This window comes from Monomorium pharaonis, chromosome 2 (genome assembly GCF_013373865.1).
Source record: "Monomorium pharaonis isolate MP-MQ-018 chromosome 2, ASM1337386v2, whole genome shotgun sequence".
NCBI lineage: Eukaryota > Metazoa > Arthropoda > Insecta > Hymenoptera > Formicidae > Monomorium > Monomorium pharaonis.
Window position 1 is genome coordinate 8,956,638 of NC_050468.1, and position 72,089 is coordinate 9,028,726.

At 37.1% G+C, this 72,089-nt stretch overlaps 2 protein-coding genes across 2 annotated transcripts; both read right to left on the bottom strand.

Annotated features, from left to right (window-relative positions):
- Window positions 1–6,993: 6,993 nt before the first annotated feature.
- Window positions 6,994–30,977, bottom strand: LOC105831135 (protein gooseberry). The gene is made up of 6 exons (XM_012671054.3): window positions 30,897–30,977; window positions 22,100–22,413; window positions 20,942–21,071; window positions 16,733–16,904; window positions 15,828–16,106; window positions 6,994–10,908 (listed from the first exon to the last, which is right to left on the bottom strand). Exons 1-6 carry the CDS (start codon window positions 30,949–30,951, stop codon window positions 10,644–10,646), a joined length of 1,215 nt encoding a protein of 404 aa, XP_012526508.1. The 5' UTR covers window positions 30,952–30,977; the 3' UTR covers window positions 6,994–10,643.
- A 16,940-nt stretch (window positions 30,978–47,917) lies between these two features.
- On the bottom strand, window positions 47,918–59,076 carry LOC105831127 (enhancer of split mgamma protein). Its single transcript, XM_012671040.3, has 5 exons — window positions 58,150–59,076; window positions 56,299–56,393; window positions 54,817–54,906; window positions 50,017–50,292; window positions 47,918–48,589 (listed from the first exon to the last, which is right to left on the bottom strand). Exons 2-5 carry the CDS (start codon window positions 56,368–56,370, stop codon window positions 48,143–48,145), a joined length of 885 nt encoding a protein of 294 aa, XP_012526494.2. The 5' UTR covers window positions 56,371–56,393; window positions 58,150–59,076; the 3' UTR covers window positions 47,918–48,142.
- Between the last annotated feature and the right edge of the window lie 13,013 nt (window positions 59,077–72,089).

Genomic DNA, 72,089 nt, shown 5'->3' on the forward strand with positions numbered 1-72,089 from the left:
GGATTGTTTAAATGCAGTTGTCAAATTTTTCCCCGTTCGAGATCCCGGAGCGATTTCTCGAAACATTGGCCACAAGCTTAGGTCTAAGTCTTGGATAAGCTGCTAATCTGACATTAACCTGCGATTCTTCTTAAACTTTATTTTACCCGTCTCATTGTCAGTCCATCTTGCTGATCACAGCTTGAATAAACATACATCGCTAGATAATCCCTTCTAGTGAGAAATACAGATTTATAACAAACATTTTATTGTGTGCAGTTTATACAAATTTTTTAAACAGATTTTAAATATAGAATGCGTTAAAAATTGCAAAATTATTTTTTAATTTAGATATCTTTGTTTCAAAATTCAGTAATATATAAAAAATATGTTGCTAATGAAACAATAGTTTATTATATATAAATATATTTTTCAATTAAGCTTAAAAAGTTAGAGAATTAAAGATTTTTGTTTTTTTTGTGACTTAATTAAAATTAAGCTTTGAAAATACATATTTTGAACAAATCCGTTATATTTTGATAAAAGTAATTAAAGAACGAGTAAACCTAATGTCATAAAGTCAAATCAACTTTCATTATTCGGTAAAGAGAGATAAATCTGCTTACTAAATTATTACCGACGACAGCCACCCCGCACAATCTAAACAGGCATATCACGATGGATCAGCGCATTCAACGGGATCAGCCGGTCGATCCACGCGCGAACGCTTAACAAGGAATGTCGAATTCCCCGTGTCCACGTCTATATCATCGCCATAACCAAACGAAACTAATCCAGTTGGACCGTTTTAACTACCCTAACTAAAGCAACAAACGCGCGATGTTACCGTGTGTCAGCGTTTAGCTATGGACGCTCTCTAATTCTCTTCCACAGATTTTTTCCGAACGCACCGACACACCATGATTTGCGCGTGTCTGCGCGCGCGCGCGCGTGTGCACGGCCTCCACGTAGTTTGCGCGAACGTCCGGGCACGGTGGTCCTCGCTTTTCGACGACGAGCTTCGTTTTCAGGGGCTGAAAGTGCGCCGTGACTCGGTCGGAACCGCTTTTTTCAACCCTCGGCTCCTGCACGCTTAAATCATATTTGTACGCTCGATTCGTACGCACCGGGTTTGGGAACGAAGGCAGGAGGGGCCGAATAGGAGAGGAGGGGAGGAGGTCTCTTTTGACTCGGTCTTTAACCGACCAACGCTGCGAGGCAAGACTTTTGTTACAGATTGTTAGATCTTGACACCGTAGTCTCTCGTCGATAATGCTCCTTCACCGGAAAAGATGCGAGAAGAATGCCGAACAAAGAAGGAGGTAGCACTTTCTTTAATAATTAAAACAATAAGATGCCTGTTTTAGGGATGTTTAACTGAAACTGTAAAATGCACGATTCACATAATTTTCTGTTGAACGACTAAATGATATTTACAAATCATTACCGTTTTCTTCCACGACCACCCACGTCGAATTTTCCGGTAAATCAATGGAGCTCAAATTTCCCAGTAAATTTTCTCTAATATCAAGAGAGCCACAGTAATTATAGATATAATACATGCGTTCCATACTTGTAATTATCTTATATGTAATTATTTGTGTGAGTCAATTTTAATTTTCTTTTCTAGTTTAATTTTTGTAGTTGACGTTTGCATTGTTTGTAATGTTTTTTTAAAGTGTTCAGTCTTATAATATATATTGTTTGCTTATTAAATAACAATGTTATAATAATCTTATAATTATGTTAATTACAATAAAATTTTTATTAATTGTTTTTTTTAATTTTGCATGTTATTTTTTATTCTTAAGTGCATAATAATACATATATAAATATGTTATATAAGAATTAAGTTTAAAATTTTTTTAAATAATATTTTAAACTCTGAAAATAATCTGTTGCATGAATTTTAGTGACAAATATTATAAGATGAAGATTAAAGTATATGTCCTTTGACATATATCCTGTAGTTCCCTCATTCTTCAGACCACCTAGAAGGACATAAAGATCATCTAAAACCCGGCAAACTGTCAACAAGCGTATACAAGTGGTATCTGAGAGATATTATCGCGACGAAAGTGAAATTCCATCAAAACATTGTACTACTTGACAGTCCTTTTTGATCTGCGGCGTGTTGCCGGTAACGAAGTGCCAGAAAATTCTTAAAGGGTTGGAGAATTTCGCGAACAAAGCGGGACTCACCAGAGTTGATGCATAAAAATATCACACTCAGCTTCAGCTTATTTTGTTTACGGAATAACACTTCTTCGGCAGGAGATTCAATTTTAAAGACGAGATCAGATACAACGCGGCACCTTTTGTAATAATAGATTAGATATGATACTTGTCAAAATTAGAATGACATGGGTTACGATCCTACAACAATAATTTTCAAAAGTCAAAAGCCGAAAGCGAAAGCGAAGGAGAAACGATATTCGAGAATCTTATATTTAGATTTTAGTATACGGAAAAAATAAAGAGACAAATTAATTAAAAATATTTGTTTTGCTTTTATATATTAAAAAAAATAGTAGCTTAAAGATATGTAAAATTTCTTTGTTAATTAATTTATTTCTTTTTCGAATTATGTAATCATAAGTTAACAACAATGTGTGAACAAAGATACAACTTACTCCAATGTCAAAATCCGAATAAATCGTTATGTATGCATTCGATTGACATGTTGTTCTACGCGATTCTCAATGGTAGCGATATTGCTTTAAACGCGAATTATAAATTAGCACCGGTTCATAAGCCTAGAGATAGAGATCGAGCGTGCGACGGAACGCCCCAAGTGGTCGCAGTTAGATAAAAAGACCGTTTGTAGCGTAATAACCGACGTGGCCAATCTAATTTCACGTGAAGATCCGATCGGCGCCGCATAATTGACCTAATCAAATTCTCCGTCGCAGGTCGCCGGCCGAAAAGCGTAAAAGCATCGGCGTCAACTGGCGTAAGTAAGCATGTCATCACGCGTTACGAACTTAGTTCTGCTCAAAAGACTTGGAACCCTCTCCGATTCTCCACCGATCCTCAGGCGCGACGCGCCTGATCAGGATCAGAAAATAACTGAGAATCTTCGGAGCAATCGAAGTGCTAGGATTCGCAACACTCACAGGATACGCTACATAAGATACTTATTGAGGACAAAATGGCGTGAATATCAATTGAAAGAGGTTTTGCTAGTATGAGCTGTTACAAAATCGAAGCTGCATATTTGACAATTGCTGTCGTCCCATTATTGAATACGGTAACCATACAATGTGCATCCAGTTCTAAAGTTACCGTTATTAATATTAACATTTGTGTTTAGGTTTTGGAAAATTATATATTGATCCTGGCAAAGCTTTTCCTTTTTTCAAATTTTTGCATTTGACCGTAATCTAAACAAGCTATAATAATACTGACACACAGTCATAATAGAGATAGCATGGATTCCAATGTTTGCCTTCTGGTTTGGAAGTATAATTATTATCTTTTTATTCTCGTAATCCACGTGTTCCCTTGTTTTTTAACATTTCTACTGATTGTAACCCAAACAAGCAGCAATAATAACGCATACCGCCACGCATAATGATAATAATAATAATATCATAGATTCGGAGATGAATGTCGCTTCATCGGACGTGGTGTTCGCCAAGCGCGGCCATGGCTGCTCGCGACGAAGGGGCGCACACCTTGGTACCCCGCGCGAGAACAACGCGGATCTACGGGGGTCCTGGTTAGGGGACCTTAGAGACGCGTATACGCTGATCGCTTTGCAAAAGATCCATAAACGCGGCGTGATGCGCGACCAATCAACGCGGCGTGGCCAGCTGCCGTGTGGGTAACGCCGACCCTGGCGGCATGAAGCCCCGGTTCATTCATCAAAGCCCTGGTTACAGCAGCAGCAGCAGCCCCCGAAAAACTTTCCCCTCCCCTTTTGATACTCTTCGACCTTCGCGTTTCCCCTCGGCGCCATTTCCAAATACGTTGGAACGCATCCCGGGCAACCAGGATTCTATCGTTTTCTATCCGTTTAATGTAATTAATTTCACAAACTCTCGCGCAATTAAAAAAAAAAGCGACATTGTTTATTAATTCTGACAGGTAATTTGTATTCTAGAAGCGCACCCCTCTCTATACTTTTGCGCACAAAACGTTACTCATTCTCTCTAATTATCGTAAAGCATTATTTGCTCTGCAATTATATTCAGTAATTATATATAATGTACAGTGCAGTCGCCGCTGGCAAAGAGAATTAACAAACCTCTAACGCAACGATCGCAACACAATGGATGTATCAGCAGCAGCCATCGTTAAAGAGTGTCACCTCCTGTGTACCGTCAATGGCGGCCTTGACGGTAGATCGGGGTGCTCGCAAGGGTGTTCGCGTATCAAAGGTGCAGTTCTTTCCGAACGATTCGAGATCGTCGTTAAATTCGCAACACCATGATACCGGCGCGACTTATTCTCATGTAGCTCTCTCCCCGGCATGACTTCGCTAGGACACGAAATGAGCGAGCGTGCAACTGCTGCTCGCTTACAGTCGCACGAACGGGCGGCACGCACGCACGCATGCATCCCCCACGCGGGATTTGCACGGCTTTCATTGGCTCGGTTAAGTTTGATTAATCTATTCGGTCGCACCATTGTTCGAAACGCGGCGGGCAATCCCATTGGTTGAAAAGGGCCGACGATGCACCGCACGGAGGGCTGCATTTGCCATTAAGGGGGAGCAGCCATCATGTCCGCGTGAACTGGTTTCTGTGTGTTTTTCGCTTGTCCCATCTTATTTCCCCTCCGACGTTAGTCGGCACTTTGTTTTCATGAAACAGAAACATAAACTAAAAGAGAAAAGAACTACTTACAGTGACAAACTTAAAAAAAAAAAAGGTAAGCAGCTGTGCCCAGAATTGTTATTATTAAACGACGTGAAGAAATCTTCGCATTGAGTTATATTTTTTAATTATATAACAATCTATGATGTTGGAAAAAATAGTCTCTTCAATAAAAGCCGGTTAATTGAACATTTTTTAACAGCAACCAAATATTTTGTTTCATATAACAAAAAGTTCAAGTTGCTTCCGCGAATACGTACAAATAAAAAAATTGCTTATACTGATTGAATAGTTTTATTCGATACAATTTAACCAAATTATTTGTTGTTACAACAAAACATTTTTCCTAGTGTATGGCCGGAATTTAGAGTCTTCAGTTCTTATTCAAAACTATTTTAAGTAATTTCTTATGATGTTAATACGGCTTTGTGATTGGCTAATGATACTTTAAAGAAGTATTTAAGACATCTTAAATATAAGAACCGGCTATGTGAATACCGGTCTTTAACGTACGTAATGGAAGCAATCTTTTTTTATAAATTATCAACATGAATCGTAAATCGGCATCATAAAACCACAAAAAAATATTTTTATTATAAACCATTATTATTGCCCAAGCGATTATGCTTAAGCTGAGTGGAGCGATAAATCTGGTCTAGAAGTTACAATATCAAGACACTGTGCGTTAGCAAACGCTTTAGGCAATGACGTAAGACAGTTATGGTAGAGTGAAAGGATTTTGCATCACTGAATGGTTAACCTCTGTGTGGAATTTCCGTAATGTCGTTATATTACGTTTAAGACAGTTAACGCGAATAATCACTTAAGAAGTAGTGTTCGGAATGCGAGAAGCATTTTGTTCTCTCATTTTGTCCTCTTTACTTAACAGAGCTGCACTCAATATTTTCGAGACGTTAGGTAATAACGTATACCAGTAATTATAAGCAATAATTGATAATAATTATATAAAAATTGATAATAGAAATGTATATCGTCCTGAACACATGGGAAAGAAATCGCATTAGCCGTTTTATGCTGTATTACATAAAACGACTTTATATTGTGAAAAAATATGTGTCTCGGATATGCATCGCGGCGCATACAGGCCGAAGTCACGCAATATACGCACACGCACGGATTGGCCGTAAGGACACCCTCAGACTTTCGTCTGAGGGTGCGGTTTGAGTCTGGGAGGTCGTCACACTTATCAGCTTTGCAGTTGCCGGTACATCTGTTCTGGTTACTGTGTTCGAGAACCCGAGAAAGAGCAAAACTATGCCTAAAAACTATAATAAATAATAAAGTAAAAGAAAAAGAATATTTGACCAAAAAAATGCAGCTGTTTATAATAAAATCGAAGGATACATATGTCAACTCGCGACGTACACCTTTTACGGTAAGATCATTCTTTAGTGTAATAAATTAATTAATCTTAAATGCTTTCAAAAAAGAATCTTAAAGGTAATTTTTTTGTAATTAAAATTATTTCTTGTAAAAAAAAAGAAAGACAAATAGAGGACCAATTAAATCATTTTATTCTTATTTTAACTAAAAGATTATAAACAATTCCAAATCATTCTAAATAAAAATTTATTGTTAAAGAGCAGTGAATGTGTTAGCATTGTGTCTTAAACGACGAAAGTTCTCACGAAAATACGTGACCACGCCGTTTTTTTTGTCAGTCCTTGACCTACCACATCGCTATTGGGGTCAGGGTAATTTTGAACAGCAACAGATTGGGAGAAGATATTTGGTAGGATTGGCGACGAGAGAAAGGCAGGCCGATTTCAAAGGAGCCGCTCTTGAAGCAACCCCGCTTATGGGGGGTTGGAATATGGGCGGGGATCATTGAATAGCGAATTACACACGCGGAGGCAGGCAAACGATACGTGAGGTCCAGGAAAAATATTGTACGAGACATGGCTCAGATTTTCAGACAACAAAATTTGATGTATTTTCTTGCCATTCGATGATTTAGGTAAAATAGTTATGTGGATTTCAATAGTCTGAAATAGTTTTAAAAAGTGTAAAAAAGAGCTAGATTATTAATTAGCATTTAGTGAATCCTCTAAATGTAATTTATATAATTTAGAAAAATATTTGATAGAATTTTCTTAAAATATGTAACAACATGTCCTTTTTCATGTGTATTTAAAATTTAAGCTCCACTTTAAACAAGAATTAAGACAAATTAACATTAAATATAATTTTTTCCCTCTATTTTCTTTTTCCTTTCAAACTGTACATTTAAGGAATGATTTTAATGTATAACTCAAATTTGCCAAAAATAGTGTTTGTTACCGATATTATCGTTATGATAAATGTAAACATGAAGTGACGCGAATTCAGTGATACAAACGTTTCACTGAATAAGCTAGGCGTCGTACTAAAGTACCACCATTTATGACACATATCCGTAAACATGCTCGCTCAATGAGATACGAAGGGTTAAAGTTAGAGAGTAAGGGCGAAATGCGCGGTATTACTTTTGTGCCGCACAAGATCCTGGAGACCAGGCAGTACGAGGGAAAGAGAGAAAGAGAGAGGAAGAGGGAAGGTAACCGACCACCTACTTGGTCAACACAATGGGGCACAAATGCGTGGCGACAGGACCCGTAGATATACGGCAGGCTGATTGCTCGTTGTCACTGCGCGCCCGATTGTCGGCTCTTCGGGGCTTGCCAAACCCCCCGCCGGTCGTACACTGTCTCCTGACGACGGGCCCGTGATCAACGACGAGTTCGCGGGGGCGGCTGAAAACCGGGAGACAGGCCTGACGATTCGGGACCGATCGCGAATTATGCACGCATCGCCCTTTAAATCGGCTCCGGTCTCTTTAGATATTGCTTTGCGAGATGTGCGGTGAAAGAAGTCGGAACATTGTTTTCCATAAGATATGTAATAAGTTTCAGCAGTCAATAAATCTGCTAATCGATTATACGCCCATCAATTTTCAATATTACTCGATATTGAGTTAAATATGCACTTACCTTACAAGTAAATAGAATTGATGAAATGTTGGCAGAAGAGCATGACGAATTTTCCGCATAGTCCATTTATTTATATAATGTTGCATTACACAAGTGGCATAACTGTTAACGGCATATTAAGTGCGATTTATACACTAATCGAACTGGTCAATCGGATAACTCGTGGGGTAAGGTCACAACGTCGATTGTGTGAGGATAAAAATATTTTTATTGATAATTTTTCTACGACTCAATACGACACGGACAAAAATTAATTGGGTGATTCAGCAAAGCTATAGCTTGCTGCGCAAGTTTGATATCTATAACTAAGATTTGATAATTCAATAAAGAAGATACGTCTAGAAATTGAATAAATTGTTACAACAATTAATTGCTTGTTACAATAAAATTTGCTAACGTGATAAATTTTCTTCATTACAACAACAAAAATATGCATTATCTTAATTGTATGGTTTGTTTAAAATTTCTACATGTTCGATTGATTTTCCTGCAAAGGATTATCGCTGTATTAACAAATTCGTGGTCTTATTTTAAGAAATTATAATTGCTAATTAATTATAATTGCTAATTTTTGTTTAACTATAAATTTTGTTATTTTAACATAGAAAACTGGCTAGTTTGTATAAATCTGCTGAATCAGTGAAAGTTCTTAGTTGTTTTAACAAATATTTTTTTCTTTAGTGAATCTACGCATGTAAATATATATATAATTTTATCCGTAAAATATACACGAATCATTCAATGAATATATCTATATATAGATGCACATTTGTATTATATTATTGTATTACTATACAAGGCAATTCTATAAGGCGGTAAAGCATCCAAGGCGTCGTTGTTGTACAACTGCCAAGTGCTAATTACTCTAACGAGTAAATCTTTGTAATTACGACACTTCTCAGAAGTCGGTGAACGGTTTACCTACGTACGACTTAAACGTGAGTTTAACTCTATCATAAATATGCAATAACTTCGCCGTGGAAAAGCTTATACGTACCATCTATAAAGCGGTTACGGGATATTTACAATCGCTTTGTGTCTTAAATTACCAATTTCATATTTATAAATAGAAAAAAAAATTCTCTCCAAAGAAGGGTGCTACGAAAAGGCTTGTATTTTTGTTGTACCGGAAGACAATAAAGTAGACATCATTTCTTACAGCTTTTAAGACGAGTAATAAGATAACGAAACTCAGGAAAAATTTACTAACGTCAGAAGTACGGTTCGAGATTGATCAGTTATCAAATGATAGTGACACAGTACTGGCAGTTTTGTTAATCCTGTATTATTTAGCAATATTATTTTATAGTACATATAGTACATAGACATCAAACGTGTATTGGCTTTACATTGGCTGGTTTTTTAAGATAATTATCAACAATATTTTGAAATACTAATATTATTATTATATTAATTATTATAACTGTATTAATTGTTATCACTGTTCTTCATGTATAAGCATACACAAAAAAATTTAATTTTTCTAATAGTAAAAGATACATTCAATCAATTGGACAAGATGGAAGAAGGAGAAAAATTAATTTAAAGCATTCTTCAAATATTTAAAATGCGCGTTTTCATTTATTCAATCATTAATTGGAATACTGGATTTATCATTACAACTATATTAAATTATAATTCAAAAAAGTGAAAAAATATAAATCTTCTTGCATTATATATTGTAACAAGTTCAAAAGTGGTAAAATAATATATGTAATATTATATTTACTTCTCTCTTGGCGTGTTTCATGCGCGCACACGTACACATTAATAAATATAACTTTTTTACTAATAAATATAATTTGTATAAATATAAATATAATTCATAAATATATAAATATTGATTTATTTTTAATAAAAATGGACTTTTATCACAAATAATTGAATCGTACAACTATTTTGTTACAGAAAATAGAAAGCATATTTTATAGACTTATTTACTAAGTACGTGTGGTAACGTACAAAAAATTATTTTATTTTGAGATGTCATAAGAAAAAATTACTTTTTTTCTTAGTTTTAATGTTATTCGATATAAACTGCGATAATATAGCAAGAGCTTTAAGTAGCATAATAATAAATATAATAACAGCTGAAAGTCATTGGTTCTATATCATTAATTAGGATGGTATTGGCATATAGTGAAATAGTATTAAGTTTTAATATAAGCGACGTTGATGATTGGTATCGCGCTAGTCTTATCATATAAGAAACATAAAAAATTGAGTTCAAATCAGAGAAAAAAATGTCAGATTTTATTCCTTTTTTTACAATTTAAACAATTGAATAGTATAGTGATTAATTTCTGGCAATTTTAGACAGGAGAGCCATTGCTTACTGGCGGAACATTAGTTAAGAGCTAACGACTGCGATTTAAACTCAAAATGGTTTTATGTATTCTTGTCATATGATATTTTGACTACCACCATCGAATTGTTCCGTTAAAAAACTAAGAAATGATATGTATTTTACTTTTTTTTCCAGCACAGCAAAAACGGATTTTTTAGTAATACCCTTCTTTCAAGAATTATATAACACTTTTTACATTTACTTCAATCGAAAGTTATTCTGGAAATGATATTGCTATAAAGTCGTTCAAAAGAATATTTTTGGAATTTCTAATGAAAGTAACAACGTTCAATAACGCAAGTAATTATTTAACATTTTACATTATATAACATAATTATTTAAAAGCTAAGAGAAGCGTAATTTATAGAGTACACTTCGTCGACTTCATTTTAAAAAACGCGTGCGAATATTTTTATCAATCCAGCCTCCAAAAAGAAAAAGAAGGATAAAGAATAACAAACAGAATAAATATAACAGTAACGAGTCGATCGTTTCTCGTAATTAAATTCAGTGAATTCTTCCGCAAACCTGAGAATCGATGCCACCTAAGTACGGATATCCACTCTTCGCCTCGCTAGGGCTGTGCGGAGTCACGTGGGGCGCCATCCCTGTTGAAACTGGCACTCCGGAAGAAGATGCGCCTTGCACCATGCAGGCGCTCATGTTGGATCCGGTCGGACTGACGCTACCCCCCAGACTGCCCAAGTTGAGATTAGTGGAAGTCAAATTGGAGGCAAGATTACTGCTGCCGTAATGGGAAGCGTTGAACAATCTGCAACAAGCAAAATCGAGCGTGTGCTTATAGGATAATAAAAAACAAATATGTGAAAATGTTTAAAATAAAATTTCTTTTGGCTAATATTTATTTTTGTAAAGTTATGTCAAATATATAATATTGTATGGTTTGAGTATTTTTAGTAAATAATATGCAAAGTATAAATATTTTAATAATATAAAATATATACAATTTTATAATATAATATATTATAAAATTTCTATATTCTTCTATTTTAACGTGATACTCAAGTTTAAAATGTTTTTCTAATAATACAAATCACATTTAAAAAATTGAGAAAATTAATAAGAATTAAAAACTACCTTGTAACTACAAATAATTTGACCTCCCAACTAATTGACGGCACGAATCATTTGTGGGTCTTTACGATTTAGTGTACTTATATTAATATTTTGACATAGTATTATCCGACAAAATTATGGCATTACACATTCATATTTCCGATACAGGATATTCATCGGTACAACGCCCATTACACATTGGTAACAAACAGAGAATCGGAGAATGGCATGTGAATCCTTCTCCCGGCAATGACTGGCAGAATGCATATCCGAATAGTCTTTCTTAAAAAAAACTCAGAAAGACCCCCCAACTATATATTACTAAAAAGCGGACATCAATAATTGACGAAGTCTCTCGCGTTGCATTTTGTTTTCTTTATCTATATTGTAATGTCGTACATTATGTTCATGTCGATCTCTCTGATATTGTTTTATATAATAATTGATATCAGGTTTATAGTACAATGCTCAAACTATAGGTTCTGGGATTTGATTAATTCTTACTGTTTCATAATACGCTGAAGAAGGACAAATAAGTCCAAAACTGTACGTTTTATTCTTATCAACTTACGCGATGTTGAGTTGAGATTAAATATTGATTGAATTAATTTTACCAATTTTTTAATGCTTGTCATTGACCGTTTTTTACTTGATATTGTGTGTATGCACCTTGCAAGCTTGTAAATTTTATTATTAATTAAGAATTAAAAAATGTTTTTAATAATAAGAAATAATAAGAATTTATTATTAGAATTTTATTAATGCAAAGTATATATTATATAATATTATGAAAATTCTATATCCTTATTAATAATATACTATATTATAAAACAAAATTTTATAATATATTATAAAGTTTGTATATTTATCCTTCTTTTAACATAATGCTTAAATCCTTTGAATAATATAAATCACATAAATAAGAAAATTGAGAAAATGAATAAAAATATATTAGGATTTTATTAATTGCTACATACGTGTTTCTATCATCCAATAATGTAAGAGTACTTTTAATCGTAATTTTAGAAAGGCCTGGGAAAGAAATATATCTTTTATTAAAACTGTGAAATTATGAATATGATGTAATAATCGATAAACTTATTAAATATTAATAAAAAAGGAGTAATATTCTCTCACGAGCCGCATAAATCAATCGGCAGTTAAAAAAATACATTACTCGCCAATATTCGTAATTGTATCTCTGTTCGACATCTTAAATGTAAATTAACTATTGTACGTGCGCATGTGTACGAATACGTGGGGGAGTTACACTGTGATGCGAAACGAGTCGTACAATGGTGAAAGGTGTCCACACTTTGGTAATACGAAAATGAAATTCTGGCGTGTGGTTCTCTCAAAGTGGTTACTACCATTTGCAAGGCGATACCGCACTAACACACGCTCTGCGAATCGGTTAGGGCGTGTCGAGGGCGGCAGTGGTCGATTTCCAAACATCGTTGCGGTCCTTTGAACATTTCGGTTCACTACCGTGATTAAGGATCTCAGATCATTGTCCCTTGAGAGGTAAAAGTTTGCCGTTGTTTTTTTTGCGATTTCAATTGTTATTCTTTAAAATTAAAAAATAACAATAATTATTTAAGTTATATATAAATGAACAGAAGAAGAATAGAAAGGGCTACTCTTTAGCAGTTAGAAAAACAGTTTTCGATAGTATTAATAATATTAAAATGTACGTAAAATTACTAACGTTAGCAACATGTTAAAAAGAAACGATTAATTCAAGAAATGAAATTAGACAAAGCCATCAGATCACAATTTTAATTAAAATAAACTTGAAACGCGTATCGATATTTGAGAAGATTAAAGCGTACGATTGTAAAACGAAGTCGGCCCTTTGAGCGTTTTCGCCATAACGCTTAAGCACCCTAAATCTCGCCGGTGTGCCGGACCTAGTTCGCGCTATAACTTTATTTCTTTTCCTTCCCTTTTTTTTTATTTAGAAGGTAGCGCGACGTTTCTGGCGGAAGCCGTGCGATTTATCGACCATACTCCGCCCTACGAATCTATTTTCGTGCAGAAGAATGTCTCCCTCTTTGCTCACAAATCAAATTTTTTTCTATGGTCGCGTTAACGAATTCTTAAGAATTTAGTGACGACCGAAATTTACAGCTCGCGATTCTCCGGAATTAAAATCGGCCGTCAAATAAAATATGGAAGTTACATTAAATATTCTATTGCCGACAAGCCTACTCGTGTTTCTTTTTGCAGCATTTAGAAAATTCAAAAAACCGTTAATTTTGCTCTGAAAAGTACTTATGATTTTTCGATATTAAATTGCATTGCTTTCAAAATTATCTTTTTCAGTCAGAATTAATTAAAGTGATTCGCGATTACTTCTCGACTTTATTAGTAGCTTCCGTATACAGAATAAAAGATTTTTTGAATAGTTTAAAAAAAAGCTTGATATAGATTTGAAAATAATTTTGTTAGACTATTAAAATAATTATGTCAAATGCTCAAATACAATGTTACAATTAATGCTACAAAAATTATTTTTGCATTCCTATTCCCGAATGTTAATATATTTTCGGCTAATATGGAATTTGTCAGAAAAGGATCATGAATCCTGATGATGGATTTGTTAACAGATATATAGAAACAAGGTAAGAAATAAGAAAGTGTTTCTACCGATTGCTGGTTTTTAGGTACTTTAGCAAAGCTGTTTTTCCTGCACTTGAACATGAGATATTTTCGATAAAAAAATATTTACTTTTCGACACCTCGGGGACAATCTTCTAGATCTCTTAGCCGAGAGCGCAATGACATTTCCGGGAATGTCGAGACTTGTCTTCTTCTTTTCAGAACGGCAATGCATCGTTATAACGTGACTTACAGTTATTCCACAATTCGTAATTTCTACGCTTGTCTAAACGTGAACGGCAAAAACGGTGACAACCATCGACAGCAATGTAATCGTTCGGTCAAACTTTAGAGAGCCGGCCACGAGAATGGAGAACGACCCCCCACGAGGTGGGCTGACGCTCCACCGGGGGTCCGGTACGAGTATTATCCCGGATGTTTAAAATCCCGGCGTAGCTCCGCGCCACGTGATGGCTCGGCATGGTGAGCCAGTCTGTTGTTGTACGGGGCCCAAACGGGCCCAAGGGAGACAGTGAGCACGGAACATCGCCGCGAGAAAGAGGCGCGCGCGGCAACGCGCGGAGATAAAGACGGCGAAGCCGGGGTGTTTCGAACAATTAATTCAGCCATTGTGGCGTAATAACAGGTTGCTCCGGTGGCCGGGTTGCTACAGTGTGTTGTTACACGCCGGGCGGACGAGCCGATTCACTTGAGCTTGGGAGATAGAACGAGAAAAAGGGTAGAGGAAGAGAGAAAGGGAAAAGCGAGAGGACAAGAGATGGAAAGTATGGAGAACGAGGAAGCAAGAGGAAGAGAGCCAATCGGGCCCTGCCGACACGTTTTCTGTGTGGTCCTCAATTATGTTGCTTCTTGGGCCTCCGTAATGAAACGCTACCGGCTAATAATCCAACCCGGGTCTTGATCCTTCGACGCAGGGTGTGTGTACCTGCGCCGTGATCCAGCTTTAACCGATCGCGGCAGCGCCGCGAGGTAGCGACGATCGATCGCGGATAATCGTCGCGGGGGTGTTCAGAGATACCGCGTTAGATTACGTATCCATGTGATTTTGGATTGCAAGCAGTTATCGTATTTTATAATGCTTAGAAATTAAACTTTATTTCTATAATAACATTCTTGTAAAAATTAATCACCAAGAATTGAGGAATATATAGAACTTCAAGCAAAGATTCAATTTTCGTATTGGAAAAAAATTAAAAACACTATTCAAGAAATCTGAAAAGATGTAATAATAATAATAATAATAATAATAAAAGTTTCTATCACCCCAAAAAATTTTTACTGATATAGACAGATTTCTTGATGACACAATCAAAATGTAATCGCTAATTTTTGTATCTGCTAGAATTTTGGCTGCCACGCATAAAATTTGAAAATTCTACTTCTATCAGCTAGATTGATTAGGGCAATATCTCCAGTAGCACAATACATTGACAGTACATTAACTAATATTAGCTAAACATTGGTTATATTGGGAATGCATTGACCAATGTGTTCCCAATGTAACGTCAACATTAATCATAAAATATTGATTCCAAATCAGAATACAATTAACGTCCAATATGAAAAAATAATTGGTTCAACATTGGCTAATATTGAACCAATATTACTGCTTAGACAAATTGGCTAGATAAGGTAAAGTGTCTACTTTACAATATTGGACGTTATTGGAAATATTGTCTTTACATTACTTTTCAATATTGCGCCAATGTTTTGTGTTAGGTAGGACATATACATATCACAATATTTGCTAATTATTTATCTCAGCTAATTTTTACACACATAGAATTTTTATTAAAGTTGCAAGATAATTTTTTTCAGTGATATGAAAAGAAGTGCGTAATACACGAAAGTTTAACGCGAGACATCGATTATATTAAATCAGCAAAATTTTTTAAGATAGTACTACGTTACCTCACCTTTCTATTTGCTCCTTCTTGCTTGGTTTTATGGATATATTTTGACAAATATAATATGCATCGCTAAAACACTTACCCATAGTTGTCCGGAGTCGCCCGCGGCCATTGCTGCTGCGCCGCGTAGTAGTTCTCCCCGTAGTTATAGTGCTGAGAATAGCCGGCGGTGGTTGCTGCGGCGGCAGCAACGCTCGCCTGCCCGTAGCTCTGATAGCTCTCAGCACCGTTGCCGTAGTGTTGGGTTTGGAAAGGTAGACTCATGTTGAAGGCGTTCAGTTGTTGGCTGTTCAGCTGTTTGCGAAGCCTGGCACGCCTGTTGCTGAACCAGACCTGCACCCGCGCCTCCGTTAGCTTCGTTCTGCGAAGAAAGGGGACACCCGCAAATATCAGTAAAAATATTAATAGCGCAACCTTTTATCGTTTACGTTGCGAGTTTACAAAGTTTACGATCTTACAATTTTGCAATTTCCCGCAACATAGAAATTCACCTTCAATTCCAGACTTATAGATGCTTTTAAGTTTTTGAAAATTCATTATTTAATGTAATAATTAGTTTTTCGATAAAAATAATCAATTTAAATACTAATTTAATGTCATGTGTAACCGAAGACAACACGCAAATATGTAACTTAGAGATTATACAGAAATTTATAAAAATCAAAATGTAAAAAATTATATAAATTATAAATATGTAAACACTACAGAAATTTATAATAATTAAAAGGATGTGTACTAATAATAATTACTTACGAAACAAAAATGTGGTCACAAATATAAATTGAAATATATAATATAAAGTAGATTCTTAAATAAGTAAAATAAAAGAATGTTTCTGTCTCTTTTCCTTCTCCTTTTTTTTTCAATCACGTTTGATCGCGTTCTGTGAGGGTTGTGCTTACAGTACATTTCCGCTTTTAGTTTACTTGTAACTAATGGTTTAATTTAATTCTTTATTAAACGGATAAGATTTCTGAAAAAACTTACTTCTGTGCGAGTTCCTCTCTAGTGTACACATCAGGATATTGCGTCCGATGAAAAGCTGCCTCCAGTTGCTCCAGTTGTTCACCGGTGAACGTAGTTCTACTTCTGCGTTGTTTCCTCTTTAGCGCGATGCCGGGTTCGCTTTCCGTCTCGGAGTCGTCGCCGCTGCTTCCAGCTAAAAGATAAGCAATGACCGCGCCGTTTAAATACTCAACTTCGTTAAAAAATGTTTAATTTGTGATTTTACGTGTCAATTATTAACAAACTTGCTTCGCGTTAGGTAAGATCAGTCCGCTATTCTGTCGAAACGCAAGTATGAAGCATTAAGAAAAACGCGAATGTACGGGCTTTAAGAACGTCGTCGATAGTTCTCGAGAGGAGAGTTGCAGGCGCGCGTTCCTTAATAGCAGCGAGAGCATCTCTCGGTCCAGCACGTGCTGCACGTCAGATACCGAAGATAGGAAGCGAGTCGTTCACGCCCACAGTTCACACGCCGGTCTCAGCAACCCACCATTAAGACCCTTCTGATTACAGCCGTGCCCAGCCGAACCTATACTAAACTAAAACACCGGAGAAATTAGGGTCCGCTGCGAAGAAATTAAGTTCTTTGACATGTCCCGTCCCACCCGAGCTAAACGAAAGCCCGTTCCGAAGGGGAATCGTTGTCTGGCCCCACGAGACACTATTTATGGAATTTCGAGTTTGATTTGTGAACCCCTTTCGGACCTAATTTGTTCTCCACGGTTTGTCCCTGTTACGCTGACCTCAACGACTACATCGATAACGTTACTACTCCGACATCAACGAGATTTAATGTAGATATATAATTTAATATATAATCTTACACATATTTTTTTTAATTCACAAAATTCTACAAAGTAAAGTTCAACAATTATTCATTACTATTAAATGTCCAATAATTTTTTTTCTTCTGTATGAGAACAGTTCTCACAAATTACAGATATACTTTTTCGTTAGCAATGCGTACAATGCTAATCTCTGCACGTATCGTTGTAGCGGCGTAAATCTTACATCTCTTTTTTTACACATTATACACAACTGTACTTTGTAATTTACAAACTTATTCCCTGTTTGAGTCGATCGACCGACGAGAATGAACGTCTAAATCAATAGCACCTGCGCGAACATCGGCCAAAACCACTTCGAGAACCACGAAGTACACGGCGGTTCCTGCCAGATTAAAGACTGCCGCGCGCTCGTAAATCGTTGCGAGAATTTCAGGAGCATGCCCAACGATTTTTCGGGATTCTGACGCTTTTCACGAGCTATCAGCGCCCGCCGATACCTCATGAATCTGGGACCAGGGCGCATTCATTAAAAAGAGATTGCAATCACCTGCCACGAAATGAATTTAGAATCAGACTGAAATTAACATAAATCACCAAATTTGTCTTGCTTTATATTAAAATGCATACGCATATATACGAATAAATTACATGTATACGTTTAACAAAGGTGAAGATAAAAATTGTACTATTTAATATTTAAGAAGAAAATTTTCATAAAAATATACTATAAAATCTTGCGCGGGGCGCTTATGACGGGACTATTTCCCATTATAGTTAAAAAAAGAGCTTCTGTAGCTTCTGAATCGAGGCACGGCGAGATGTCGCGTATTCGCCGAGAAGAAACCGCCGAGGTAAGCACCGAAGCGAAGAAAGGTCGGGAGATGCTAAACAATTACTATCGGGGAGAGAGAGAGAGATGACTGGACGAGGCGATCGCCGTCCCGGGCGAGGCGAAGGTCTCAATCACGGGTCTCCCTGCCCCGCAGTAAGAGCATCTAAATCAATAGAGGGTGCCGTTCGCGTTCCGCGAACAAAACGGCGGGCACGGGGTGTGTTGTTGGCGGTTTGTAAGATTAGAGGCAGGCGGCCGGGTACGAAGCCGAGGAAGACCACACGCCGCGGTTGGTGTTGCTCGCGTAGATATATATAGATATATATGTATGCGCGAGGTTTCCCTCCGTCCTCCTCTCACGCACCGTCGAGGAATCCAACGCTGTCCTCGTCGTTCCTCAGGTTCGACTGCTCCTTCGCTCTCTTGGTCGTTCCACCCGATTTCTTCTTTCACGTCCGTCCGCGCGCTCCCACCTGTGCCGCCTCCTTCTCTAGCACGCGCTATGCCCCGATCTGTCCCTCTCGCTTGTCTCTCCCGCACGATCGTGCCTCCCGATTTCTTTTACGGGGAGAGAGACAGACCGCGGGGTTATTTATCGCGCGTGTTCCTGGCTACCGGAACCGCCGGGTGATCTTGCATTCTGGGACTGACGTGCCCGGCGAGGGGAGAAAGGTGCGCGGAAGATAAATGGACGCGGGAGGAAATGATTGAAGTGTGTATTTGTGAGACCCTTTAAGTTCCCCCCCGCGCTGATTGCATCGCGCGTCCGATCTACTAGATTGTTTGCTATTTCTCATTTTGTCGCTATTTAGTGCTTTCCATGCGCAACTGTTCGCTTAACTTCCAGTATTATTCTCTTCGAAGGGGGAAAAAAACCGACGTACGACAGAAGAAGAAATTAACAGAAAATTAAATCACGTATTCCCGTACTTATATCGGACACTAGGCAGGTAATCCTTACAGAGGAAGAAACATCTATCTCTATCCGTATTCTGTTACTTAACTTATGATGTGTTATTATCGTATTAGTGCACCAATCGCTCAAGTTATCTCTGCGTTCCCTCTCGTCTCCCGTTCCCCGAACCACGGTATATCCGCGGTATATCCGCTTCGTAACCCGATCCAATACATCGCCGACTTTAGTGCTAAACCATCACGCTCCGATCGAATAAAAAGAAATGAAAGGCTCCACGTCCGAGGTGCGCGCATTCAAAAAGACTCCGCGCGGTCTTCCCCCTCGCGTGTCTTCCTCCACTCCTCTCCTTCTCGTCTCCCTGTCTCCTTTCCTTTCGCGGCGATGCATTAGCGGCGGGAACAGCGCCTGACTTTCTTCTTGTTCCTCCCCTTTGTTCGAATCATAATACGTAATTTACCCAGCCCGCAAACGCGGCGGACCCAATAAAGATCTACGCGTCTCCCTCGGGACTTTTATCGAAGTGTATTCATAATTGAATCGCTACCCTTCGGGCAATTTTTACCACGACGTTGTGACTTATCATATAAACGATCCTTCAAAAGGTAAAATATATCGGTGATAAATAATCAGCGGTATTATTTGGAATACAGAACTGCCTTCATAACGCATGAATAACTATTCTCTCGCTAATTTGGTACTTATTACTCCAACGTTTCTCGATTACTTTAATTATCATCCGAATCTCGCTACGACGTTTACCTGCGAAATACTTCCAACGGAATAATGTGAGTAACGTCAAGACGACGAAAGTCGCTTTCACAAACAGGATTGGCCAACGCGACAGAAAGCAACAGGTCGAAGTATCGTCCGTGAGTCCTTGCGCGAAGTTGCAATCTCGAGCATACGTCTAATCAAAACTAAATCTTCCCGACAAGGTAATAAACTCGACACATCTACGCGCCGCGGGACGCCTAATATTTCTTCGCGCCCCTTACCGCCGGTAATAAATAAAAAAGGAAGGAATTCCCCTTTACGTTCGCCGACCGGACCTATATTCCTACCAATCCCCAGCGTGCCCACGAAACTGCTGGATACTTTAATAAGTGGAACTCGCGTGCACCAGACGCCCGTGATGCGCGTCTCATGCCGGCGTGACATACGTTCAACGCGAATGTAGAATAAACGAAATTATACAAACGACAATGCCCTTACGATCGGCAATTGAACTTTTTATTGCTTCTATGAGCTCGTGGTTATAAACGCGTTAAGAACGACTTTACTTTCGACTTTCGCGAGACTTTACGCGGAAGGATAACGACTTCCTGATCGTGTTACGCGTGTATAAGAAGAATGCCGAGTCGCATTTCGGATCGGGCACCTCGAGCACGCGAGCTACAAACGTTCGATCGTCGCGGCCGCCTTGCCTCAATTAACTTAGCACACGACTACGCTATAATTACGCTTATCGCTCGATTAACCCCGGGCGCTTCATGCGCATCCGCCCGGTGGCTTATGCAGCGTTAAAATGACGATACGTATCGCGGGACGTGGATTCTGAAAATCCTTTCCGATAGCGATCGGATCGTCGTACGGAAAATCTTGATAGGTTCGATAGATTGCATCGCGATAATAATAATGTTAATCATAATACTAACCCAGAATACCGTCGATAGAGTGATTTCTACGTAGATCATCGCCGGGACGCGTCTGATTGGCCGGTCCACGTAGAAGTCTGGTGATACTGGACACGGAAGGTGCCGAGGCTTTGTCGCAGACTCCGTCCTGCTGGCAGAACCGCGTTGGACCAGTTAGTATAATTTTTCTTTCAATCGACATTTACTTACGGTTTAAAAAAAACGTTACACTTGCGAACGGTTAAGGTACTACAATATTATGGAAACGCATTTAAAAAATTATAAATGAGAATAAACGTATTTTAATATAAACTATAAACTATATATTTAGGTGATTTTTAACACATTTCTATTGTTCACTTTGGATATATTTTAAAACTGCTTTTATTTACACTAAAAAGAAAAACGACATAAGGTCACTGCACTAGTCGCTGAATCATCATCGATTAATTGTTTAACTTTGACCTTTTAGATCTGATTTTTTTAAATCAAATAAAACATATATATCTAATAATTTTTTAAAATTTAGAAGATTGCTGAATACAAAAATAAAGTTAAAATCCAAAATCCAAAATAGCGAATCAAATATAATGAATCCAAGAAATACAATTTTATTAAATTAAAATAAAGTTGTTTATTAGAGGTGTAATTAAATGTATTTTGTTATTTATATAATGTAAATATAAGGTAATTGTGAATATTTTTTCTCGCTCAGTAGTATTTCTCTCCATCAATAGTTATTTTTTCAATCATATTGAAACAAAAAGTTCAAGGATTACGCGCTTTTAAATATTATATATGATACAAATATTATCAGAAATTTACATTATTTATATTATATTTGAATCATTGCCGTATAAAAATAATATTGCGTATTATGTTAAACTTTATACGCTTATTAGTGTGTCCGAGAAATTTTCGATTTTATTACAAAACTAATAAATTATAAATTAATTAATATCTTTTATATTTAATTTTTAGATTTGATCAATAAATATTTCTTATTTAAAAGTGTAATTATATATCAAGTTGTTTTTGTTTGTTTGTTTTGACTGGTTCAGTTTCTTACTTCTTCATCGACCGTGCAGTGAATCCTTCAGCAGCTCGGCTTAGAATATTTCCCGGCCTCGTTTCAAAGAAAGATACACAAGAGCAATAGTACGGGTGATATCAACGGACCTTTATCAATTTCTCTCGTATCTCCCAGCTGAAGATCCCCGGGTTCTGCCGCCTGAGATCCTCGATCCTCGCCTCGACCTCCGGCGTGGCGACTCGCGGCTTGCTGCCGCCGATCACGCCGGGCCTGATCGATCCCGTTTCCTGATACCGATTCAGGATCTTCGAGACGCAGCCGTGCGAGACCCTGAGCTGTCTCGATATGACGCACGGCCTGACGCCGGCCGCTGCCATCTCGACGATCTTCAAACGGATATGATTCGGTAATGGACGGCCGTTGATGAACACACCGCCCAGCTGGTTCACGCGACCCTGTCCTGCAAATGTAATAACGCAGAACCGTTTACCATAATGGCTCGCCACGTCGCGAAGGTGTCTAGTACGTCTACTTCCCCACGGTACGCGAGAGCGACGAGTCATACATGATTATTTAATAATAACGGAACGGGTAAAAGGCCGTCACGCAGATTTCAGTGTCGGGGACATCAAAGTCGGAGGATGACGCGGATCGGAGTCACCGCGTAAAAGGCGTAATTTTCCAGCGCTCTGGGAGTACAGAGAAACGCAATACAAATTTCTTACCGGGCAATTATCGACGTTCGAAACCACGTGTATGCAACATAAATACGTGCACGTATTTCATCTGCTCCTCGTGCGACGTGAAGAAAACACCACCGTGCGCCGGATGGTAACGAAGCCGGAGGAAAAATAGCGCGTTTTCTCGGCACAATGCAGCGCACGGCGGTGAGTGCGGAGTGCGCGCAAGTAGCGTGGCCATTTTTCAAAATAAGAATAAGCGGAGACGCTCACACAAAAGTGACCGAGAAGAAAAAGAGGAGGAGAAGGAGGAGGTGGAGGAACGGGAGGTTCAACTTCGCGCAAAAGAGAGCCGCTTAGCGGACAAAGCGCGGCGACACGCGAGGTGCCGCTCAAACACCGCTAATTACCGGTAATTAGCCCACCTCTCCCTCTCGCCGCCCCTCGCCCACGACATCCCCTTAATTAACTTAATTATAATCACGAAGGCAAACAAACGGCGTTACACGCGACGGCGGCCGGAAAGCGGTCTCGGTAAAGCGGGGAGCAAAGAAGCGGAATGAGATGCGGCGGCACTTACGACGCGCCGCGAAGGTGGACCTCGCGTGCTTTAGAAAACCACGAAAGAGAGCTGCGTCACGAGTTACGGCCCTGGTTTTGCACGGAGTAGTAAAAGTCACGGGCGGGGGGACGGAGGGGAGGCTAAAGGAAGGCAAAGCGGCCTTAAAAGCCCGCGGGAGCCTTAAAAGCGCTCGTCCTCTCTTCCGCGCGCGCGGGGACAATGGGGGGGGGGAAGCCCTCGACGACGGACAACCGGCGGCACAGCCTGACGTGTTTCTACCTATTTACATAAAGGAAGTTTTGCATAAGAGAGGAGCGCGTCTCGCGGACGCTGCGTGCGATGCTCCGAATTGGAGATTCAGGGTTTCTTCGTAGCTGACCATGTTGCAACTTTTGCTGATGCTGAATCAAACGCGCAGCATTGCGATTATTTTCTTCATACGTTGCATCGTCAATTTGTACGCGGTATGAAAATTTAGCCTGATCCAGATCAAAAAATAATTTTATTTTAATTACGTAAATTGCTCAAGTACAATATTGCTGCAAAAAGTTCTAACGTTTGATACAATTTTGTATAAATATTTTCAAATCTGTATATCAGCCAAATTGTTCTTTCCGTGTGTTACTTGAGCGTTTCTTGAGATCCTCTAAAAGGCATCTCTTAATACTCGAAGTATCCGGATTGCACCCATATACTATAATTTAAATTATCTCTTATGTTATTCTCTAGGACGCTCCGGTGAAATGACTTAAAATTATCCCGGGGCAGCGAGAGAAAAAGAGTTATGTTTATCGCGGCAGGTTTTAATGGCGAGACGAGCGAATGGGGCACGCGGGACGGATTGCGAGTCCTCGGCGATCCAAACATTTTCGCGATCGCGTCGGGGCGCGACCGGCGCGCGATAGCGCAGCGCTAGTTCGTTGATATATTCTCAGCCGGCTACCTGCTGCGAGAAGCGCGGGGCCTAAGGAGTCCGCTAATTACCACGGCGTAATTCAAAAGACGACCCCCTTCCCGGGCGCGCCGAGCTCTCCGGCACAAAAGTAGTCCCGTTTCGTCGTTCATCACGAGCCCCAGAGATTTACATCCCCCTCCGTTCCCCTCCGCAGGCTCCTGTCCTCTCTCTCTCTCCCTGAGACCCTCTCGCGCTCAGTAAGGACATATCCGCGAGTGCGTGCAACGCACACGCTTCCACACGCATCGGCCGTGCCGGTGTGTATAGGCCGGGTTACGGTCCCGCCGGACACCTCTCCGGTGTATGACGTCAGTCAGGCCGCGGGGCCCGACGGGATTACAGGCAAGATCAAAAGGCGCCGACCGCCGCCGCCGCCGCTGCCGACGACGACGACGACGACGAGGAGTTCGAAGCGCGTGAGCATCGCGGATATTTTTGATAAATTTCCGAAATAAAAGCTAAGAGATCGAACTCGATGAAATATAAAGTAAATTCTTTGTATTAGGGGGTTTTTTTTTTTAGAAAAATTTTTCCCAAGAACTTGCTAACCTGAAAGCCAATTGTTATTTTCGATACCGTTTTCCCACATGCTAGTGCGTTCTTCTGGTAAATGCAGGTTGAAGGACTTCCCAGGTACTGCGTACTCTTTCAGATTGGATAACCAAAAAAAAAGTAAATTTAATGATTAGTCAAGCAAAGCTAAAGAAATCGTTAACTCTCTAAATCGGAATCTATGCACTGATTTATATTAATTATAAAAATAGGACTGAAATCAGACTATTTACTACTTTTTAATGCATAATTGATTGATTCCGATTTAGAAAAAAAGGTACCTTCTCAGAAAGGATTTCTGATACCAAGAGAAAAAATGTTCTTGACACATTTAATCTTATTACAACCTCATGTAATATAAAAATAAAACAAGATTAAGATTAAATTAGAAATTTCTATCTTCAGATCGGTTTATTCTTAAATCTAGAATATCATGAGATTGTCACAAATTTACTAAATTATTCTAAGAAAATTAATAAAATATCATCAAAAATCGTTTTATTCTAGGTTTAAGAACTTTTCATTTAAGAACAAAATATTTCTTATTTGATAATAAATATGATTGGAGCTATATTTTATGATAGATCGAAGAGTAATAGCATTAGGTCCAGAAATCATTTCTGTGGGTGTATAGAAATTGATTAATAAAAATAGGAAAAGATACAAAGGTCTCAGTAAATCACAGGTTTCAAAAAAGAAAAAGCACTTTCTTTTATCTTAACAATCTTTATAGGCATTAATACTAATAAAAAAGAAATAAGAGAACTGAGAAAAATTATTAGAGATAAATCTAATAGTAATTTTCCTTAAAAAATGAAAAGGAATTATTAATACAATAATACAGAAAAAGATACAAAGATTTTAGTAAGCCACAGTCTCAAAGAAGAAAAAAAGAAATTATAGCTCTCTAAATTGCAATCAGTGTATTATTACTGATTTGTTGTGATAATTAGTGAATATTCATTGTCATTTATTAATTTTTACTTCAGAATTGTGTATAATTACTAAAAGATCAGTGTATTTATTTCACTGACTGGCAAATTATAAATGTACCACTGAATATCAGTGTATTTTCACTGATTGTAATTTACAGAGAGCATTTTCTCTTATTTTAATAGCCTTTATAAGTACCAATACTAGTAAAAGTAAAATAATACGCAAAAGATAACTAAAGATAGATTTAATAGCAATTTTCTCGATCAACTCTTCCATCAAGATCTCCGTGCTAGATTAGAAGAATGGCTTAAAAAATTTCTACGGTGGCACGAGGCGAATTCCAGAAATGCCAAGACTACTATTCGTCGCACGTGCAAAACGTACGCATGCATATCTCTTTGCATTCTCGCGCGAGAGGCTCACTGTTACGAAGCCCGGCGATCGTAACTCGAGTCACGGAATCGAAAGTTGAATATTACCGTCCGTACGGGCGGACGCCCTTTACCCGCGTTTTTGTTCCCTATCCGCCGATGAATATTGTTCGACGCGTTCTTGCGGAACGCACCGCTGGCCGCTACGTGTGTTCGCGTTGTGTTTCCCACCGCGTCTCACCCGATTAGTCCCGGTATCGATTGCAAAAGCCTGTGTTACCTATTCTCTTCGATCAGAAATCTAAGTGATTTGTACGTTCGCAATCTACGACCGTTTTTGTCTAGATTCAAAAACAAAATAGCGTTTAATGAGATAAACCAATGGCAAAGCTAAAAGGACGGACGTGCAATGCAATTACTACGCGGAGAGAATTTTCTCTTAAAATTTACCCTCAAAATCTGGTAATTGTGGGACCTCAAGGAATATTACTATACTTTTATTAAATTTTACTAAGAGGTATAGTAAAATTCCTCGAGGTCCCACAATTACCAGATTTTGAGGGTAAATTTCAAGAGAAAATTCTCTCCGTGTAACCCCAAGATCATTTAAGTTACGTTAACTAAAAGGCACTAATCAATTTCAAGGAACCAAAGTGACGTAACTCGTACTGAGAAAGATGAACATCGAGTTAATCTTAATAACAATAATTCACAAGATTTACGGCGGGAGAGCCAGAGAGCCCGCTGTCAACTCCGGAAGAGGTTAAATAATAAAGAAAAATCTCCTCGACCTTCGGAGTATGTCTCCTCATCCTTTTTAAGAGGGTGCCGCGGCAACTCGGTCCGGCCTGTAACAAAACGATTGTCTCGGGAGGACAATTTAATCCAAGCAGCTGGTGAGTGATTTATGTCCTCGCGTAATTTATTATGGCGCGATCGCGGCGGAGTCATTTTCGCGGGGCTCTCGCACGCGGTTTGGACCACCCTGTTGCACGGGCGCGAGGCCGGCCCGGGCCGGGTGACCGCCGCACGATAAAACACGGCCGAAAGAAATAATTTCCAGCATGAATTATTGATAACGGGCGATTGATTGTTCAGCGATCAGAGGGCTTAATGTCCATGATCCGCGTGCGGACGTGACGGGATAGCGAGACGGGGTGGGCCCGTGTCTGATTTGAATTCGCCCGACGAAGCGTCGCGCATCGTTAATTTTTACCCGCGAGGCAGCGGCGGCGGCCGGGCCGAGGGCGCTCTTAGACACACGGAGGGCGGGAGAGGGGGTGCTTAGAGAATTCCGAAATAATTGTGCGGCGTACGTCGCCGGCCGTTCATTATCCGCGTGTCGTGGGACGTCAATTAGGCCTTTTTCCACCCCGTATCGGCCTCGATAAATTATTACGTGCGAAGAGCCGACGCACTGTACTTTGCGGCCGCGACACTACCGCGGTTCACGAGCCGCGAGCCGTACAATTACCGGCCCTCTCTCTCTCTTTCTACAAGACTCTCTTTTCTTTATGGTAATCCCCTTGTGTGCCCCTTGTCGCGGCCCCTTTATCGCTCTTAAGCGGTAATAACAACGTGTTATCCGGGTATTAATTGAATCTCATTAAGGATCGCATCGAGGTATGCGATCGCTCTAATTTTCGCGTGATGAAGTACGTGGAACGTCTCACGGCCCGCAGGAATTACGGGATGCGATCGCTAAATTTGTTATTCGAGGCTTTTAGCTGCAGCTGATCATCATCCAATTACGGTAACAGAGCCTCTCGGAGCCATTTCAATCGCGCGCCGTTTCATCTGGCGTTCCCGATTATCGGCCAGCGGATCGATTACCATTGGGGGAACAAGTGAAGGAGAGCTTTCGAATGTGAATTTTAGTACATAAAGTTATATCATATATTAAAAAATATATTTAACGTTTTACACATAAACTGTAGGATTAGATAGTAACTAGTTAACAAATTAATAAGTGCATTTCAAATGTGTTACTCTTTAGCTCCAATTATTTAATTTTACAACATATCAACTTTATTTTATTAACTTTTTCTTTAAAAGTTAAGATTTATAAAATTTGTAAAATTTATAAAAAATATATTCTTACATAAAAAATATTTCTTTGTTATTTTATAATTTTAAAACTCAACTTACAAATAAAATATTGAATATATATACATGATAATCAATATTGTAACTGTTTTGTTATTTAGATAATTATTTTAACGTAAAAAATATGACATTCTAACTTTTAATATAAATTAAGTTTTTCAAAATTAACTTTTAAGTCATTAACATTTAGTCAATTTTATTAATTGAATTAAGTTAGTGGTTTAACAGTTGTGCGTTACTTTTCAAAACTTCTCCTTCTAAAAATACTCTATTAATAGAAAAAAATAATGATTTAAAGAAACAAATTTGGCAAATGAAACAGCACTTCCCATTTTAATTTTCAAAATTTGTGTTACGTTTGTTTATTATATGCGGTTTATTATATAAAACATTATGTTATGTTACAGAAACAATGCTGATTAGCTTCTTTGAGAAATTTTTTAATTTCTAAATAAGTGGACATAAATAATGATGCTGATTATATTATTGAATAAATAATAAACGATAACAAAACTATACTGTTTATACAATATTGATTTAAAAAAACAACATTAATTCTTCCCTCTGATATCGATATTGATAAAGCATTATTAAACCATTATTAAATATAGCAATAATTCTTAGGTATCGGCGTACATTTTCTTCAAATAAAAGACACATATCGTTTCCGCGCGGCGAGCTTAATGATAATTGCCGAGCGGCGCGCGTACGAAACGATTTCAAGGGAGCAAAGGGTCAATTTCGCAGGCACCGAGCGGAGCGACGAAAGTTCCGTTGCGTCGATTACGCAATCTGCCGCGATACGAATGCGGCGGCGGCGGATCGGTCCCCCGGACCGGCGTGTCGGAGGATGAGAGCGGAAGGTGCACACGCGCGTACCTGAGTGGGAGTAACCGCATGTACCGAAGGGATGCATGTACTTAGTGCGTGCGGTGTGAGTTCCGAGTCGCGCGAGGACTTCAATCAACGTGCCGTCGCCCGGGGCCTATCCGATATCAGACATTAGGTACCCACGGATACCGGGGTACCACCCCCCCCCTCCCCGGGACCCTTCTCCTCCAACGATCTGACGCCCACCACGCCGCGGACCTGTGTATTGAACTTTATTCGAAAGCGGCTGTCTTTCCTTCCCCTTCCCGCGTACAGCATTCGAAACGATGGATAAACAATCGCGATTTAAAGGCGTACTTGAGTGAAAGCGATCCGGATCGTTCACCATGCGGACTTCTCTCTCGTTGCATTGTGTTGGGAGACATAAAGAAAGAGGGCCAACTATGCCAAGTTTAGTCCTAGAAGATAAAACTGACGAAAAGGAGCGTTGTAACATATTATATAATATTGTTGTGTAAATTATTGAATAATTAAGATAAAAGTCACAGTCGAGTGATGTCATTTTTCTATTGCTTCTTCACGAAGTTTGAGACGTTGATCTCTCTTCAATTAAACGCGTAATAAATCACAAAGACTGAAAATAGCATATTTTTTTTCAACCCGTCACCCCTCGGCTCGAGTTGCCCCACGAAATTTATACGTCAGCGTCGCGCACTGTTCCATAACTCATAAATTACACAATGCAGAACGACGTACGGGCTTCTGTGCTATTACTTATGCACAATCTCTTCGTCTCTCCCTCCATCCCTTCCTCGCTCTGTCTCTCTCTCTCTCTCTCTATCTGCCTGTCTCGTTTTCTCTTTCCGTCTTTCCTGGCCTTTCTGTTCGGGCCTTTAAATCATCATAGTCAACACGCCACGCATGTACATTGCGAAACACCGACGTGTATACAAATTAGTCTTTACATCCGGATTACGTAACGGCATCGACTACCGTAAGTTTTCGCGGGTGATCAGCTCGCGGATGACTGAATTAATCGACCGGGCCGATTGCGCGCGGGCAGTAACGGGTGTTATAAAGATGGCAGAGTTCGCCCATTGGGGGTTCGCACACGCACGCATTGGCGGACAGCGAATAATTCAGTCAAAGCGCATCGTAAAACCATTAACATCGGCTGTAAAATATCTGCGGCACCATTGCGGAAACGCCGCGCCGGCGGGCGTCCAGCGTCGTCATGAAACTCGCGCTGACGTTAATTGCGAGATATTCTCGAAGAGGAAGAGTTTCTAAGAATAGCGGAAGGCGCTTAAATTTGTTTTTTTTTCTTCGCAAAGTTGAAATGTCAATGAAGCACACTTGCGTTATTTCGAAGTTTGGACGTACTAAATACGAGCGCGTATGTAAATTCGCACGGCAAAAGACGACGCACAGATAAAACTGACGGGTGTTTTTAGCAAATTTATAAATTTCGCAGAAACGAATGTATATCTAATCTACATTATAATATACAGTAATACATTTATTTTCTAAGAAGAAGCTTTTAAAGACGAAACGATCTTTATATAAAAGTGAAGTTACAAAATTACAAAAGATATTTTTTTTTTATTAATTTTATTTTAGCCTTGCGTATTACATTTCGACATAAATGTACAATGTTCGTGGATCAGCGCATTAGAAAACATGAGAATTCCCGTATTATATTAACGCAAAATTATTCAGACTTTTTGTTTCCTGCGTGAACTACAAAGTGTCAGGTCTTTAAATTTATCTCTAGACGTATTTTAACCATAATTCTCTTACACAATTCTCGAATATGCGTAGTCAAATATTGTGGACTACGTAAGGCTTTAAATTAATAATATGGAAACTAAGATGTCCAGGAGAGAAAAGTTATTGTAAAGTTATTCTTCACATTTTGCACAATGTTCTAAAAATGATAAAAATTCTTACCTTGAAAAGGATAGCCAGTAAAATAAGGTGCCATGTTGATAGTGCTGACTGCCATCTAGCTGTTCCTGTTTCCAGGAAGGATATTTCTTTCCGCTTCTCTCCCCCTCTCCCCCTTTCTCTCTGTCTCTCGGTCACCAGCAACACCAACCACACCGAGGATCCTCACTCTCGTGTCCTGCTCACAACTTCGAGTCCCTCTTCACAATCCGTATTCACAAATCGAGTCCTCAATTTCTCGCGTGCGCCCAGCGACGATGAGCAGCCTGTAGCGAGGAAAACGGCGACACTCGACCTCGCTTTCACCGCGTGGGGCGAAACAGAAAGAAAGGGATTCGCCCTTTCTTCTTTTTTCTTTCTTTTTAAATTTTCGCTCAGGCGCAAAGCAGGATGGACCTGTTGGCTTCGGGGTCTCGGCTCGGACTGCCGGTTCCTGCGGCGACGATCGTCGAGGGCACGTAAAAGAAACGAAAGGCAGGCACGAAAGAAGGAAAGCCTCCGTTGGAAGGCTCCGCCTTCGTCGTGGGGCCCCTTTGAGGAGCGACCAGCCGACGGTCCCAGCCGTGGCTCTCTCATGGCTTTTATCGGCGCCGCTGCATTGGTCACCTGCCAGGTGATCTCGCCGCGTTGGAGGTGGTCGCACGTCCAACTCCGCCTTGGAGAACATACCTTTCCTCCACCACACGCCACCCACGAGCGCGTTCGTTACGTTCGCGCCCGACTTTATCCACCCGGTGGCCGGCGATATCGATATCGCGCGATCGCGAGCTTTCCGCGACCGACCCGCGCCGATTTCCCTCGCGGATTCGACGCGGTTCGCGTTCGAAGAATGAAGAGTCAGATTTCACACGGGCTCGCTCCGTGTTTTCACAGGATGGTGTATCGTCATCGATCTTAATTTCACGGTATCCCCAAGCTGATTTGTAAATATAAAGAACGTATAAGTCTAACTGGCTTCTACAAACGGTACACGCAGAATTGATTTTTATGTGTTTACAGCATTTGCTCAAAATTTCACAAAATAAAAAATTAAAAATTGTACAAGTTCAATTTCTATTCTAAAGAAGTGAATTTTTATTTTTATTAGGATGACAAATTACTCAAAAAGTCGCACAAGCTCACTTTTCACTCTTTCAGAGTTTTACTCTACGAGATTTAAAGAACAAACGTTTCACATATACAATTTAATACAGAAACGTTATTAGTTTTAATTTTTATACTTATTTATTTAAGATTGTCCATATATTTTATTAAAATGTAACATTTATGTATTATTTTCTTAACGTACAATATTATTATCCAGAAATTTACGCGAATGACTTTATTGATTCTAAATCAGTCAGTCGGTGCACATCTAATTTTATATTTTCTGACAACGTATTGTAAATTAAAAGAGAAAAAAAAACGCAATACCATATTACATAATTTAATGGTATGTTAATATGATACGTCGGGCAATTGGTTGCAGACTTTTAGATGCGGCGCACCGCGACGATACGACTCGAGACTTTACCGGACTTGATTCTGCAATGCGCCGGTCACCTCCGATATAAGTTTATAATATCTAATCTCCCTTTGATTCACACGAGTGTGCCGCGCGCGGACGTCGGCACTCTCGTCATGAAACTCGCCCGACCGCCTCCGTGCCATCACGCATCGCGTGATCCCGCCAATGAGATCGTGCGAGGAGGATGGCTCAGAGAGGGCCGCTTTGCGCGATACCGCGGCTGCGATTCGGCGCGCATCGTTAATTAAAATTAATTACGTTTGCCGAGTAATCGTGCGTTTAATTGAATCGCGGCGGATTCCGCCGCTGAGAGCTTCCGCCTGAGAGAAAGAAAGAGAGAGCGAGAGAGAGAGAGAGAGAGAGAGAGAGAGAGAAAGAGAGGCGGAGGCGGAAAATGGAACGCGACGCGACGCGGAATCGGCATTTTGCACGGACGCGCTCTTCTTTCCGCGTCCTTGATTTTTCTCATCGCGACGGTTTCGTTACATCTCCGTGTAATTAATGCTACAAGAAAAAAAAAGGAAGAAAGAAAAGGGAGAACGATCGTCGTAACTCACCGTCCGTGAGAATCGTCGTCGAGGATGGACAACGGGGAAAGCGGGTGACGGGAAAGGAGAGGCCTCCCCGAGAGAGTCGGCTTCGGAAAAAAGAGAAACACGTTTGCACCGGATACCTAGGACGCATGGGGAGCATGATCGCCATTTCTTTCTTCCTTCCTGGGACATTAGACATTTCGGACGGGCTCCCCGCCGCGGCGAAGCTACCTCGGCTGATTCGCGTGTAATCACCTCGGACATCGACCGAAAAGCCGCGAGGACTCGCTCGGACGGGCATCGCAATCTGGCACAATGGGCCTTAGGACCCGCGCCACATTAATACACGCGTCAAGCCCTGACGCGTATCGGCTACGACGATAATTCTGTTTGTTCGCACGGGAGTAACGTTTGAAAACGGCGACTCGCCGCGTCGGAACATTACTGCGCATCGCAATGACAAAACATCGTAATGGGTTAAAGATGATTTCTGAACAGCGACTACTTGAATTTTCCGGTGAAAGGCTGGAAAATTTTCAACGGTTTACAGCTCTTTAATCCGAGTAATTTCAAAGAATATATGTATAGTCATCAAAGAAAATATCAAAAGTTCTGACCTGAGAACAATAAAATTTCACGACGTGCGTAGTAGAGAAGATATTTTATATTACGTTACAACTACAACAATAATCCTGTTAAAACTTTTATATTCTTTAAAGACTATATATCTTCATCTAAACCTTACAAGATCTTAACCAATTGAAAAATAAAGTACTTTTGACATTATGTAAGACTTCAGTTTGAAGATAGATATATGTTTCTATTTTAAAGATATTTATATATATTTTTCTTAAAAAAATAAAAGTAACAAATTATATTGAACAAGTGTTATTAAACTTTCCATTTTTCAAAGCAAAAGCCACGATAACTTAAACATAATTTATCCGATCTAATTTGAAACTTTAAAATAATATTGAAAACTTTGTTTTAAATATATGGATAAAAGATTTAGATAATGTTGAAAAATATCATGTTTATCGATTTGCTAATATAATCTCTTAACCTTATAACCGAATGTTAATTTAATAAATCGTGATTGTGTTATTTAAATATTTTGTATTAAATTAATAATCAATATTTCTTAAAGTTAGAATAACACAGTTTATGTACAAATAAACAAATAACTTACAAATGATGTACTTTTAAAATTTACAAATTCTAAGACAATTGTATAAAATGTATATGTCAAAAATTTCACAATAGATATTTGTACAACGAGTGTGGTGAGTCGGCTAATTGCCCGTAAATGCGGAATATCCATACACGACCCAAAGGCGAGTGCGTTCACCGCATGTGTGAGCAATAGCCGATCCGCACATGTCGCACACAATATTTTTTGTTACCTGTGCATCGAAATGTTGGTCCGTGAGTATGAAGTGAGAAAAGGACCATTTTTGACGCACAGATAGCGAAAATATTAATTTTACTAAAAGAATGTGTTTCAATATTGTATCAAAGTTATATTTTGTGTCAATTTTTTTACTTAATAAGGTACCTGTATCCAATATGGTCATAGCTCATCTAAACTTTGATAACTTTTCTATTTTTTTTTAATGAATACAAAATGGAAAAATAAGGATCAGATTTAAAGTTAAAAACATTCTGAAACAAAAAAGTATATATAATATTTTCAATTATTTATATAAGTACAGTAAAGATTTAAAAAAGGTAATATTTAGACCATATTGTTAACGTATATACCCAATAGGGCCCAGTATATTCTCTCTCCTTTTTTTTTTTAGAAATGTAAAAGAAAAAAATAAATATTTTTATTTGAGTATTTATTAACATATTTATGAAAAAAATTACACATATATAACTATTTATTAAATATAAAATTATGTTTATTTGCTACGTGAAATTGAAATGTTATCTTAACTTTTACCTGTCAAAAAGCTTCTCCAACTAATTGGAGAAAGACAAGAAATACTAATCAAAAGGTAATATAAAGTTGAAAAGCGCATAAATGAAGAGTTATAATAATATAAATTGCTTATATTTATAATTGTTACATAGCTACAAATCAACTTACTTCTGAAATTTTAGATTCGGAAAAGCACAATTTGCATAAAGTGTGATTACCAGCCGTTGAAAACAGATATTAACTATAATACATCGACTTTCTAAGCGTTATCTATTCTAGCGTTTATCTATTCATCGTGTAACTATTTGGAAATGGAAAGGGAGGAGAGGTAAATTGGGTACATAACCATATTAAGTACAGGTACCTTACTTGTGTTACTTTCTTTGGTTACTTTTTAATATATTCATCTCGTGTTAAATATAGAAATTTGAACGAATCGTCGGTTTGAGACGTGCGACACAAGTTTTTTGACTGCGTAAAAACAACACAATTTCAATGATTTTTTAAATTCAGAGCAATCTATAAAAAGTTTCACTGTAAAATTAAACATAAAATTGAACCAAACATATTTACGCATTGAAATCGAAATGCACTGCAATCTACAATGTCAACACGCGCTAACGACAGAGGTATCTCTCTGTTGCAAGAGGCAATTTAATGTATCTGAGTCGAGAAGTCGCACATTAACCGCCACGTCGATCAACGTCGGGGATTTCCCGCGTGGATCACGAGTGGAGCTAATTAATTGCGCGGCTGGTCGATGGGCGATCCACATTAATCAGCATCGAGAGCGCGAGAGAGATCAGTTCGAAGAGGATGGAAGAGATAAAGGGCGGAGGAAGGGGAGGTAGAAGGCCCTTTTGTGCAAAATTTATGCGCGCCCTTGCCGCGCTTCGCGGAGAGTCACCCCGATCGGACACGCTGTTGCGCCTCGCCGCCTCGTCATTAGGGGGATAATGCATATCTTAATGATTACGAAACGAAACACTGACACCGGAATGGATACGTGTAAGTACGCCGATGAATGGCGTCCGGACACGGCGTCCACCGTTCGCCAACCGGGCGACATCCCACGCTCCCGCAATCAGCTCCCCATAAACTACAATCACGACACGTGCTATCGCGCCGGCCGGCGCGGCGCATCGCGATGCACACCCTGTGGAGGCAGACGATAGCCGACGCACGTTAGATCTCAAGAAGGCCCCGGGACATATCCGGCAAGGACTTTTCCAGGAAGGAAAAGAACTTTGGAAGAATGCCGAAAACCTTGCCGGGAACAAAGAGGACAGTTCTAATTACAAAGACATCCGAAGGTCTATTGTTTCGATGCCGCTAAGATCTGAGACCTTTCCTTGCTATTGAATGAAAATTTTCGTAAACTGAATGACGATTTAAATGTGACTTTGGTGGTCAATAACCGTCCAACTTACACTAAATGACTTTTTATTATAATTAGCAGTAGGAGGTCCGGAAAGTAATATTGCTTTTATAAATAACGGAATAAGAGAGATATTGTACTTTTATTAATATAATTTATTGTTTACTCGATAATATAAGGTAAAGATGAATATGCAGGGAGCCGATAACTTTGATATATGTTGCTATATATCACTTTCCTGAGTGACCTTCAAAAGGTTTTTGTCGGCGCTCGTAATTCGTTAAAAAGTTATTAACGAAAAAAGTTTTATAAATACGATATATATCTTCAACGAAAGTTTCACGTAGAAAGTAAAAAATCCACATGGAACAGAAAGAACAATTATTCGTAAAGGTAAATACTTACCGGTTGGAATGTGTTATAAAGTATCTTTAGTTGAAAATGTATATAGTTCTTACGAAACTTTATTTGGTTGTAACTATTTAACGAAATACGAGCGTCGACTAAAACCTTTTGAAGATCACTTAAAGGGATTGGCCTTGACAACATATCTCAAGGTAAAGATCATTGGAGATGGCTCCTGTATATGTATACATCTTTATCTAATATAATTGTTTTATGATGTTTGACAACTTATTTTACTTTTTCCAATTTCTTTCTTGAAGAAGCTAACCGACTTTAAGTCTGTAACGTGACAATGCTTATTCAGCTTGACCGAAACAGACGCAACAAAAGATCAGAAAATTAAGCTAAGAAGTACTGTCCTATTTTTATCAATAGCGTAATAAAAAAGAGAGAGACAGAGAAAGAGAGAGAAAAAGTACGTAATTTTATTTTTATTATTTATTATTTATTTAATAGTAAGTTGTTCAAAGTTGATCGAAACTTTGTTTTTACAAGAATGTCCTGTGTAAAAGTTCGACAAGTCCGACTAAAACTATAATAATTTTCTGATTATTGTCCTTGTACACTACTGCCATTGCCGTAATAACTCCGTGATTCCTTTGACGTAGAAAGAACCGGACTGCTGTTGTAGCCACTGACGGACATTGCTTTCCTTCATCTGTCTTAAAATTCTTTCCTTCCAGATGGAACTGACCATTCAAAATAAAGAATTTTATAAACTTACCAATCAAAGAATGCTTCGAAACGTTTGCAACGTCAAGTTGACCGTAGTCTAAGTGGTCTAAAACAAATAATAGTCTGGAGATAAAATCAGCATTGTAAGAAACATGTGATAAAACCCCCCAATGCATTTCGGTCAGTGACTGTCAAATTGATATCGTATGAGGGCGGACATTGTCGTGAAGAAGGCATAACAGTTTCAGATAGCATTTCAGACCTTTTCTTCTGAATGACGTTTCATATGGTATCTTTAATCATTGTGCTGCAATGGTCATTAATTGTGGTTCCTTTGTCCACAAAATCCACATGGATAACATCTTTCATGTCCTAAAAGTTCCCATGGTCTTGCCGGCCGACGGCTGCGCTTTGCTTTTCTTTGGCGGCAAAGAACAATTCGTTCAGACTTGACCTTAATGTAGTTTTTTTTTATAAACGGACAAAATTTTATATTAAAAATTACTGTTAATTATTTGCGATAGTAGCCATGGACTGTAAGAAAAATTCAAAGAATTTTATTATAAAAACTGTGGCAATTTGATAAGAAAATATAATAAAATATAGTAAAAATTTTTATAATTCCTTCTTTAGTTTATACACTTATTGTGTACCAGAGTCATTTTCAATATAAAATTTTTTCCGTGAACGGAGCTTGCAACCTGCGCAAAATCTTAGCTGGTTTAACGCTCTCTTTCACAAGAAATTTTATTACGCACCGCTGTTCCATAGCTACGAAGACCCGCATTTGCTGCCATGACTCGTGCAACTACTGCGTATGCGATAAACACCTTGTGCTGATTTCGTTACGTCTCAGATGACGTAACTTTCCCAGCTTCCTTTCATTGCACTGCATTTAGGTGACAAATTTTTACGCGAAAAAATTTCGGTCAACTTTGAACTATTCTTGTATAATCTCCGTCATTTTTTGTAATATTTAGTTACTTATTAATTTTTTAATTTTTTTCTTATATATATATATATAAAAGCTATAATTATGATTCGATAAATGTGGCTAAAACATTTTAATGATAAAGCTCATTGCTTGCTCTTACAAAGCTTTTAAAAAAGAAATTAAAAAGTAATAAATAAGTTGAATATTATAGAAAATAATGGATTATATTATTAATCAAGTAATCAATTAAATTAACAAAAAATTAGATTTTAGTAATTTTTTATTACTTATAGAAACAACTCTATTTTCCGGTTCCCTACTCAACGTAGAAACGTAATATGAAAATCAATCGTACACGTGGACCGTCATCTTTCTAATGCGCTACGCGAAGAAATTGTTTTACGCTTAAAATGTATGCAAAAAATATTCCCTTTAACGCGTAAATAGCTCATTGTTTTGCCCAAGAATATAAGAATCTGTTCCGACTGTAGATTCAACCTTCATGCTTGAAATTCGCTTCGCACCTGTCACGCGGGATACGGTCCGTTCGTTGTCTCCGAACGCGCTAATCTCGGAAAAATACAAGCGTGCCCGCGAAAATATTATCGCACGCGAAGTTAATTATCGCGTCAAGCGGCGGCGAGGGAAGCGAGGAAAAAAAAGAGAGGAAAAAAAATAAAGAGATAAAAATGGCGGATGGTCACACGGCGAATACGCGAGTGGAGGAGTTGTAACGGCGTTATGTGCCATTAAAGACAACAAACATCGTAGCTTTTATGCGCTGTGGAAAATCACGAGATTGTTCGGGGGGACATTAGCACCGAAGTACATTCTAATAATCGTCGCTCCCACGACGAGGACGGACTGCAGGCGGACTGGACCATCCCGTCCATCTTCTGCCCTCAAATCCGTAGAGTTGAGGACGCGCGCAAAGAGATATTTCTAGCTCACTTAACGTAGTTTCGCAAATAAAAAGTCGCAAATTGAAATTCAGAAATGACGTCTGTAATAATCTCTCGTTCTCGGGAAGATTACCGAGAAGGTGACCGAGGGTAAATCGCGGCTATCGTCGATTTTATTGAAGCAGCTATAACGCGCGACCGCAACGATGTGAATATATCTGTCGAATAATCGCGTCTCAATCGACGGATCACATTCGAGTAACTTTTACACCTAAAGTTTCCAGGCGAGCGCAGAGAGATTTCCTACGCGAATGCCCACACAGCATGAGTGATCAATCGGTCTGCCGGGATCGATCGTCGCGAACAATCTCAGGCGACCACAATTCGGGACTCGCGGAGCAATCGGACTGCTTTCGTGTCCCCCGATGTGAGGCAACCTCGTTCGATCTCCAGGAATCCTTTTCCCTCGGGCACGCGTTTCTCCGTGCGAGCAGGTCGATCAATGACGACGAGGTGTCAAAAGTGTCACCGTATACAAACCATTCCCTCGGGACACAATCACGCATCCAGCTCTTATCTTCTCGACCAAAAGAACTCCTCTTGTGTCGAAGTTTTCTTGAAGGATAATATCGTCTTTGCACTAAAAAGGTCCCCAGTTGAGCACAATACATCTCTTTTCTGAACGTATAGAAATAAAATAAATCAAAGTGATATAATTTTTCAAGTAACCCAAAATATACTACAGCTTATAAGAATATCAATATATTATCTATTAGTTATTATGTTAAAGACAGATAAATAAAATTGGAATTTTATTTGCCAAAAATACTCACAGAGAAAACTATTTTTCTGCTAGTATCTAAAAAAGTATCTAAAAGATTAGCTAGATCTGACATAATTAGATTGGACTATTAAAATAATTATATAAAAAATTCGAACATGACTTTTTGCAAATGGTTTTAAAATTCTACTAATTAGTTTAAACATCTAATATAGTTATTAACAGTATTTTGTATTATTTACAGTATTTGAGAGAAAAAGAGAAACAGATACTTGTTAACATTATTATCATTAAATTAATTATCAATTTAATATCGTAATATTACTATTTTTGTTTATCTTCTTCTTCATTTTTATAACTGTGTTTTAAAGATCGAAAAATCTATCCGGCGCACAGTTTAGTAAACTTTAAAACATATATAAAATTACCCAAATGTCAGCACAAAAATCCAGTTGTGACCGAGTAAGATTCATTCTTTATTAGTTGCTTTTTCACATATCTATATTCTTTTATTCAGAAAAAGAAAAAATGTGTGATATTTGCTATAATTGCATAGTAAATAATTATAATCAGAATTATCATTTTTGTAGTAATAATTACTATAATATTAGTAATAATATTGGTAATAATAATTATATGTTTATAATAATGTCTAATGTAATTATTTTATAGTACAACTGACTATATTAAAATCTCCATTTTAGTTATAGCAGCCAAGTTCCACAAACCAATATTATGGTTATAAGAAATGGTTTAATATAGTTTAAACAAACAATATCAAACTATAACTATAATTTACGAGTATATTATTGAATAACTATAAAAACACAATTGGGTTAAAAAATGTCTATACATTATAATGATATTGTGATTACTGCAACTATTTTTCTCTCTCTTTCGCTTTTACTTAATTATTATTTATACTTATTATTTTATTTAATTTAATAATTATTTTTACATTACTATTTTAATAAAATTATTCTCTCCATAAAAGCTACAGTTTAAAACTCATTTTTTGCTAGATTTATCAATTTACCCACTTAACTTTTTTTCATTTACAAATTTTTTTTCTTCTTGTTCTCTTATCTAAAAAGAAATCATTATTTGCTTTAAAAATTTTTGGGATTATTTTCAACCTTTCTCATAGGATAAAAGAAGATAGGACTTTGTCAAAATTTTAAAGAGTATCGTGATCTTTTGAGATTCTCTGCAATGGTCGTAAGAAGTAGGTCACCAAGGACGATTCTTTAGAAACAGAAATATTCTTCAAGGCTAACAACCCTCTTAATTGTTCGTTCACCTGTTTATTTAGATTTCAAGGTGCGACCATTTATTTTATCGAGGCCACTCTACGTATAACTGTTATTCATGATTTATTTTGATTTTAGTTTCTTTGTACTATACAATGACAACAATTTTTCTCTGTGGGTATCAAAAAACTTCCGAATCACAATTCATAGTGAATCAATAGGGATGATACACAATTATTAAGCTCACAAAGACGAAACAGCATGTGTCGCACAGATGTTTATTTAATTTAATGACGAATAAAGTTTAACCCTGAAATGTAATCTTAACTTTGGCTGTATTCATCGAATTACTTTATACGCTGAACGCCATTCACTTTGACATTAATAATTGATTTTTGTTTTTATTTTTATAGCACAATCATCTCTATGTTTTATTTAGGCTTTTAATATTTGCAAAAAATTAATAATGCGTATTAAAGAAGTAAATATAATGTCTGGTTAAATGGCACGAGTCGCGAATATGAGTTGTGATCAAATGATTGCGAGCGATGCGAGTTGTGACGCGAGCGACTGAAAAAAGGTACACAAAAATATAAAATAAATCATTAAAATTAGCGTGACTCAATACAAACATTTGGTAATCAAAGATGCAGTTTTATTTCTACGGCAGAAGATAACTTAAAGCTTTCTAATTACCGAGTAATTAACCTTATGCAAGAGCCATCGCGAGTGTCACGTATTATTAACGTAATAAGATTCCGCCGTTAATTATGAGGGAACTTTCCCAACGGATTACACTCGTAAATCATTTTCTATGATATCTACGTACGAGCAGATATTTAGAGCATCATCTAGAACAACGCTTGAAGGTAATGGTTGTTGATGAGAAGTTGATAAATTCCCTGATGCACACGATGGGTAATAGCGCTCAGGCATATACGCGCGCGTTACCGGTTTCAGCAATGTGCATTTTTCCCGTGCGGCATAAAGACCGCAATGCATCGATCTTTAAGTCATAGATCATCCGACGATAGGTAGGTCGTCTGGCGAACGTTGTTGCGAGACCTATAGGGCGTGGGACCACGGTGATACTCAATCGCGTTGATCTTACTAATCAAATTTGACAGAGCTTTAATGTCAATGATTAGCAAACGATAGTTATGTTATTATATAATAAAATAACACTCAAGCTGCTTCCGTTTTGAAGTTTATACCAATGAAAGAGAAGTAGTTTTTTATAAGTTATAAATATGCACAAAATGATTTTGCTAAAGCATTTGAAAATTTTGTTAGATACAAACATGAAAATAATTATAAAGAATGTTTAAACATGTAATGAACAATGTTGCAAAAAGTTTGGCATTCTATCAACCAGCTTGGGAGTCTTTTATAAAAACAAAATTGATTTTAGATTTGTATCTAATTACATTTTTAAATACTTCAGCGATCGCTTGAAAGTTCGAAGATTGAAAGGTCTAAAAATTCGAAAGTTTGAAGGTTCAAAGATTTAAAGTTTGAAGTTAACTTTCACTGAGATGAGTGTAATTGTACCAGTTCTTGATGTAAAATTAGTAAACTATGATTCGCGCTACAATTATCTCTTGGTGTAATTTATCTTTGGCTATTTCGAAGTTATAAAGGCTAGCATTGAGAAAAGTATCTAGTGAAATTAACCAGAATTCTGGTGAATAATCATGTAACCAGATTTCTGGTTGATCTCACCAGATATTTTTTCCGGTGTAGCCAGAATTCTGGATAATCTCACCAGAATTCAGATTCAGCTTACTAAACCGTATAGTGAATAATCGTGTAACCAGAATTCTCATCAGATATTTTTCTCAGTGCTTCAGAGAAGAAATTGGAATAGAAGATATTCATGCGGCTAAGTGAAATTTTATTTTCAAATCAGGTCTCCTAACAGAATACGAATGGTGTGTCGGTAAGAACTTAATAATCCGCAGTTCCATGCATGCCCATGAGGCGCGAGATACGAGATGTATATCTATATCCGCGCGAAGCTACGTCACCACCTAGGCTCTAGGCAAGGCGGCGGCGATGGGACCGAAGCGGGATGCAAACCATTAAACAACAGTTCGCGGTGTGATAGATGGGTCGCATGCCGATCGTTCTTGTTGGCAGGGCCCATTAAAGCGCGTGGGTCCGACTCGAGCACGCATTTACACCTGAGCTTCGACCGCCACCACCACCACCACCACCACGATCACCATCACCACCACCACCACCGCCGTCGTCAGCACACGAGGCCCGACAGCGACCGAGAACGCTGACCGGACTGAGAAGGGCACGGCGGAGGGTTCCAGGGGAACGGGAAAGCAAGAGAACTCGGGGCCCCAGGACGTGGCCCGCAGTTAATTGCCAGCATTTAATGAGCGCTCTTTGACGCGCCGCGCGAACCGCCACGGTAAGAATCGTAATGGCCGCGGCAGCGTGCTTTCCTGACGACTTCGCGTATCGTGCGTGCACCGGCCCTGACTGGCGAGCAAAAATTGCCAGAGCATTATCGGCCACCGACGATAATATCCTCGCCCTGACGAAAACCGATTCGAGTGATTGAGATATTAGCGCGACTAACTGCGCGAGAAGCAGCACCGTTAGATTTTTTCCAATATAGATAACAGAGTTTTTTAATCAATGAAATTGAACATAAAGTCGCTCTTCGTGCTTTTTTTTTTTTTTTTTATTTTTTAAAGAACAAATCTAGGTATTCAGAATTATTGTTTAATTATATAGATCTAATTCTACTTTTCTTCGAAATATAACAAAATTAAAGTTCATAATTATATTTTCAACTTTATATATTAAATTTACTTTATATATATGTAGTATAAATATATTAAAAACATTTTGCAAATAAATAAAAATTAATTTATGTTTTTATATATTACTATAAAAACTTCGTAGGAGGAAACTAAAAAAAAGGGTTCTAAAGAAATTATGAAAGAAAATAGTTCAGCAAAAGATGGAAAAATCATTTCCTCCATTTTCTTTTCTAATGTCATTTATATTTCATCATTTATCATTATCTAGTCGGCAGGGAACTACTTAAATTGTGGTTGACACACAATAACGTCGGCACAGTGGCAAAGCTTTATAATCGTGCCGCAATTTTTAGTATCGTTAGCAAATGACAACAAAAGCGTCGCCATTTTGATTTAGTGACCACAATAATGGTCAATGAAAAGCGTCTGTTGGCAAACTGTATAAGTCCTACTGTGTGTGTATGTTACTAAAAGGGAAAGGCGACAGTCAAATTCTTTATCTGGGAGGAACTATCCGACCTCTTCTACCTGCGTGCGGTTAACTTGTGGTTTGTCCTAAAAAAAAACGACAAAATGTGTGTATAAAATTAAATACATTTGTTCTATAACTATTTGTTCTTTTAATAATGTATGCGACGAAAATGCTCATAAATATAGATTTTGTAAAAGTAGTGGATAAAAAGCGATATTTTTAGCGTTCTATTTGGAATTGATTTTTCTGTTTATATTATAAAGTTATATTATATTATAAAGATATAAATTATATTTCGTTTTATTATCATTCTCGTGTGTAAGTATATTTTTTATATATATCATTTTATGTGTATATGTGTGTAATTACATAATAATATACATATACATATATGCGTAATATAAGATTATATCAAATTCCTAAAACTATTATATATTTTCGTTATTATTACAAGCTTTGTAATATATGTACATATATGTAATTAACAACAATTCCTGTAATAACATTTGTTGGTATAAAACTAAACGTTATAAAAACGTACGTGACATACATGAGAAAAATTATTTAAAGTTATCTCTTTTTATATCTAAAAAATTTATTTTGTAATTTATAATTTATAATAATGTTATAAAATATAAAATATTATTACATAATTATAATTATCAATTGACGATAAAGAAATATGAAAACATAAAAAAAGAACAGGTAGTAATCCTTTCAATCATTCGCTGTATAGAAGAAATCACATACTCCAAGGCCTTACCTTCTGAGCAGTGAAGAAATCATTTATGATTAATATGATAAAATAAACTTGTTAATAAAAAAACATTGTATAAAATATTGTAGTATAATATGCACTAATAAAATGTAAAAAGTATTAGAATAGTATTAGAATTTATAAATAGTTATAAAAGTCTTTATTTCCTTTCGAAGTAAGTTACCAGATATTGCCACAGATGGCGACATGAATATCTTTTATATTGAAGAAATCCAATTATTCAATCTCAACCTGATTATAAAAAATGTGAAATTAATGACAATTTAGATTGAAATATTAAATTTTCCAAAAAATAAATAACGTGCTAAAGAAAATTTAAAAAATTTAAGAACAAACTTAATGACATATAAATATTATTTTAATGTTTCATTAGTATGATATGTAATGTTACAATTTGAAAATTATTACCTTTTTATAAATTAAAAATATTTTAATTTTATTTTTAAATAAATATATTTATACACGTACATCTCTCTGTTCTCTTTTTTTACAAGTTTTACATATTTTTTATAAATACCAATTTAAAATTAACATGCATTTAAAGAAATATAGACAAACGTGTCAATCGTTAAGGTTATTTGTAAATAAATTTTTATTTAAAATATGAAATTTTTAAATAAATTAGGCCTTTATAAAACTGGGCTTAAAAGTTTTATTAAAAATCTTTTGAGTCATATAATACCAAATATTGGATTTCTTATTGCTATCACAGATTAATCACACACAAAGTTAAATATTTGTTAACAGTAACGTGTTGTACAACATAAATAAACGTATAGCAATGTATGTTTCTTTAAAGTAATTATATGTAAATAAACTATAATAAAATTAATTATAATATTCTTTTTTTACACTCAACACACACACACACACACACACACACACACACATTAATGCAAAGATGTCTTACATAAAAATGGCATAACAATTTATGCACTAGTAAATTATATAATCCATTTATAATCAAAGTGAAGTTTGTATGTTTAATTAATTGTAACAATGAAATAGATGAAAATAATATTAAACTGTAGATCCCTTGCTTAGGTTAAAATACTTGAACAATAAAAAATTGCTCTTAATATATCACAAATCTAATCGTAAGTAATAATCCGAATTATCTAAAAATAAACTATTATCTAACGATTTAAAGCCAAGTACCAAAGTAACACAGAATTGTAGTGTAATATTATATAACTTCAGATATCAATAATCTTTGTGGGTTTGGATTTAAAGATCTACTTATCACCTTTTATATCGGGATGGATATTTATTTTAAAGTTAAGGGGATTCTGGAGTGACAGAGTTACCGACTTTGCGAACTTAAATCTTCAAATTGGAATAACAAAATGCAAAATCCTTTTACATGATTAAAGTATGCACAAAAATAAAGGAGGCGACGTACGATTTGTTCTGATAAATTAAAAAAAATTGTTATTTATTAGTCACCTAATGACAATATTTGTTTTATACGAAAAATCTACAGTTTATATGTATAAAATGGTTCCCTAGTTGTCCCCTAGAAAAAACTTTCAGAAACAATATCGTGCAATTAAAAATAAGATTAGAAGCCTAGAAAAAAAGATTCGCATTCCGCAAATTGGAAAATAAGAAAACGAAAATTTAAGTTATATTTGCGTAAAAAGTCGATAAGTAGAGCAATATGAGAAAATTTTTTTGTTCTCAATATGAAATTCAATTCATAGATTGATATTAATATATGTACTTTAATTCTGGAAAAGAATTTCTAAATCTATACAAGAAATACATATGAAATCTCATTAATAATGTGCATGAATGACTATATATTATCGATCTCGATCAAATTTCAAAGGCACTCCGGGATCCCCTTAAAAGAAGAAGTACGAAATAATACATAAAAACATTACTGAGTTTTGTAGATGGTTATACAATAGCAATCCCTTTAGTTTGTGTAATTGTATAATAAAATCTAATTTTATATGTAGAAAAATTCAGAAAATACTTAAAAAATGCATTTGACATTTTGTATAACAATATTGATTTTTTTAAATATCGCATGGAAAGTACGCGAAAACTAAACACCAATAATTTGAAGAGTTTTTTTGTCAATATTTCATGTATCTGATTCAAGTATCAACTATCGACATATTGCAAATGTTTTGTGACCTGCAGAACTCACAAAAGTAATAAATACCTGTTAAAACTGATTGTGCAAATATTTGAAAAATTAAAAAGAAGTACAATTATAATGTTGTGCAGCTTCTCGAAGAGAAAGAGTATCTCCGTATACACGAATAAAAAGAATAAGTGGAATGTTTTTTTATATATATAATATATATAGAAACAAAATATTTAAACATACGGTATACAATGTATTGCAACTAGCATTTAATAAAACGAAGATATTAAACAAACTACATAAAATTATATATATTTTTTGTTTTTCATTTTCTTTAATTATTAAAAATAATAATAAAAAATATTAACATTTAAAAGAATTATTATAAAAAATCTTTTAAACTTGAATAAAAATTCTATTGTTCTCTGTCGTGTAATATGTACATGTTTCTGTTAACACTTCTGTATTTTCTTTATTTCTCCAAATAATTCAACTGTAAACTAATAAAAACATTTTGCACTTATTATTATATACATTACAATCAAAGATTTACTGCCTGTTTTTAATTAAGTCTTTTAAACAATATAACCTGTAAGTAACCAAAGAATAAATTTCGCATGTTTTTTATTTTCAATCAACAAACGAAATATGCTATGCCTTAACAGTTTCTCATTAAGAAGAAAATAATTTTCTCCGAAAAGATATATCTTTATATATATATATATATCTTTTCCAAAAATATATATCACACATAGTTAAAGTAAAATAACTTCCCAGATAATCTGTACAAGGAATGCATATCATTGTTTCTTTACAAAGTTTCTTTTTGCATTTACCACGGCCTCCACATCGGATCGCGATCATCTACGCGCTCAACGTCGATTTCTTCATCGTCATCGGCATCATGGGGCTCATTAGTCTTATTCCTCGTCGTCGTTGTCGTTGTCGTCGTCGTTGTCGTCCCCATCGTCGGTGGCTGCCGATCCCTCAGACTCTTCGGTTTGGCACTGCAATTTACTGATAATTTCTCATCGCCGTTGACGAGCGACATCGAAACTCGGCATTGAGGCGTGGAAGCGACGACGGTCGTCGTCAACGCGTCCGCGTCGCGGGTCGCGCTGACAATTTTATCAGCGTGATGCGAGGATATTATCGGCGACGTGTTCGTGGAGAGTATCGCTGAGTCAATTTCGCCGGAGGTGCCGACAGGACAAGATGCCACGACGTTGGCGATGCGATCTAGATTGGCCAGGGTAGGCGATAACAGGTTGGCTTTCGGCTGAGGAGAACACATTTTTTGTTGTCATTAAGGCGCTCGTTAACACTTCGCGATCGTAAATCTTTGCGCTATTCCCGGATGACCTAATCATGATAATACTCTTTTTGCCATTTTTGGGCCCGGTTTCGTGACACGTATCGTGACTTCATTTACGCATTTTTTATAAGCCAAAATTAATTGTTTTTACAAAATATTATAATTTATTATACGTATGTATTTTCTAAGCAAAACAGCAAAAGTTTACAGAATAATGTAACTAAGAAAGATAATCATAAAATATCTGATTGGCACACATAAATAACGAAAAACTTTAATAATAGAAAACGTATTTAATATTAATTATATAATATGTCACAAACGAGATACCAAATATAATATGTCACAAACGGAGGATACCAAAATTTTTATGATTATAAACAGCAGGATTGAATAGTTATTGGTTAAAAATTGATAAATTGTAACTGAAATTAGTTAATTTTAAACGACTTAATTTTTAACTTTAACTAGTTATTTTTTAAATATATAAACTTAAAAATTTACCTACAAAAAAAGCAAAAATTATTGAAAATATTCCTATCTGAAAAATTAATATTTTTTATTATTTTTATAAACCTATAATTTACCAATAAAATAATAAATTTATTTAATAATTTATATTATAATTGTAACATAAAGAAATTTAATTTAAAAAATACGCCATTTAAATTTAACAAAATAATAATCCTTTGAAAATTAAATTTCAATTTAATTCAAGTTAATTTAATTTTAATATAACTTATAACTAAATTAATTTTTTATTCATGTAAACTTTTAATGTTAGTATAAATTAATTTTATAAGCAAGAGAAGAATTTACTTTAACTAACTTTGGTTTTAAAGAAATATTAACTTATTCAATCCTGATAAACAGAAATAATTAAACGACTGATTAATTATAACGTTAGTACTCAATTTTCACATTTTAATTATTAATTAGTGTTGCAATAAAATAGTTGTATCAAATGTAATTGCGATAAATTGCGGATTGCGACTGCCTCACGTAGTCTATTGTGCGTCAATTTGATATATTATATGCGACTCGTTATACGAGACATGTACCTTATATCTCATAAACGACAATAATTGGCGTTAGCGAACCGAACCGTATCATAAATGACGTAATACTTAATAACCGTTATTTAATAATTTCACCAAAAAGTGAAATGCCTCAACTAAAATGTCTCATTTTTTTTTTACTGCAAACAGTAGCCGCGCGCCGTTAACTACGATATGAATTTATGAAACGTGATCAGCGAGGAATGTGTATTTGTGCGTATGTGCTTGACATTTTTTACTCGGCCGCGGAACTCTCGCCTCGTTTATCCCCGTCGCTTTTTCCCCGTGCCGTATCGTCTCATTAATTACTCGCAGATCGAACACGATAATTACCGGTGAATTTGTTTGCCGGCCCGTTTGGAGACCAGCTGCGAGGTGTCTCGCCAGCCTCTCCGCGGCTTCACCTGGGAGAGACGAGAGAAATCTGCAGGCTTCTGCCGCGCAATGCCCGAAGCCGGACTGCCAGCGGCTCTCCGCGGAAATTTCGTCGCCGCTCGCGAACGTCGCAGATAACCCAGAGGGCCGCGACGCTTGCAGCTTCTGCAGATGACGCACCGTCAGCTCGAGGATATCCGCTTTCTCCAGCTTACTGATGTTTTCGCCCTCAGTCTGCAAATCATTTCAACTTTATTAAATTCATCAATTTTCATTATGTATATGCACATATCTTATTTTTTTCCCATAAAATTCGGATTTAAAAAGTGATAATTTTATAATCAATTCTGTTTTTGATCAGATTTTAAATTATAATCGAATAGTAATCGTTATATTAGTTACAATGCTCGTTGATAATTTTGTGCATCTGCCAAGTTAATTCTTTCGTTTCTAACTGATTTCATTGGCCATCTGTATCACTGTATCGCGGGAAAATAAATCCACAAAAAGAAAGATCTCAAGTTTTTCGTACTAGAAAAAAAAAGAGAAAAAGAGGGAGATTTAATGGCGTAATTCGGAGAAGACTATGAAGATTCGAGTCTTCCTTCTCTCGAAGACTTCAAATTAATGACTAAGAATCCTAATAGAAAATAAACATCTACTGGAATCTAAATTTAAATTTCTGCCAAAGCCGCTCCTCGCGATAAACCTTTGTGTAATAATTTCTTTGTTTCAAGAAATGCTTGTTCTTTTTTCAAAGATATTAAAAAATATTTAGATCTTAGCATTTAATTGATTTGATGTATTCAAATTAATTCAAGAATATTTATCGCCAAATCTTACTTTCCTAATAACGGCTTGTAGTGGCTTATAACTATACAGAAAAAGTCATTACCTTATTTAACGGACAAAATAATTTTATATAAACAATACATCTACAAATTAACATCTTGACATCGTAATAAACAAAGCTTTCTCATATTCTGAAAAAGTAGAAAAATATAAAACAGAAGAAGCATTGCAATTCAAAGCAGTCCAATTTTCGACCAATTCATTGCGGTAATAATACGGTCCATCAAATTAATAAAATTTTAAATCAAAAACACTTTTTATTTTGCTATTATAATATGTGAGTTTATAGTGCGCGAAAAATAAACTGCAATTGTGGTAAATATTGTAAATATGTAATCTATATAAATAAAAATGTAAAATGTATGTTACTCATCTAAGATCTCCGTAAGTTTTTCACCGATTGCTTTGAAATTTTGACACAATGTTGCATTCGTAACCGGGAGTGTTCTTATGGGGTCTGATTTTGGAAATACGTGTATTTCAAAAATGATGGCCATAATTTAATTTTAAACAATATTTTTTTAATGATATTTTTTTGTAATTTTGACACAGCGACGATTTTGACGACGTGTATTGAATTTAGTTAGAAGTACGCAAATAAATGAATATTAGATTTATTACTGGTCGTTTCATAAATGCAAGCCTTTAATTTGAGAATGTTTCTTTTAGCGTGTATATGACAATTTAAAATCAATGGCAGGATTTGAAATTTTGGCACAATGTTGCATTCGAAAATAGGAGTGTTCTTATGGAGTTTGATTTTGGATATACCGAAAAACAAATTAATTGAATACAGTGTCAAAGGCAATAAATAAATGAAGTAAGTTAGAAGTATGTGAATAAATGAATATTAGATTTATTAAAGATAAATAAATGCTTGAATGGTAAATTTAAATAATAAAGAATTTGAGAAAAATGTTTATATTAAAGGACAAATACAGGATATTAAAAAAAGTAAAATCGAACACTAATTTCAAAATAATTATAGATATGATATTAATTATTTTAAATTAAATCATTTTAAATTAAATAATTTCGAAATAATTGTATTGACCGGGAGAGACCGAGAGAGACGGGGAAAGACCGGGAGAGACGGGGAGAGACGGGAAGAGACCAAGACAGACGAGGAGAAACCGGGATAGACGGGGAGAGTCGGGGAGAGACCGGGAGAGACGGGGATAGACGGGGAGAGACGCTCACCCCTAGACTTCAGGTTAATGACTAAAAGACCCAACGGAAAATGTACTTGTTGAAGGAATCTAAATTTAAATTTTAAAGTAATTTTTCGCGATAAAGCTTTGTGTAAGCTTAGATACTTGTTTATTAAAAAAATTTTCTCTGTCTTAGATAAATTAGACACTCAATACGTTAGATTTGTTGTTCATGCCAAGTTAAAAAAAATTTGTAATTTTTAATATAAAACAAATGTTAGTCTCATTTCTATATCAAAGATATAAACACATTTTTAGCACCCTCCTAAATCTAGACCTGACTATGCCAGTGGGGATAATTGTTATTAAGATGATATCGTTACCGAATCGTAACGTTCGCAGGGCGGATTTACTTTACATCACACGGTTGTTCGTATCTACAAAAAGAAACGGAGACGAGCGACTCTAAAGGATCGTCGGGCACGACAGCGCTTGAGCGTGGAAAGCTTTACGCTCGCCAGTTCGCGACGTTTTGCGAGAAGAAGAATAGTATCCGGTCGGCAAGCACATTAAGCCGTACGAAACGTGCCGATCGGACCGGGTAATGTGCCGTTGGAAAATTAGCATGGTGAAATCGGCGGTGCCTTTCACGCTGATTCAGCGAATTACGCGCGAACGTAAGTTTCACGCGGGAACGAATGTTCCGCGCCGCGGAAAGGCGGTATATCGGTAAATTACCATCGGTGGCGAAGCACATTGTGGCGAACACCACTTAAAATGTAATGTACAGGAAACTTGTAATACCGCTTCTTTAATGCTCCATCGATTCGCGCGCCGATCGGTTTTTGAACTCGGGGAAACCTGCTTAGAAATCAACCCCCTAATTTTCGCATATATTTAACGTTAATCATGACTTTAAAGCTGAATTTTAATACGATGCTTCGCGTTTGACGATGAAAGTAATGCTTTAAATCACTAGAACAGAGAACACGCGTCTGTCCTCTTGTAAGTATTTTAATATCCTCAGAAAAAAAGACATAAAAGTGTAGTTTCGTATGTAGAATTAATTTGTATAATTAAATGAATAATTTTAGTTATTTAAATGAAAGTTCTAGTTACAATTACTAAAATAATTGCTTCAATTGTCTATATACAATCTATAGATCACAGAAATAGTAACAATTATATTCCGTTCTTTAATTTTTAGTACTATATATTACAAAATCTATCTAAACAGAATTAAAGAATAGATCTTGTTTTGTCTCACGTATAAAAAAACACTAAACAAGTTCATCAAATTCTTCAGTTTACCTGAAGGCTTGCTCGCCAGGCTGAGAAATTGCGCGATTGCGCTTGGCGCTGAGTATATGAAATGTAAATAAGCGACGCGGGGACACAATTATCATTAGATACGGCGATAATTGAGGCCATTTAAATATCACTCATACGGGTAAAGCGCGTGCAAACGCGCGGTCCGCTCGGCTACACACTGAATATCATTTTGTTGACACTCGCTCGCCGGGTGCAGGTTCCCACGCTCTGAGAATATTTAAAAGCAAAATCGCCTGCACGCGTAGTTGCGGCCGGAGAATGCGTTTCCTGCTAGGCGCGATCCGTAAAATTGCAGCAGGGGCGGTGACGCGCGAGGGGAGGGCACCTCGGTATCATAAATAGAGTCCGGTGGGAGTCGCGCAAGAAACACGAGTTTCCTCCGAAGGCTCTCTCGCCCGGCTCGCGCGGGAAGGAGAGGAAAAAAAAGGAGCATAGCACGTGCTCGTTGAACCAGGCTATGGTATCGGTATGCCGAGATTGTTGCGCTTGGAAATGGTGTATGTGTGTGCGTGGTGTCGCCACCTTTCCTCGCCGTTAAACAATTTATCTCGATCGTGCGAAAGAGAGGAAAAAAAAAGAAAGGATCGCGCGGAGTGAAAGTTAATTACCGCTGACAAAAAAGTCGCAAACGCGTGAAGCCACGTACCATTATTACGGGCAACTACAATCTTACGCGCAACTCGTAACGATCTTTCGCAAAACACCTGTTCAAACTATATCGATGCATCGGACTATATTTGATGAAATATACACGAAAAGTTTAAGTACGCTTGATAATTGTAGGTCTCTTGTCTCTTTCTCACTCTCTAAATTACAATCAGTAAAATCAGTAAAATCAATGAAAATATATCAACTTGTAATCTATTAATCAGTGAAATAAATATATTGATCTTTTAGTGATAATACATTAACTCTGAAGTCACAATTATTAAAAGACAGTGTGATTCTTTTACTCACTAATTATTACATTATGAGTATACCACTGCATTAAATCAGTGATAATATACTGATTGCCATTTAGGGAGTATTTTTAATCCTTTACTTTTATTCCTCATTTTGCATTTCTTTGATTTTTACTTCTTACTTTCTTCATTTCTTAATTTACACAAAGAAAATTCCATAGTAAAAATTACTACTACGGTAAATAGGAACCAAAGAAGTAATTATTAACATGTTTATTGTTTTTTACTAAATTACTATAGTATTTACACTACTTATGGTATAATACGTTGAACTTTCTTTCTATGATGACTGCTGTTGTAATTTTTATAAAATTATATAAAATTTTCTCCGTGTGGGATAAATGTTTTGTACTGCAATCATACTACTTTGTTGGTTAATGTTTAATACGCAGCTGTGCCGCGTTTCAATCTGTAATTACTGAATACTTTATACCGATAATAAAAAGCATCGAGACACCTACCTCCAGCGCGTCCACCATGAGATCCTTGAGCTCGTCGAGGCAACGGTTTATCCGCGCGCGCCTCTTCCTTTCCAAAAGCGGCTTTGTTATCTGGTTATTGAACACACATATTACATATTTTATTAATCAATATTTCTCGCGGCAGCTGGCTTCGAGCGTTCGACCGTCGGCCCGGGCCCGGGCGAAATCTTTTGCATCGCGATGTTCGATCGTTCATCACAAGGTAAATTGCTAATTTACGACGACGGCCGGGGGACGCAAAGGCGGGAAGTCGTGGCGGCGTCGAAGCGACAGAACGTAAGTAATAATCCAGCTACACACCGTCGTCGCTTTATCACCGGTTTCCATCTCCGGCCACTAATTTAAGTAAGAAATCTTCGATTTGTAACCTGGACGACAGCGACGAGCCGCGCGCGCGAATCAAGGTCTTGTTGTTCATCGCGATCGCCGACGAGAGGCGGCCAGAGCCTGATGATTTAGCTTCAATTAGCGCCCGGTAATTCGCTTCGCGCGTCATTTCTCATCAATTATGATTTCTTCGGCGGTTAAACCGCGAGAAGACGCGAGTGAATTTATGCCGTGCGACGCGCCAGGTGTCGAGTCGCCGAGGAAGGAGAAAAAGAATCGGTTGCCTGATAACCTCGCCAGATATTTGGCTATCGATTTATCGAGCAAGTCGCGAAAATTGAAATCATCGTATTTGCAATTGTTATGTACCGACGTATTCTTCATATGTACACGGAGAGAATTTTTTCTTAAAATTTACCTTCAAAATCTGGTAATTGTGTGACCTCGAGAAATTTTACTATACTTTTTAGTAAAATGTACTAAAAGTATAGTAAAATTTAGTATAATTTATTAAAAGTATATTAAATTTTACTAAAAGGTATAGTAAAATTCCTTGAGGTCACACATTATCCCACAATTACTAGATTTTGAGGGTAAATTTTAAGAGAAAATTCTCTCCGTGTATTATATTCGCGTACTGCGATCACTTTGATGCACACACTTGCTTTTGCTTATTTTATAAGTAACAAGGAAACGTGAAATTACGCTTAAAACACTAACTAAAGTAGACGCAACCATATTAGTCTTCCAACTTAGCTCGTACTATCGATGTTGAGTCACACGAAGCTAATTGATTACCGCTTATTGTACCAATGTTATCGCAGCACAACGCACTAATTAACCGTCGTTGAACTGCATCGATAAGCAATCGCGTATGCACACCTCTGCAATCCTAAAAATAGATCTCCGATGTCGCGGCAATTCGTGAATGCAACTCGTGTGCGTAGTTCGACTTGGATTAGAAAAGCAAGCAGCTGCGCGAAGTTACACAATCCCTCGCGTAATTAAATATTAAATATTACAAGCGGCACTCAATCGCCCGCCTTTATACATTTCTAATTCGCATTGCGTTTGAACGAACAAAAAAAAAACGCGGCATTTATTGCTTACGCCTAACTATATTGATCGCGATACCTTCTTGTACTGGTACGTTCTCGAGACCGGGTGGGGATAATCGTACGACATCATTGCAGGCGGAAAAGACATAAATCCAGGAAAGAAACTGAAAACTGCAAAAGAAACAATCGATATAAAGTACCTGTACCCCATATGGCCATGTACCCAATTTGGCTCACCTCCCCCCCCCTCATTTTCAAATAGTTACACAACAAATTTCACAGAAAACATTAATATATCGCTCAGGAAATCGATATGATGTATTTATGCTAGTTAATTGCTTAATACTTCCTTTCTATGGGTTGTAATCACACTTTATTCAAATTGTGTTCTCTTAAATCTAAAATTTCAGAGATAAATTTTTGCTTTGTGTAACTATCCTGTATCAATTACAAATATCCACAATTTATATTATTGTAGTTCTTTATTTATGCTTTTCAACACTGTATTTATTTTAGATTTTTATTAAAACATCGTGCTTATAATTAAAAAAAAACTCTTTGTATTGTGAAACCATTATGGCCACGGACACTACTAAAAATACAATACATCTTATTAATATACAAGAAAGATTGTTTCTTTATTTAATGTTTAATTCTTGATTAATATTTCTTGTCTTTCTCTAGTTAGTTGAAGCTTTTCGACAGGTAAAAGTTAAGATAACGCCTCTTGTAGTAAATAAACACAATTTTATTATTTAATGAATAGTTGGTGTAATTTTTTCTGTAAGTATGTTAATAAATGCTTAATTAAACATGTCGATTTTGTTATTTCGCATTTTTTCAAAATATTTATGAAAAAGAGGAAAATACATAGCTGGGCCACATTGATATATATGTAATCAACATGGCCCAAATGCTATTTTTTTTTAATTTTTATTATATAAATAATTAAAAATATTTTATTTTTTTTTTAATTTCAGAAATATTTCCTATTTTAAACCTGATCCTTATTTTTCAATTTTGTATTTATAAAAAAATTACAATAATCTTCCAAGCTTAGGGAGGAGGGGGAGCATATTGAGTACAGGTACCTTATAACATAAAGTAATTGAAAGAGACTCTACAACATAAAGTATCGTAATAACAAGAACTAATTAAAATCCTGAGAGCAGTCGTATAGGTATATAAATAATAATTCATAATAAATGTAAATCACGACATTGAGAAAAAAATGCAAACGCTCACGGTAGACGCTTCAATCTACTCACTTTATTAAATGCTACATATTTTCTAAAAATATCTTTGAAAGTCTTCTTTTTCATTTACAACTAATTTGTACAGCTTACAATCAATTTAGTCACGCGAGATTAAATAACGTTGCAAACATATAACTAGTAATTTAAAACAATCGTAAACGAAGCTATAATATATAACTAGCTAAATATAGCTAGTCAAACCGGATGGTAGATCCGGTAAAATGTGTAATAAAAATCTCGGTAAAATGTGTAACAAAAATCAAAACCAACTGCAGTAGCAGTCAACAAATTTATTTGCTAAACAAGAACACGTGAGTGTCATTGATAGCCGGACGATTAACTACGATTTATAAATCCGTAGATCAAATAAATCCGGATAACGTCGGCGAGAGCCGGCATTGGCAATTTCATTCACTTCGATCGCGTGCAACACATTTTGCATGCAAGATATTCATTTATAAAATTGATATTCGTCTATTAATTGCACAATCTAAGAAATGTCATACGCAAAAATTAACTTTCTCACCAAAGGTAAGAATGATCGTTTTATATCAAAAGGAAGAAATTTAATTTTCCACAAAAAATATATTAAAAAAAAAAAAAAGTATATAAATGTATATAACTAATAAAAGTAAAAAAAATATATATATAATTTAGAACGGAGAGTGTACCTTCGTCAAAACTGACGGCACCAACGGCAGCCGGTCAGCAATCGGAAATAGCCATTTGAACCGCCGTCGTTGAAAACGCGTAAAACGTTGAATCCCGTTGCGCGCGTTTTGTTTATCCCGTTTAACGAATGGACAAAGCCGCACGGAACGGCGCGTGCGACGGTATTGTCGACTCCCCGACGAGACTTTTGCCAAACAGTCCGATCATATCACGAACTGATTTGCCCCTACGGCGTCTTGCCGCGACATTTCACGTCTCCCGTGTCGGAATGTAAATGAACGAAATATCAGGTAACGCGTGTATACCGACGACACGCCGAGCGGATTGACAGGTCCCGGACGGGACCGGCTGACATTAGACACGCAGGCGGGTGCACTTGGTGAGGTCTCTACACCAACTGACTCGATGCTCTCCGCCTGCCATTCCGGCACAGGCTACCCTCACCCGGCTACGAACCCTCCGGAGAAGCTACTTTGGATAGGAAGGTCGCTCCAAATGCTTCGCTGTGTGCTGCGTCTACCCACACCAGCGTGCGCGCGCGCGCACGAGCAACCGCGCGTATCGATGGGCTGACAAAAACACGAGAGGCTGCACATGAGAGAATAATTCAAAGTCAATATAGTTCAACGGCATTGCCGAATCAATTTTATCAAGCTTTCTCACGACGGTCGCGCGAGATCCTTTATATAGGAGAGAGTTGCCATATGTGTACCACTTAAAAGATTTTTTGTTAATGCAAATAAACATTGAAAATTGTAGCGCGATCTTTAAGGCGCCTGTTATATTAAATCTTTTATTAATAACAAATTAATATATTATAAGCTTTTTTGTAACATGCTTCAAAAGATCGTATCTCTTTCGAAAATGTTGAATTTATGAGTGAAAATAATTTAAAATGTAAGAATAATAAAAAGAAACAATAAACTAGTGCTATTTTATTTATTATTTATCAAATAAAGAAAACATCAAATATTTAAAAATAAATTAATAATAATGATAATAAAGTTAAGTGAAAAAGAAAATAATGAAAAGGACATTGAAATAAAAGTAGATCATAAATAGGGCTATATAAGTAGATAAAAAGTTTAAATTAATTGTATTTGATTTTTTAAAATACAGATAGCATGCGCAAAACAAGACATAATCTGTTAATTTTTTGTCTACATTACTCATTTCTCATTTACTTCATATTTTGATTACTAAATATTGTTTATATTAAGTAAAACTGTAAAATATTAAAGAGATACAATGTAGTCAGAGAGCTTTTCGTATTTATAAACTTTTTCACCTGATAAATTAGAATAAATATATTTAAAATATATTTATATCTATTATATTATATTATATTAAAAATCAGATAAAAAATAAAGTATTTTGTTTAAAAATTGTTGATTACTAGCGTGGATTTTAATTTTGATTTTGTTCGCTCATCAACCGTACTGAAGAAAAGTCTGATGAAATAACTACCAAATGTATTTTATTTAGCGTTTTGATGCAGTGTTTAATAAATGCCGACCAAAATAACAATGATCAACTAATTGATTATAATTAAAAAAAATAAAATTAGTGTTTAATCGATATTGTTTGTTACGTTAACGGAATAGTCGATAAAAATTATTTCAGCTTTGGTAACGATTATTTTAATTATTATTATCAGACTTTTTCTTTCAAAGTGACGTATCGCGAATAAAAGCGGTTAGTAGCCGCTGTTTAGGCCACGCCATACATACGATAATTAATGCCCTGCATGGCAAATGGGATTAGATTACCAATTTTACACGCGCGCCCGTGGGCGCACGCTCGCGTCGAATTTGTTTGTAAAATATAGCGATCGTGCCGAGTTTGCAACGCGCGCCCGTCGTAACACGAGCCATCGCGTTCAGTGAAAGCCAAGCAACGTTCAATCAGAATGCCATTACCACATATCCCTCGATAATGAGGCGGAAACTGCCGTGGCACGTTTGGCGCTTCTGTAGAATGCGCGATCGTGTTACGCGTTCGCCCAATGTTTTTCCCCCTTCAGATACCGAGAGCTTGCGACTGCAAACAGCTGTATTTCCAGACAAAACTTGATATCCCTTTCCGTACCCAGCGATAAAGAAGCAAACAGACGAGTTGTGATTAGGGAAGTGGCGCAAGAAAACCGCGATCACGTAGCGCATCTCGTAATCACGTGCGTAATTTCGCGAGTTCTTGTATAATCGTACATTAAATATTTTCTAAACGCGAGATTGCGGAGCAATTTCGTAAAACCCCCAACCTCGGGCTATAATATATAATTATGGCGCGCCGATCGTTCCTCAGGTATCGTTTCCGTTTCGCCAGCAAATCATCAACGTCGGCAGTAACGATCCTTCTTTTTTTATCAGTCGCTGCTAATTAATATAGCGCAGGAACCGAGTCGTAAACATCGTAAAGCGCGGCAAAAATGTCGTAAGGAGCAATACGTCGTCCCTGTGATTGCGATAACGTGAATCCGAATGAGCAGCCAGCCATAATCGCATCTCGCAACTCTAATATTATCGTATACCTAAATTGTAAAGTAGCCCGCCGGTGATTATCTCTTCATTAGCATCGAGCTTGTCTTAATGCGACTACGACGACGACAGCTGGTTTTCCCCGCGCAAAAATGCCGCTCTTTAATCGAGACGTATCGTGACAGGCAAAGAACTGGAATTTAGTCCACACCATGCGATAAACTAATACGAAAGTGTAATGCGGGCAAGTTCAAGCGTCAAGATAGAAATCGTAAGGGAAGATGCACTCTGATCAGGGGATCATTTTCAAAGATTCACGGTTGACTCTTTAAAGAACAAGTTCCAGGCACGCAAGATAAATTATTTAAGTCGCTTGCGCTATTACACTTGGGTGTATTTGCGACACTTGGCAATCAGTAATTACGAGCGAGATATCTCGTCGATGAGCGTCGATCGCGTTCTCGTTCGTGCCGCGTTCGTGACAGCCCACCTCGTGACAGCGCTGAAAAGACACCATTGTGATGGCGGCTCAAGAGGACGCGTCACGTCCACGGGATTTCGGCTGCCTCACTCGAGTTGATAAGCCCGAAAACTCATTAAGATTATCTCTGTGTACTGGAGCTGCCAGATGCTCAAGGAACTGCAGACACGCCGTGCCGACTGCATTTGCAGTTGGCGCTTCCCCCTGGTGCTGCCTCGTCGCTCATGTCAACGAGGAATTTTTATGGCGATGACCGTTGTGTGTGATCCCCGAAGCTACATCGGGCGATTAGTCTTACGACAGCGCTACAAGAAAGAGCCTTCTCTCGGAGTCTTCTGTTAAAGATAGACGAGTACTTGACACGTCGAGGTGTGCGCGTGAAAAATTTCCAAAGCCATGTGCTCCACTAAAATTGAAGAGTGAAAGCGCCAAAGAGATCGAGTGCCCGCGTTGCACGCCACAGATTTTACTTCCTTCGGTATTTTACGATAAATTTAATTGAATTGAGTAAACTCAACAGATTAATAGATTCAGCGGCTCGAAACAGTTTTTTTTTTTTCAAGAATATTTTTGGTTTATATACATTCATATGACAAATGTATGAACTAATTGTTCAAACGCATTTAAATGTAATTGCAATAAAACTGATTCTACTTTCTCTTATCTCTATTTGTTTCTACTTAAATCTGAAAAGAATATGTGTAAAAAATTATAACGGAGCAATATTCAAAAACAAGATAATCTTAATATAGTCACAGAAACAAATTGTCTGAACATACAAATTATGAAAAGTTCATTTCATTTTTAAGTAAAAATATATTTTTAATGGAAATGCGTTATTGATAAGAATTTTTACTTGTCGAATTTTTCTTAAAAAAAAAAAAGAAAAATCATACTTGATGAATTTATAACATAAAATAAACTTTCAGTATCCAGACAATTAGTTTCGCGTAAATCGTTATAAAAAATAAACGCTTCTAAAATTTTATGCTATATCATATTTTTATATCCTACAACCTACATCAGACTATGTATCAAAAATTAAGATTTGCAAACTGAAAATTAAAAATTCGCTCAGTGAGACAAATTTAATTTTAATTCATATAACTTTAATTTAACTGAATTCTAATTTATAGCTTTAATTTCGTTTTAATCGATCAAATTTTAATCTCCAGTTCGCAAATCTCAACCTTCAATGCGTAGTCTGATATAGGCTTAAGGCGCGCATATATATAATACGATCGTACGATCTTACTACTCCTTTTACACAGCGACAGTGTGTACGGATTGTATCCGGTGCTGTCATTCACGAGACGTGCAGACGCGCCCGATTCTTCGGCGTGCTTTCATTGACGCCAACCGACGTATCAGAATCCGACACGAGTCGTAAACATTCGCACGCTTCGCGTAGCGACCCGCGATACGGCACAAGCGATAACAAGCGGTAACGATAACGATATTGCACGGGCGGTTTCAACGTCGGGTGACATCAACTAATTATTGTTTTCCTTCCTGGTATTTCAAGCGGTGAACGGCTCGCTCCTTCTTCGCCGTCCCCCCCCTCGCTCGGTAGACCGACAGACACACGAGAACTGTGAGACTCGTGCGGCAAACACAAGGCGCGATGATCGATGAGGAAGGATAAATAAAAACTTCCGCACCGAATACCGACGGGCTTCCTTGAAGGATATATTGTATCGTCCGATAGAGATTAATCTTTTCTCCGAGGCCGCCGATCTTCCCGTGCTATCTGAAACTTACAGTTACGTCTAAAGTCAAACGTTCCTAAAAATGCGATTGCCCTCCCGAGAAGAGCAATTCGTTCGTATTCAAGTTTCAAAGTCAGAATAGTTCTTCAGACAGAAAAGAAGTCCCTATTCATCTATAATTGAAATTAATTATAAGATTCTTTGAAAGGACGATTATACATTCTTCTGAGAAAAATTTGCATTGCATTCAAGCAGATGAAATAGTTTTTAGATAAAAGGAAATTCGAAGAGATTTAGTATACTTTGGGAGAGTATACCAAAGTTCCACGATTACACGGGAGGTAATCCCGTAAAATAAAACTCCATGACCACGAGCACAACTTTCTTCGGGATGCAACATTTTCGAAGCCTTGGAAAGGATCAAAGCCTTCGCCTGCACGCAATAATTATTGCTCTTAAAAATCGGGCAGATACAAATTTCTTTCCCAAGATACTCTCGTCCTTGCGAAATTACGAGCGATTACTCCGCCGACCGGCGAAATCAGCTTCCTTGATGCCTCCGCCGCGCGTTTCACAGCACGTTTATTTCCCACGCACGTGGTGCAAAATTGTGGTGCACCCTTTCGCTGTTTACGATCGCCGGCCGATCCGCGGCCGCAGCCTCCTTCGCGTGCACGTAAAAAGAGGTAGCTCGGTTTGCCCCCTCCTTTTTTTAAGTTTATTGCGGTTGATTGGCGAGGCCAAGACCCCGCATGATACTTCACGGCACGAACCGTGGCGTCGGCCCATTCTCGCACGGGCCCGCAGCCAGAAATTGGGGCCTGATAAAGCGTCAGGATGGCGAAAAGCGCAGGAGGGAAGGAGACGAGTGAATGGACAAAGCGTTTGGAGAAAGCGCAACAAGTGCGAACGCCCGAGAACGAGCGAACACGAGCGTTTGCGATAGCCAAGAATGAATCTTCAACTGCAGGACAAAGTCGTTGTGAAAGCCGGTCAAAAAGTACTACCGTATATTACGTAGAGAATGAGATATTTGGTGGAGAAAAAGTGTTGAGAGACGAAAGTCGGCCAAGAAAGAAAGAGGGAAATGCCAAGAGAGAAGAGCGTGCCAAATGCTGTTTTCATAAATTCATGAGTCTTTGTCATATAATTTTAGCAAGGAGTAATGTACGCATTTCTATTGTTCTAATCATTCGACTTCTAATAATATATCTGATAATATCAAATATTCTGTCTTTGCTTTTTATTTAGATACAACAAATTTTCTAGCCCGCCTCTGAATATCAATTTTAAACAATTTGTAGTATTTGTTTTCCAGTTTTCCTTCCTCCCTCAATACTGCTACTTCCACAACATTGCTTTCAAATCGATTTATATTCCCCAAAATCTTCGAATACTTTGCTCCCTTATATTTTTCTTAATCTACAAAGCTACAGGTATCAAAGTCTACGAGCACACGTGCACACGCAGTCGTGCATGATCACCACCTAGAAGACAGCGACGCGCTAAAAAGCCGCGAACGTATCATAATGGGGAAAAAAAAAAAAAACAAACAAAGGAAAAAAGCGCGAAGTCACCGCGAGGGTTCATCGCGGTGGCGGCCGGAGAGCTCATTGAAAAAAAGACGGAAACACGAGAAGGAGACCGGCGGCAATGCGCGGCGGTAACGGCAGCAAGAAGAGGAGATGGAGGTGGTGGTGGTGTAGGAGGAGGAGAAGGAGGAGGAGGAAGAGGAGGAGGGGGGAGGAGGAAGAGAAGGATGAGAAAGAGGAAGAGGGAGGTAGCGCCGAGGATGAAAAAAACGCGGTTTGTGTTCACGGCTCGGGTAGCTCGGACGTGTGCGAGTCGCGTGTGAGGCTCGCGCCTGTCGTTGTCTCTGTCGCGAGCACGGGCCCGGGCGGCGGGTCCCAGCGCTCAGGGGCCCGGACTGTTGCGGTCTCTGTCGGGCCCCGTGCCGGCTGAAGGGCCCGTGTGGGACGCGATGCCTCGCCTCGTTCTCACGGTAGCCTCCGACGAAGGGGCCTCCTTTTGCTCGCTTCCTCTTGTTCCTCCTTCTCCGCCTCCCTCCCTCCCGCCCTCGACGCCGCTGTCGCCGCTGCTGCTGCCGCTGTTGCTGCTGCTAGCGCTGCTGCTGCTGCCGCTGTCGCGCTTCTTTCCTCCTCTTTCCTCTCTTTGCACGGCCATTCTCGCTCTTGCGTTCTCTTCGGCACCTTCTCCCTCCCTGTTTTCCGGACTGTGCGCACCGTGACTCGCGTGCACGCGTGTGCGTGCCGCGTCAAGCACGCGTCTAGTCCCTGCGAGTGATCGTCGGATTTTCTCGAGCGCGAGGATTGTAAATCGAACTGCTCGAAATATGTCATTCGTACGTGCGATTATTAAAAGCTTTTACTATTTCACATTTTAAATTGAAATTACTATTTCATATTTTATATTAGTTGATATTTTATGGTTTAAAGTTTTATATTTTATTCGTCGAAACAATTAATAATGATTGTATGTAATAGAGTTTTAAGATTTTAAGGAACTATTTTCTCTAATTATGAAAATATTTTGTACAGGTGTCATGTGTAGGCAATATTAATAAAACGCAATATTAACACTGGAAATGACGTCCAAATCGCTTCTTACAATTCTAAGATAGAAAATTAATCGATAGTTTTTTGCAATGTTTGCTGGTATATCTAGATAAAATCATTTAGATAATCATTTAGATGAAAAAATTAACATATCTCATCTATATCTAAATGGTAAAGATATATAGCTTGTTTATCTTTATTTTAGATGAAAAATATGCCATCTTATTTAAAAAATATTTCAAATATTTTTAATATGACATCTAATAGTGGAATTTGTTGTCTAGCAGTGTTCTATATGTAATATTAACTATAAGTGTATCGTGCTAGTAAAATTTTTATGATATCCGCTATATGTTTATTAAAATTTAAGTTAAATTAAGTCCTAGAATGCACCGTAATGCAATGTAAAGTTATATAAAAATCTTTTTTTAAAAAAAGATATTTTAAATAGATATTTTATACACTAAGAATATGATTGTATGTGAAAAATCTACTTTTAATAATAGCAAAAATAAAGATTTCTTTCATAATGTTATTTTTAAAAAAAGTATTACTAATAATACAGTTGATTATTGGTAATAATTTCGAGGCATTATCTTATTTAAAATCAAAGAAATTGAATTGTTTGACATCGACATCAGTAGAGTACCTTTTTAATACAGGACAACAAATATATGTACCCTGTAAAAATTATGTATCTTATACGATATACTTATGAAAAATGTTTCTAAAAAAATAAAAAACTTAAAAAAAATTTAATAACTTATAAATAAAGATATGAGTATTATTTATGTCTTTTTTATTATCCATGAAAGATTTTTAGGTATTTATATAAACTGTTTAAGAAAATAACATCTAAGAAATAATGCAGACAAATAACATTTAATATCACATGTTATCTAAATGTTTTAAAGCAAAACAAATTTCATCTCATCTAAGATCAATTTACCAATTTTTATCTCACTAAATTTTATCTCCATCTCCATTTAGATAATTTTAAAATCATCTAAACGCAACACTGGTTGCCCGATTTCGGCTGTCGGTAATCAGGCGGATAATCAGATTCAACTTTTAGCACACGTTTTTCGAGGAATATTCAAGTGCTTTTTTTGCAACAAATGTCTCTCGTTTTCGCAGGTATTTTGGAATAAATATTGTTCGGAAAGATTAAAGGACAGATAAAGCCTTTGAGTGCGGACGTTTAATGAGCAAGCAGCGAAATTTATAAAGCAGAAGCGCAAATAAAATTTAAAATCTTAATTTAATGTATCGTGTCTGTTCATGGATTTAATTGGCGCGTGATCTGAATGCAAATGACAGGATAAGAAATCTACTTAAAAAAAGAGCTGCGCTTCCTGTGGAAGCTCGCAATAATTGAAGATACAGGAGAGAAAGCGAATTAACATTATAACGACTACGTGTGGTGCCTCGGGCTGCCTAAAATATTGATATAACGGAATGCGCGAGCACTGTCTTTACCGATCAATTTCCTGTCTTAATTGGGGATCGGCTACCGGCTACGGTCTAACGTAAACATACATTTTTTTGTGGCGGTAAAGCGCTTGGTGAGAAATCACTCGCATCTCTTTAAGCCGATCTTTTGAAGAGTTTTTTCTCCTATCTGACTTGCAGATTTGCACAAACAGCAATTCGTTCATGTATGTGGACATTCGTTATTATTAATCCGAGAATATTCATGCGGGATATTTTTTACATCCTAGCATCAAACAAATAAATCTTACATTACAAATTTTTTTTATTAATCCAAAATCCACACCTTTTATTCGGAAATTTTAAAATTTAATTTGTATAAGAGAAAAAAATTATGATTTATGTATTCGTAGTATTAATCTGTTGAAATAATCCGGGATGCAGAAAGAGATAATTTACGTTGCAAAAATCTATTTAGTATAGTAAAAGTTATATTATAAATTTAAAATAATAATATAAGTTTTAAATAAGATTTAAGTTAAAAAGTATTATAAAAGTTATTAATATATCTATGTTTATATGTACAATACAAAAAGTTTATATCACGTTTTTATAAATATTTATTTTCGTTTCTATTGAAAATATAACTAATACTTTTTATATTTATATAATACAATTATATAAATACAATATAAATAGTTTTAATAGCGACATAGCTTTATTTCTTTTTAAACCCACGAAATATTAAAGCGTTTTATTAACTAATTTATTCATTTTTTTAGAAATGTAATACACGATATGCTTGATGTGTTTTTTCTATTTGTTTAATAATTTTCTAGATTAAAAAAAATTGATTAAATCTATATATATAACATCTTAATGTCAATCAATTATAGAATCATTAATAATGTACAATATAAAATTAATAACGACTTTTAATTGAAGTGCAAAGTTACTACAGGTGACCGTTTATAAAAAAATGGAGCAATTATTCCTAAGTTAAGAAAAGGATATACCTATTAAAATATGTTTGACATTAGCATTAGTGTAAAACATAATAACATTAACGTAAAGAACATTAGACTATAGACAATAACATTTCTGTTCCCACGATTAGCCTTTCAACATACGATTCTGTTAATTCATACAGAATGCTTCACGCAACGCGAATAAATAAATAGTTATTAAACACAACGATAAGAATCCAAAGTGGATGAGAAGTGGCACGGCAGAAGGACCGGGTCATACTTGTATATCGGCGTCGCGCGGCAACAACGTGAGTGAGCGTTGCCGAAACGACAGAAGGATGCCCGAAAGATGCTCTCGTTCCTTTCATCCCGTCGGCGTCGCAAACCGCGCGACTCTCGTACATATAATTTTGACACTCGCGGCCGCGCGCTCACTCACGACAAACGCTCGTGGCGGCTTCCGTGGGAGAGAAACGGCAGCCCGTGTCAGTCAGCGTTTCGCCGCATACCCTCACGCGAAATTTCAATTTCCGGTCCCCGGGCGCGATCGCGCGGCGAGACGTCCCCGTGCGCCCGCCGGCGCGCGACGCGCCGTAAAAACACGTGCAATCGAAATACGTCGGTATTTCTCTTTCGTGAATGGACCCCCCTCCCCCGTTACTTTGCCCCGGAGGGGAAGGCCGGCCGATTCACCGGCTCGTACCACCCTTCATTCAGGAATACGAAATTATCGGGAATCAAAGGTATACACTGGACACAGTTGGCGGCACAATGAGCCGCGCGGTCGTTCGTGAATGAATGCGCGCTCGTGTACGCACGAGCCATCACGACGTGTTCCGGGGGGGAGGAGAGAGGGGGGAGGGGAGGTAGAGAGGGACCGTCGTAGCGGGTGGAGACAACGAGGAAACGGGAGGAGGCGGGAGAGAGGGAGCTCGGAAGGGCCCGGGATATAAGCTGTGTCCTCTCTGTCCCGGTTAAATCCCGTCTCATTGTTGTCCGGCTTAATATTCATGAGCGTCTATCGCGGGAATCGCTGTTTGAATGAGCGCAGGTGCCCGTGATCGTGGGAATTTCGCTTCGGCTTCTCGACCAACGGGAAACCGATAGCAGGTGGCGGCAGGGCGGACAAGAAAAAAGAGAGAGAGAGAGAGAGAGAGAGAGAGGGAAAGGATTCCGCAACGGTGCGGAGCGGTGGCGGGCCGACGATGGAGTCATTCGGTTATTGCAGAATTGGTGCAACGTCGTTCACTCTGAGACGCGCGATTCGCTGGTCCATCAAACAGCTGCCGACGAATGGTTAGCTTAAGGCGAATTTACACGGCTCCCTCCCGATGATCCGCCGTCGTTCCGATCCGGATGAATCATCCACGGCGAAAGAACGACGAATGAAATTTTGCATATAGGTATAAGCGTCGTGATACCTCCATGATGTAAAATCTTGTAAAATCAAAAGAAATTAATTGAAACGGAATCCTTTTTATCTCACTCTCGACGTACGATCATCTCTGAAATTAATGACATTTTGCCGTAAAGCTTCGTAACTTCGATGTGAAAGTAAAAAGGATTTTATTATGTAATTATATATTTATGCATGTGTAGTTACGCAAGTACAATTACGCATAATGCCAGCTGTCTCTCTCTTCTTAACTATAATATTAAACTGTTTCGCTGAAGACATTGTGTAAAGTATTCAACATTGATGCCATTAAACTTTTCCCGTACGAGATTCTATATGTTTTGTTAAAAAAATTTTCAATAAAATTAAAGTAAAACAATGTACGAAGAATGAATAAAATGTTAGGAATTTTTGTACAAGAATGAGGTAATAGGCAATAAATAAAAAAAGGTGGATAAAAAAGTGAGGACAAATGATTAGATATAAAAGATTGCGTTAGAGAGGATAGGACAAATATATCCCTTATACAAATGTAATACTGGGCAGTATTAAATTGGCCAATAATTAATACTTATTTTAAGTATTTAAGATCACTGATGTTAATACTTCCAATACTTAAAATAAGTAATAATTACCGGCCAATTTAATGTTGTCCAGTAATACATTTTATAAGGGATGTTCGATGAAGATATATTATATTTTAACTAATCAAATTATTATAAGGGATGGATGGAATAGTTTGTGATTAAAGTAAAATTATAAACCAAATTCCTTCTTGATATATAATCACGAAACTTTGCAGATACAGGATATTGGCTTATTTATTTTATGCTACAATATCAAATATTACAATTTTGAAAACTAAATTGAAGAAGCGTAAAGAAATACAAAATTATCTTACTAATTATATATAACGTCAAAAGCAAACTTGGTTCCAACTAAAAAGATTCATTAGTCTCTTGTATAAAATCGGATTGAAAGATATATCTAAATAAAATTGCAAAAAAATGACAATTCTGCTTTGCATCTTTATTTTTACTCAAATCTAAAAATGTGCAAAAGATGAAATCGTGAAAAAATTGTATCAAGTAAACAAAATCTTATATATAATTATTTATAAAACTAAGTAATTATCCGAGCAAACAAGATATTGACAATTTATTTTATGTTATATTAATAAAAGCATACTTTTGATGGAAATTAATTACAAGTGTTTTCACCTGCAATCAATTTCCCTCTAAAAAAATCCTATATACGTGTATATTAACATTTGATGAATGTGTAGCATGAAATAGACTTAGAAATAAATAAGTTAATAGTCTATTATTAAAGATTGTTTATTCCGGTATTATCATCTTTCGACGCGGCCGATTATTTATTGCGCTATGCGTGCCCGCGGCGATAAAAAGGTCCTTACCCGGACGTACGTAATAAACGATAATTCTACCCGGTCTAACCATCGAGTCCGTAATGAGAGGAAGAGCTTGAGCGTTTCGGTCATTTTTGCGGCCTGCCATTAATCGTGCGCGTTTCCTGGACATTACTGAAACAAACATTGCGTGGTAATTCCTGCTGCGCGGGGAGTCATTCCCGGCGAAATCTTCCGTCGCCCCGACAAAGACACCCCGCTGCCACCCGCGTATACGTCCGTGGAGAAGAGCTCTCTCTCTTCAGCGCGGTCAACCGCGAGTCCTCCACGGACTCTCCACGCACTCCTTGCCGCGTCTCGTCCAGCGTTAATGACGCCGCGTGCACCGCGTCGCGATTCGGATCGCGGTGCGCGCGATGGATGGCGCGTCTCTCGCGTGCAATCTGCGGCGCGCACGCGGTGCACGCGCCCGCGACAAGGAATGGGGCGAAGTAAATTACGAGTCGCGTCAGATACGACGCGCGTACAGAATAACTTTTGCACATGCACGAGGAAAATCACTCGATTTTCATCCAGGCGAGGAAAAGCTACAGTGTTATTCTGGAGCAATTTTTTAATATACACTGAGAAACAAAAATAGTTGCATTTACCATAATTTATAGTTATTTTTGGCTGTAACAATATTTTTATAGTTGAATTAACAATATAAATTATAGTTAACTTAACACTATATTATTGTTACAATAACTATAGCATACAACGTTCGTTCATACAACCATATGTATAATGATTAAACGTGCCATATTGTGATTTATGTATGGTAGAATATTTGTATGGTAGAAATTATCATAATTTATAGTAAACTTTTTAGTTTATAGTAAAATTTTTACCCTGTTTGGCACAACTATACATATATGGTTATTTACACTAACATTATAGCAATCATAACTATAAAATGATATTTGCAAGTATAATTATTTTACTATGCAATTATAGTTGCAAATACTAGACACTTTTCTCTCAGTGTAAGAAATTTGTTGACGTTCCTTTGGCTTATCTAAGAAAAAACATATGTCCTATAAATTACTTTGTCCAAAAATTACCCCATACACCCAGAAAACGATTGTTAATTTAATTAAATTGTTCAACTTAATCATATTTCTTTAATTATGTATTTATGTATTAACTGAAATACACAAGATACTTCTATTCTAGTATTTATATATTTAGCATAAGTATTTGAACTAAAAAAATATAATCAAATTGGAAAATTTAGCCAGCTTAACAAACTTTTTTCTCAATGTCCGCACACTCTTAGTAAATGTAAAAATATTTCATTAGCACTAGAAATCGGTTTCTCACTACCACACACGCACATTTACTAAAATAAGCCAGGGAATATCCCTTTCATTTTTGGTACTTACTTAGGTATTACCATAATACTTATAATTTTTACCGCGATATCGTTACGTAAAACCCTATCATTACGGTTATTTGTCTAAAACGCGGCGTAATATGCCGGTGAAAATTAA

What these genes read in the sequence shown, in the direction of transcription:
- LOC105831127 (XM_012671040.3), bottom strand. Translation starts at nt 56,370, where the DNA reads ATGTCTTTTCCGCCTGCAATGATGTCGTACGATTATCCCCACCCGGTC. An exon ending in GAACGTACCAGTACAAGAAG is followed by an intron (nt 54,907 to 56,298) that starts GTATCGCGATCA and finishes TTCAATAACCAG; the next exon opens with ATAACAAAGCCGCTTTTGGA. An exon ending in TCATGGTGGACGCGCTGGAG is followed by an intron (nt 50,293 to 54,816) that starts GTAGGTGTCTCG and finishes AATGATTTGCAG; the next exon opens with ACTGAGGGCGAAAACATCAG.
- LOC105831135 (XM_012671054.3), bottom strand. Translation starts at nt 30,951, where the DNA reads ATGGCAGTCAGCACTATCAACATGGCACCTTATTTTACTGGCTATCCT. An exon ending in TACGAGAGAAATTGATAAAG is followed by an intron (nt 21,072 to 22,099) that starts GTCCGTTGATAT and finishes CGGTTCTGCCAG; the next exon opens with CAGGACGGAGTCTGCGACAA. An exon ending in GCGACTCCGGACAACTATGG is followed by an intron (nt 10,909 to 15,827) that starts GTAAGTGTTTTA and finishes TGCTTGTTGCAG; the next exon opens with ATTGTTCAACGCTTCCCATT.